This window comes from Pterocles gutturalis, unplaced genomic scaffold (genome assembly GCF_000699245.1).
Source record: "Pterocles gutturalis isolate BGI_N339 unplaced genomic scaffold, ASM69924v1 scaffold17212, whole genome shotgun sequence".
In the NCBI taxonomy this organism is placed as follows: domain Eukaryota; kingdom Metazoa; phylum Chordata; class Aves; order Pterocliformes; family Pteroclidae; genus Pterocles; species Pterocles gutturalis.
In genome coordinates, this window is record NW_010115749.1 from 2,808 (window position 1) to 59,914 (window position 57,107).

General features: G+C 40.1%; 1 protein-coding gene across 1 annotated transcript; it reads right to left on the minus strand.

The window, feature by feature from the left end:
* Positions 1-11,950: 11,950 nt before the first annotated feature.
* On the minus strand, positions 11,951-34,601 carry PDXK (pyridoxal (pyridoxine, vitamin B6) kinase; the record flags this gene model as incomplete). Its single annotated transcript, XM_010075298.1, has 10 exons — positions 11,951-12,079; positions 12,838-12,904; positions 13,476-13,612; positions 15,025-15,136; positions 17,761-17,806; positions 18,626-18,711; positions 20,946-20,992; positions 22,904-22,987; positions 25,956-26,060; positions 34,547-34,601. Coding segments are annotated over 10 exons (852 nt in total), but the record flags the coding sequence as incomplete, so codon positions are not given.
* Between the last annotated feature and the right edge of the window lie 22,506 nt (positions 34,602-57,107).

Genomic DNA, 57,107 nt, shown 5'->3' on the forward strand with positions numbered 1-57,107 from the left:
GAACCAGGTGCTTGTTCAGATGCTGCAAGAGCCTGAATTGTGCCAGTGGGGTTAAAATGCCAAAGTCTTGAGAATTATTTAACTCCAGGGAATAACATCAGTGACCTCTAAAAGTGGGCCTTGGATTATTTTGGCATGTTTGCTCTTACTGACAAGGGCACCTGTTCATTTGTAGTAGTAATTTAGCCAAATTTTAAATATTAAGCACAAAAACTGAACCTTTATTAGCATTAGTAATGCTTTTTTTGTACTCAGGCAGGCTCACTGGATCAACAGCACAGCTTAAAAACCCCTGCTGTAAGAGCCCAGGCTGAAGATACCCAAGTGAGTTTAGTCTTATATCATCACCCTCACACCTGAGACCCAGCTGTGAAATGCTGGACACTAGGTACCAGTGAAGGGGAGTTATTAAGTTCCTCCCCAGCTTCCCTGCAGTTAAGGTGCTGCTGAAAGCAGGAGATTTAATTGCCTTTGTCTTAGCAGGCACAGCTAATGAGCATTATGAATAATGCCATGGCTTTCCAGCCCTCCAGAAGCCATTCACCGGACCTGACTCATAATTCAGTTCAATTCGAAAGGCTGCCAGTGCTGCATGTTACTCTTCTGTTTTTACACCTTTGCTTATTATCCAGGCTAGTCTTTGTAATAAAAAGGGGGTGAGGAGGTGTGGAGGTGGTGGCAGCTTTTATTATTTCCTTATCATCTGAAATTCCTCTTCGTTATGTGGCCTGCAACACTCTTGTGTTCTGTTTGCAATAAATCTTACTTACCAGAGGAAAAAGAAAAAAAAAAAATCTACAGTGTTCCTGTGGCAGGGCTGACCAGCCTGTTCTGTGGAGAGGGCTCGGCTTTGGGCAGAGGCAGCCCACAAGTCCACAGCTGGGACAGGAATGTGGGGACTCCAACCCCTTTCATCTGCAGCAGCTGGGGCACAAATAGGACAAGCAGAGCTCAAAGGCAGAACGTGGCCCTTCTGCAGTAGTTAAACTCCTTCTTCAGAAGCTGTGTTACATCCAAAAAGGCTCCCGTGTCTCCTGCTGGAGTCACACCTACCTCCTATGGCTTTTCCTGCTGCCATTGTCATCCTCCTCTCTGCCTCGTCATGTCACAGCTCCCATGTCCTTCCAGCTTCTCTGCCTTCCCCCCCGACTCAAGACCACACAGGTGAGGAGCAATGGCCACAGCTCAGTCTCTACGCCAAGACGGCAGCATTCAAACCTGCAAAGGAGGCAGCAGGAACAGCATTTTTCACCTGACTCCCAGCTCTCCAGGCTGCCGGCTGGCTCAGGGACATACTTGACTGCCCTGGTGACCTCCTGGGTATGCATGAGGAGGAGATGCTCCTTTTTTTCAGAAGACATTTCTTTTTCCAGAAGACATTCCTTTTTCCAGGACGTGCGAGAGCCACATGTCTCGCATCAGCCACGCAGAACCCCTGGAGGCAAGCATGCCCCCACGGACCCCCCAGACCGTACTGTTGGCATGGGAGGGCAGGTGGGACTGAGCCATGGAGAAAGCACATGGCAGCCCCCACTGCTGTAAAGGGACCTGCTGGAGGCACATAATTTACAACCAATTTATTCCTCACAGTGAGGTTTCAAAATGTCCCAGTGCAACCAGGATTAAAACCTTTCCTTCTGGGTTATAGGCATTCTTCACAATAATTGTTTGTAATTACCCAGAGCCGCAGGCACTGGGGGGCAATGGGCAGTTAACAGCAAGGCACTGCACCAGGGAGAGAGATTTCCTCGTGCGGGATTCACAGAGGGAAAGGCCTGGCCAGCCGGCTGGAGAGGCCACCGCCCCATGCTGCAGCTGCTGGAGGAGGAAGGCAAGCAGTGAGAAGTGACACGCAGCAGGATGGGCACAAGGCTCAGCTCCGGGTAACTCAGGGGAGCCATTTGTAAGAGGGGGGGAAATGCCAGCATGTGAATCCCACAGTTACCATCTCCGGTAAAGCTGGGCAGTCCCAGTTAACTGGGGAAAGGGAAACACCACAGAAGACAAAAAAAAAAATTAGGAAAGGAAATCTATTTTATTGAAAAAAAAAATTACATTTCACTTATACACCATGAAAATACTGAATTGTGTATTATTTTCACAAGAAGAGGTTAAGACTTTCACAATAAAACCACATTCTTTATTACAGCGTTACTCCACGAGATGAGGCTCTGGTGGCATCTGCACTGGGCATTTTCACTAAACAGCAGAGCAGGACTAAATGTGCTTTGGGCAAAAACCCTAAATATTGGCCTCTTCCAGATGCTATTCCCCGCTGAAGACATGGCACTCATTTGATCAATACTGAATTATTTCTGAATTAGAGACAAATCTCATTTTTTTTCTCTGCTCACTTAGCAAATTTACAGCTATCCCTCCCTTCCATTTTTAACAATCTTGATTTGTATTTCCCGTTCAGCCAGCTCAAACCATATTCGAACAATATATAGGCTGTCACCCTCCCATCTTGCAGAAAGAAAACAATACTGAAAGGGATACATTGCACTAACAATCACTAACAGCAAATGACAAGACCACTGGATGGAGCTAAATTAATTACCCAGCGTTTCCTTCTGTCATCGCACCTCCAGCAACAAGCCCTACGGTTTTCTTCCCTAGCAAGGCACGTATTCACATATAGCACATATTAGGCACGTGAACACATGTGCTGCACTGAAGGCAGGCCATGGGACAGTAGCACCTGTCTGCAGGTGGTATCCCAACGCCCTTTGTCACAGGCATATGACACGCAGGATTCTGTGCTCCGAGCCAGCTGTGACAGGCTGTATCATGTCACTTGCCAAGGCATCTGCTGAAAATCCCTTATGAACTAGAGACCTTTGGTGTAGCGAGATTTAAAAATCTGTAGGCAAAAGTAAATACTAATGCCACTTAAATTCCCAGGTAACTTCCCTTACTTATTTACTTTCTTATTTATGTGGTTTCTTCCTTACTTAGAGGGGACAGGAAGGAAAAGAGCCAGACCTGGACACTTCTGACACCATGCGAGTACTGTGAAAGCAGACTTGAAACTTTTGTCAGTTTGCATCTTTGTACTATGTTCCCTAGTTAGATTACTGCTTTATTCCCTGCTATTTTCTACTCTGCCAGGCACAAGCATCAAATAGATAATAAAGAACAGTCACAGAAAATGTTTTAGTACTATAATGTTTTTTGCAGTACAGGGGACAGGATGGATTGAGAATACCGAATTTGGATTACTAAAGATTTGGATCTGCACCTCTTCTTTCAAGTACTTAGCTGACAAGGACTTATTTTCATTACCACTAGCTATGCAGCTTTGCAATTAGGCTCTGCTTAAGCAGCATCTCACCGCCAGGAAAAGCAGCAACGCCCTTCTCTCAGCTTTTGGCCAGCTGCATCTTCCCAGCACCTCCCCAGTAGCAGCACAAGTGCTTATCTGTTCCCAGGATGAGAATGTTAAAGGAACTAAAGAAGATGAAAACTTCAGTTTTTTTGGCTGGAGAAGTTCCCTGCTGGTTTTGCTCCTTAACTTCACTCTTTTGGTACAGCACTTCAAACTGAACAGCCCAAGAACTTCATCTCCCACTTGCTCAGAATAACTCCTCCACATTTCCTCCAAAGGAGGGCGCAGGCAAAACAGTCGCTCTGCCACCACCATGGGTATATTGCACCCATGGGCTCCCAAGGGAGGAAAAGCCAGGCACAGCACGGCATGCAAAACACAGCTGTTCCCTTCCGTTGCTTCTCTCCTTGACAATGATTTATTAATCTCAGTGATATTTTTCCTGCTAACTCAGCAAAGCAGAAGCAGTGCTCTCCCAACATATCCAGAACTCAAGAACTCTTGAGGGAAAAGCTTCTGATAAATTCTCCGATACTTTTTGCAGTAGTGGTTTATTCAGAAGTGTGGCGGGCATGCTGCCATGTTTCTTGAAAGAGACATAATGAATGATGCTCAGAGTTTTTCCAGAGCACCAAGTGTTGCGGCAGGTGCACAACATTCAGCAGAGGGCTATACTCCGCCAACTGATGCATGTTGCAGACCCTTGCACTTTCTAGAGCCCCAAAATGACCAACCAAAAAAATAAATACATGGATGGTTGTGCTTTAGTCCTGGTCTCCCAGCCATAACAAAGATTCCAAGAAGCATAGCAAGATGAAAAAATTATGCTCCAATATTCAAACATGCTAACAGTTTGTCTTTTGACTGAAGGGGATTTTGTTGGTAAGTCAACTCTTCTGAAAGTTAATATACTTACTGAATTTAAATTCAGATCACCCTACTTAAATTTTTCACACTATAACAACTCACAAACTGGAAGGAAAAAAAATCTTTATTTGATCCCATTTAGCCTACTCATCTGTCTGTTCCACACATTCAGCAGAAGCTTGAATGTTAGCTCGGCCAGGTTCATAAAACATGAACAAGCTCTTTTTGTTCCAGTCTCTTGGCTTGTCTGTTTACATTTTGCTATTAAGCACTTGCAAGATTCCTCTCACCTATGTAATCCCTCACCTATTTTTAATCTGTCCTAGAGGTATTTGATATGTTATTCCAATGCAAAATCTAAATTTCAGGCTTATGCCACAACTTACCTGATTTTATAATGGATAAGGTAGCAATATTTAGGGTTTTTTTTTTTAAACAATGGTATCTACCATCCTATTGCCTCTCTCTACAATCAAGCATACAAGCCTTACTGCAGAAAGAATACAACTCATAACTGCCAGCCAGAAAATACACAAACACTACAAAGCCTACAGTTTCATTAGAAATTAAATCAGTTGCTACTACACAGAACTTCATCATTTTTCTGACACAAAAGTCACTGAATTACTACATACGCCTGGAGGACAATCATTAAGATATGTAAACATATAACAGGTCCACCTAGTCAGTACAAAGCACCACACAAACTTTAAGTACATAGAAAGTTTGCTAATAAATATTTCTTTGTTTAAACAATTCAGCACTAAAAAAATATTACTTAAAAAGGCATCTTTTATTAAGTTATTTCATTTTGTCTGGGGCTGGTGGGGTTGTACTAGCCCTACTATCAGCCACCTGACTCACTTTCCATGCCATTTTACTTTTCTGGAAGAAAAGCCTATGTGTGGCTGGGACCCAAAGCTTCTGCACAATCTATAAAAATATAATTCTTTTAAGACCTTCTGCTCACATCCTGAAGGCCTACACAGCCAGCCCCCAAATTCTGTTTCCCACCCCCACCACACTGCAAATGAAGCTTCAACACACACGCACATACACACACAGAGTACGTACATTACACTCTTCTACACACAGAATTTTTTTCTACATAGCAATGCAACCACAAGGGCAATAGGTAGGGAGTACATGTGATTTCAGTGGTAACATATGGCACAGCCTTCTCATATTGCTGGTTTTCTCCATCTGAATAATGTGCTGCCTTATTCACTGCTCTGCAAATTGTGGATTTATTACTATTATTTGCCCTGCAGAGGCACTAAATCAGGAATGTGAACATACTTGGGAGCATCCCATTTGCCTCAAGGTCCATTGCTGCTGGAGCAGTAAAAGCACCAAACTGGTGGCACTGGGGCTGTCACCTGGCACTGGTTCCCCGGTGAAGCCAATGGGAGCTTTTCTAGGCTGCTGAAAGCCAAACCACATTCTTCCCTTTTGGAAAATGTGAAAACTAGCTTGGACTCTCCTGAAAAAAAAGTATGCTGACAATAGCACCTCCCTTGCATTCTGCAACCAATACCCTTCACCAAGCGCTTAGGTGACACGCTCCTTCAGTTTCTGATTGAACCGCGTGGATTTACCTTAAATCTGCTCCTGCACACGTGTATAAACTTGCTGCCTTACCCATCTATTTAAAAGAGAAGAGCTATTCTGGGGCTGTGATTGAACATCTCAAAGTTTAGTTTCCATGGTTGATATGTGTCTTTAATTGACATGTTCTACAAAGCTACAAAACTGTTCACCAGTAGGCTCTCACTTATCAGAAGCAAATGTCTTTCATGAACAAGAGCTCTCTGAATAATCTTATCCTGTAATTGTAATAGTTGAATGACTAGTCAATGAGCCAATAAGGCTGCAATGGGATATAAAAGAATGAGCTGTGTTTCCATTTATGAAGAAATATTTTGTTTTCAGAGTGACCAAAATCTGTATGTCTCAGCTTCTAAAGGCATTATTTAAATGGACAGAGACCTTTATTCAGGAGAGATGGCTTTCCTCAGTATAAATATAAGCCTAACTTCTCCAGTGGACATAAGCATGCTGACGTAGCACCTTCTCCAATAACCAGTGCTCTCATTAAACTGGATACCTTCTCTCTTCCTCTTGCAAAACACTGCCAAAGCAGAGACACTGTAGAGAGCTGACAGAAGCACTTGTTCTGACATGCAGGAACAATTGTTTCCCACTGTATAGTCTTGTATGCTCTAACCTACACAGTAAGATAAAAATTACTCTGTAAAGGGGAGTGCAGCTAAATGCTGCACAAGAAAGAGACCTCAAAAGAAGCTGTAGTTCTTATTCCAAGCCCCTCTTCTCGCCTTGTATGCAGGAATAAAGAGCACAACACAGAGAGGTGCTACCCATGCAAGCAAGAGGCGTACAAGGGCAGCGGTGCAGAATGCCAGCAGTTGCCTTCCCATGAAACTTGTTAAAAAAAAAAAAAAAAAAAGACAACGATGTTACTCACTTCTACATACCTACTACCTTATAACAAGATCACTACAGCACAAAAATATGCGTTCTTCCATTAACTACCTTTTCTCCATACTAGGATACAACTAAGGAAACCTTTAATTACATCCACTTTATTCAGCAAGACTATCAAACTGTTCTTGTTCTGTTTAATTCAGAAATGATTAACATATTCAAAAATAGGATCTAACAATTTGTGTGTGCACAGTATATTAGATGCAGATGCTTTTATTACAATCTTCCTTGCCACATATTTTAAAATAAAATAGATCAATACAATCACCATAACAGTCTCAGACAACAAATGAACACCATCCAATCAAGACACAGTTAAGATACTCAAAAAGGCAGTATGAGTAGCTGGAAAGCTTGGTCCTCTGATTCTGTTGCATAACACATTGATCATAGATTCTGCTTATGATAAAAATCAGCAAACAAACATTAACAATTCGTACTGCAGATTTCTTAAATATTTATATCAAGTGTGAACAGCATTGATATTAGCACAAAGTCTTTAAGCAAGTCTTCCAAAGAGGTACATGGGAATTTTAAGCTTGTAGAGACTAATCCAGGCCCAGAATAGAGTAGATTGTTTATAAACAACTTTTGGTCTCTCCTGCACTGTGGCTCTGCAAATGACCGCACTTGCAGTAATCAAAATGGCTGACCACATACACTGCAAAGTTCATGCCAGAAAAAAGGGATCCAACACAAATTACTTCCAGTAAGAAAAAGAAAGAATGGTGGGGAAGTTGATAGGACACAAACACAAAGCATTCACCGCTACCATGTGTACAGGTACTTCAGCATTAGAAGAATCCTCCACTGCTAAGTTCACATGTACACATAGGAGTACGCATGGCAGTGAAGTCAGCAGTCCCCACCTGGTGAATGCTGGACCGGTGGGCTACAGACACCTCTCATGCTATTAGGACGGTCATGGAAGATTATCCATTAGTTATTGACTCCACTCTCTGAGCTAAAGTGCTTGTTCTTCTCTAGTCAGTTGGGACCTAAACTGGTTTAAGACTAACCATTTTTCTTTACCTAAGGCTCTGCAAGTGGATAAGTGTCCTCCAAGCCTTTAAATAAATAGCAGGAAGCTGTGTGAGACACTTTCCAGCTGCGCCAGAAAAACAGTAGGAACTCAGAAACAGATACAGATATTATATGTAGGAGGAGAATAGGGAATAGAAGATTGGACAGGACTGTGCTGAGTCTTCAAACTGTGTTCTTCAAACATTACAAAAAAATGCTGTGTAACTCTGAACAAATAAAAATGCATCTAAGCATTGAGTATGTATACCTTGATATTTAAAAACACCTGTTAGCCTGTTGTGACTACAAAATGTTAGCTACAGAATATATTTACAGTCAGTTTCTGATGTTTGTTTCTGGCAAGAGATGTTAAGCCCAATTCTTCACTGAAGACATAAACCTGACCTAATTTAGATCAGGTCAGTGAGAGCTTAAAACAGATATTACATGAGCAACTCTCAGCTCTCAGGGACTTAAGCAAAAGAAGCTAGCAGCCCATTGCTACAGATCCATCTACTGCAAAATAGGAACTAGGAACTTTTGCAAATAGAGCACATTAGTACCATGATTTTTTTTTTTTTTTTTTTTTTAGCATGGATATGTCACAGATTCTAAGGAAGGTGTGAATTACTAGACTGATTCTTTCTTTGAAGCTGTGGGAAAAGATCACTCCTGATAGTATAAACTGCTCCAGTAAACATCTCACTTTCTCTTTCATGGCAAGATCAAGGTTCCTTACGGTTTACGGATGAAACCTTGTTTGTAAGGTAGCTTTATGTTTCCTAGATTCCAAGCTTCTTCAGTTCAGAGAAAATCAGCCCTTTCTCTCAATTCCCTTGTGAAAGTCTACTTTTTTAGTGCCAAGTGTCTCACACTTGCTAAAAAGGCTTTTCCCATGCATACACGGTTACAACAGGTAGAGTTTCTCTGACAGCAAATTTTGACAGTGCATACTTGATGCTGCCTTTTTTTTTTTTTTTTTTAAAAAAGGCCGATTTAGAGCTTCTCTCTCCTGTCTATCCTCTGATGTGAAGAACTGAAGAACCTCAATTTTGCACTGCACTAGCGCAGGGATGGCCACCATATGGTTCTCAATTTGTCCCCATGCCGCTTTCAAGCCAGACCATTTTATGTGACTGGCAATGAAGCTGATGCTGGTGCAGGGTTTGCTGGCCAATCCACAGCCCTGGCCATAGGAGACGGTGCACCAGGAGCCACTTCCAGACCCTGCAAAGCTCTGAGCTGGAGCCATGGGATCCTAGAAAGCAAGTGCCATTTACTGCATGTGAATTGCTCCTGGGATTCATCTAATCTGAGGGACACAGCAGAGGTCTCAAAGCTTGGCTATCTGAAGATTTTTTATATGTGACCCATAGGAGCTGTAAAACTGGATACAGCTGGGCAAGGGTGTCAAGCATAATGCCACGGAGTCGACCAGGATATGTACAGGCACGGGAATCCACTATGTTGATCCCTTACACTTCCATGTAAAATAGTCTAATTTTAAAAGAAAAATAAACTTACAGTTATGTTTGGAATGTGGCATGCAACACTTCCTTAATCAATGCTAGAAACAACTTAAATCCTTTTGTGTTCAACTGTTGAAATGCATTGCCAGCTACAGTATCTAAATATCTTTGCTGAAAGCAACTACCTCACAAAAGGCAAATGTATTTCTGGCACAACTGCCCAAGAAGCAAAAATCAGCTCATCTAAAAAGGGTGCAAATTATTAATACCGAGCTATTTCCTAGCCTATCTGGAAGTTTGTGTCTCAGGAAGAAAAAAAAAAAATTGGATCAATTTAAAAATACAGCGCTGCAAAGAAAGGCAATTCATTGTACGTCACAGAATCACAGAATGCTTGAGATTGGAAGGGATCTCTGGAGATCGTCTAGTCCAGCCCCACTTCACAAGCAGTGTCAAGTACAGCAGGTTGCTCAGGGCTACGTTCAATCAGGTTTTGAGTATCTCCAAGGATGGAGACTCCACAACCTCTCTGGGCAACCTGTGCCAGTGTTTGATCACGCTCACAGTGGATTATTTTTTTTTAATGTTCAAATGGAATTGCCTGCATTTCAGTTTCTGCCCATTGCTTCTTGTACTTTTGTTGGGCACTACTGAGAAGAGTCTGGGTCCTTCTTCTTCACTGCTTCCCGTCAGATATTTATACACAGTGAAGATAGTTCATGTCTTTTTACATGCGGGATATCAGCCATGAGCTCATGTCTGTTACTGACCGCTACTTTTAGCAACTGTTCACATCACCAAAATTATTATTGCTAGAAAGTTATTTCACGGCAGTGGTTACTAAAAACTGCGGCAGTAGAGTCACAGTTTGTAGTTAATTTCTGGGGTTTTTTTTCTCTTAAAGTTCTCAGTCATAAGAATTTTTTTTATTTATAATGCCAAATGCATGAGGAATTAAAACTATTAGTTGTTGAGAGTTGAAAGCCTGAAGTTTGCCTTTTACATTTCCTGCAAAACGTGTTCCTCTCTTAAACTTCATTTGCTTCAGAGATACTGAAAATGAGGGATTTCAGAAATGTATTAATTATGAAATCTTAATCTATGAAAAAATCTATTTAGCTAAAAATTCACTATAAGGATAAGTTACTCTTCAGCTAGCTGAAACCAATTAATTTTTACAATGGCAGAAAATTGACAAAAAATGGTGAGATAAGTAAAGATTTCAGTGGGCAAAGCAATCTCCAAACCAGCTCTTCTGGGGACTCCCAAGCTATGCAAGTCACACTATAACTTCAGTTAGGCAGGTGTGATGAGGAAGGTGCAGAAAAGGTTATCTGGGAGACACCCAGGAGTGAGTTTCCTGAGCATACTCAGGTAATCAAGAAAAACAGCCCTTTTCTCTAATGCATATTTGCTTCATGTCACTGCAAGTAGAAATACAATTTTAATCTCCCTATGCCATCTGAGACAAATAAAGCTCATCAACTGAATTTGGATTTAACAATGCACTACACCTTGTCTTGCGAGAAGCAAGAAGCTCAGTCCCATACAGAAATCACACAGAAGTACAAGTGGTCAGTACCTGCCAGTGTATCTGCTCCACTGGTATAATATGTGGCTGCGATGTACAGGACACTGAAATTACTAAGAATCCCATTTGAAGCCTTAGGAAGCAGAATTTTGAAATAAAGATGCATTAATAGTAATGCATTTCTATTATCTCTAATCAGCATAGGCTGCAGAGACATACATTCTGAACAAATTAATTTTGTATGTTTCACTGCATTTGGTAAACATGTATCACTTACTAAACCTTACTAAACTAAAAGTATTACTTTTACCATATTGCTTCATTGATAAGCCTGCCAATAGTGCTCACTATTGTTAAGTAGAAGTGCCCTACATAGTTTGTAAATACATCCACCACGAAAAAAAAACTAGGGTAGCCATCTTTCAGGGTAAGAGCTGCTTTCTCTTTTGTCCTCATAGAATGTTTGTCCTTAGTTAAAAACTAAACAAAGAATCAAACCTGGCCTTGGAGGTAGAACTACAAACTTCTAACTGGTGCTACTGAATAAAGACATCTTACTAATGAAGAAGTTTCTGGAGCAGCTTTTGAAAAAAAATCATGTGGCTACCTACAGACATTAGAAATAAGCAGCCAGTACCTGCAAAAACTGAAACTGTGCAGCAGTTCATAGACAAGAAACAGGAGCAGTTGTCAGTAACATGAATGACACCTCAAGGTCACTTCAGAGTACTTAAATGCCAAACATCTTCAAAATACTCCTACACACAACCAGAACTTTGTGTGTAGTTTTAACCCTGCTTAGTTTCACAGCAGCTGAGATACTTGAATACCAGAGTAGGTAACCAGATATCTCCAGGAAAAGGGAGCATGGAGCCAGCTCCATTGGCACTAGATGCCATCTTGAAACACATTTTCCAGTCAGTCAAGCATTCCATTAACAAATTCACACCTAAAGTCTTTGGCAAGGCAGGAACACTATACTCTCTTGCCCTGGGTAATTACACAGACTGGAGTGAATTTGACAGCCATTTTGATACCTGGTAGTATGCTTCAATGCACACTAACTGTTTTGTTTTTAAAACTGAGCAAGGCCAGCACATATGTTTGAGAGTGGACATCTGCCTATGCTGGGCACTATTTCATGAAAATCAGGTTTCTGTCACAGATCTAAGGCAAATATTACAATTTACAGGAAAGAAATGAGGACATCAATACATTGTGCGTTACTGGAGACGTACAGCCTTTATAACACGGTGGCTTTCACTATGATCTCTGGGTTTTCTATGTCCTTTTTGCTTTGGACCATTCTCAGTTCCAGCTGGGCTGAGTTTGGTTTGTTTCCTTCTCCAGCTTGTGCTAAAAAGATTATATCAGAATATCATTAAAAACAGCAGTATAAAAAGCAACAAGTTACACTGTTCTGTTACCCCACAATTATTTTTACCCTCCTCCCCTCCCCAATCTCCCTACTAAAGGCTTCCAAGGTGGAAGATCCAGGTCAGCACTGTGATTTCTTATCACCCCTGCTCTGCACCTCTCTCCAGGAAAGAAACACAAGTCTGCTGTTACTAGAAAGTGACACAGACATGCTCTGAGAACCCACAGATCCCATCCATCTGGATCTCCTTAGGAACTGAAAGACATGGGAACTTCAAGGGGAGAGAAGATGAAAAAAAAAAAATCACTCTTCACATGGCCAACAGAGCAAACAGACAGTTTATTATTAGTTGATAAACCCCTCTCAATACTAAACACATGCACTCATAAGGGAAGGTGACCAAGCTACACTTAAAACAGAAACTCTTCTCCATGTCAAACTCAGCATTTTCTCAAGTTCTTCCAGCACTGTTTTGCAAAGCAGTCAAGCCGTCAGCATGACTGTAGTCCCACTACAAGCTGAACAGTGACATCTTCAGTCGGGTGTTGTCAAAAATAGGTTTGGAGGACACAGTAAGGAACATGCGCTGAGAAGACTACCAAGCCCTCATTCTGTAATTTCTCTGGCTGCTTCTGCACTGAGAGCTGTCTTTAGTCAGGAAACCCAGAAAGCTCACTGAATGTTTCTTCTGATGCAAATCCAGACAGAACAAGGGAACAAGGTTTGAATTAATTACCTTTTGCACTCTTAATGGTCCTCTGCAGAACATGTTGCATAGCTGACACAGTCTTTTCACATGCCACCTGCATTAACATAATATATTCAGGTTTTAGTAAAATTTCAGCTGCCTAGTTTAATGTTATTACTTCAAAAACATTGCTATTTGGAGGCAAACATGACCAACAAGATGCAAACAGGATGATAGCTATGTAATGCAGAGTTTGGGAAAAAAAATTTTACTCTTAATTCTCCTGAAACATGTATTAGAAACTACACAACCATATTGAGGACTCTATGTGCTTAAGGGAAAGAAACATGAAAATAGATCTGATAAATGATTTTCAGTGCTTCTTAGAAAGTGAAGGTAAAAAATATAATTACAAACATGCATGCAGTCCCTCTCTCTAGAGAGAAGAACATCTTATTTGACAAGATTACAAAATCCATGTAACTGAAATACAACTGTCCAAGGGTGTACAAGCTAAAATGTTTTGTCAAAAGGGAAATTATGCATTTTTTTCCTCTGAGGTGAGGGGAAAAAAAAAAAGCCAAAACATAAGAGAGTCTTTAAATAATGTCATAGATTAAAAGTAATTTAAAAAAACAACCCAAAACAGTCTAAACTTGCAGAAAGTCGAGTAACTTCTCCCACACCTTCAAATTGTTTGGATGCTTATGTGTCCATGCCAAAAGCATAGCGGCGAACAAGTCTCCTGTTCCAACAAAGACAGCATCCACTTTAGGAGACTCCACTCGAATTCTTTGTGTCATCTTGGAACCATCTGCTTTAGCTACAACATAGATAGACAGTTAGGTAACAGACCCAGCAATTAATACAATAGTATTTACTGTAATTTAGAAGCGATCACCAGATTTGAATTCCTTTGTTGTTTGGAACACAAAGATGCTAAGGAGTATTGTAAACTTTGTACCAGTTCTTCTAAAAGGTGCAACTTTTCAAAACTTTGCCAAGCTGGGATAGCATTTACAACCTATATGCCATACATACTTCACTTAAGAGGAAACAGGTACCTAGCACCTTCACCTTCATGGAGGACTCTGAGCCACCTGTCTTCATTTAGAAGCAGTAGCAGCTTGCTCAGGAAACCACATAAATTCAGAGACTGCTAAATCCTAGATAGGGCATCCCAAACCATAATCTAGAGTATCTCTGGGTTGTATGCAGGCACAAGAGCAGCTGTAGACATCAGCAGAGAATATCTGATCCATGTGCTGTATTGTAATCACCACTACAATGACTAGACTTACCAGACTTATTCCAGACCTGGCATGTACTGAATGCTAAGAGACACCGATTGATTCTTAGTGGAGTTTGTCTTAAATATCAAGACTTCTTTGGTCTCTCAGCAGTCCAGAATGTGATGCCCACAATTAGATCACTTAGATGAACAAGAAAATGAGATCATATACCATCCTGCATAACCATGCCCTTCGTATGTAAAAACATCCCACAACAAACCAAACACACAGTGAATCTTGATGATGGTATAGAAGGGGATACAAAGAAGAAGCAGAAGGACATTTTACAACCTATCAGAGGAGGAATAAACTGCTAAAAGGATAGTGCAACTTTGCACAAAAGCATTCAGAACAGTCAAAGTTCCTCTTTTAACCACTACTTGTCAGGGCCACTACTGGGGGCTTTAACAGCCCTCATCAACCTCATCTAGGACATCCTCCACCCACGCACCCTCTGCCCACTTGCCCAGGAGCTGCACGGAAGATCAGGCCTGGGTGCAAGCGTCATTGCCTGAGCTATGTTGTAGGTGTACCTGCGTACAGCTCTGCTGTCCTGACATACTGACTGGATTTTCCAGATTAATCTTGGACCTGGCATGTCTCACCTTTCTCTGATGATCACTAGACTGTCAGTGGGACCTGTCTGCCATCACCACCTCTGTTCTGCTCACCTTAATCAGATACTGTCAGCCTGTGCCCTGTTGGTGAGGGCAGTGCTCTGCTTGTGCTATGATCATGCGCAGCTCCCAGCTTGTCTTGCCTCACGGAGCAGCCCCATTCTTACTGCTCTCTGATATTACTGTAGGAGAAGAAGTTCACTTAGGGATCTAAGCTCCTTTCATGCACTACAGATGGACTGATGGAACTGCTTCTTCATAAAGTGACTGAAAGCACAGAACAGGTTAAAAGAAATAACAGTTTAATGGAGGAGTTCATGACTTACTTCTTCTGTGGCTTCCCAGAGCAATTAGGTGGTCATTTCCTAGAGCGCCCTGTAGATCTGAGCTTGTGATCACCACAGTCTCTGGTCCCATGGCATGGAGCATATCCATAACCTTTTCATGCGCAAAAAGGCGGGAATCAGTGACTGCAATGTGTGTTGATTAAACCTTGCACCATTCATAGTATTGAGGATTTTTGACAAGCACCCTATTTTGAGAAAAAAGAGTTTCTACTCAAAGAATTCAGTTAGGGGAATTAATTTGAAATAGGGGAATCAAAACATCCATATTTAAATGTACACACTTGTTACAAGCATCTCAGTTTGTATTATCTTTGGACGCTCCTCTGAAAAGAATACCCTGTTTCACCTGTGATCAGAATTTTTGTCTCCATCGTGTTTTCAGAACATATTATCAGAAGAATAAGAGAACAAAAATACAGACACATGCGCCTGAGCTGGCATCTTGAAACACTTGCTAAAAAGCCAGTAACTCCAGGTCATGAAGTCTTATTTAGCTACTACTTTAAGAGTTAGCAAAACCGAAGAGTTAAAGCGCTACATCAGAGACAGAAGTGTGTCTGCCTCAGTCTTCTTTTCTCATTCTGTTTCCAACCCCAAATTACACCTGTAAATTATGTACCTTTGGAGGTGTATTTCCACTCTGTGTGTTCCTCACTTAAACTCGTTAATACTCTACTTCTGACATCACAGTTGGTTGCTACAGAAGTGATTTTGATTTCACAGAAGAATGAATGACTTCAATCATGAGTTTAGCATAAAACAGAGATAAAATATTAAATCCCCCAGAAGAGTTTGACTAAAAATCCTCTCAGGCTAGCTATGACTCATGAGCAGCTGAATTATAAGGATTTATTTCTGCTATTTTTTAATTCTCTGTTGCTTTTCTTACTCGACTAAGCCTCCAGGTTTTTCAGCCATCAGACCTCTTTGCATAGACATTGGTTGGGTTTTAAAGCAGCAGTAAATCCACCAGCATATGCTGACATAATCAACCTGTGAAGTAACGTTAAACTCCATTTCATTTCTCAGTCTCAATCCACCAAGAACCTAATCATGAGTATTTATGGTTGTAGGACTTAGCCTCTTCTACATTAATATTACATCATAGTTAATTTTATGTTAGAAGACTATACTGTCATCACTAGTCCTGCTAAAGAAATTAATGAAAGCATGTCACCATGGAAATCAATGCGAGAATTCCTACCACCTCGAAAGGTGACAAATTCCAGCATGGATTATTACTCAGAAGGATAGACCTATGTAAGAGATGCAGCTGGGGAGACAGATAGATTATAATATAAAATCCTGCAAGCAACTATTTCAGAAATGTTTCCATTCCTAAGTATAATTCCATCTCTTTAGAAGAGATTTTTTAAAAACCCACCACAAATAAGAGCTAGCACATGAACCAGACAGACTGTCAGAAAATGAACATGGAAAATTGTTTAACACATGCAACTCCTGTTTGCAGCTGACATATGCAAACATAAAAATAATGGCTACTCAGCTAACAGTGTTGTTCTTAAGACTGTGGTTCCACTGCTGAGGATGAGAAGAGAAGAACTGAGTTGTAGTTAGTAGCTAGTGACATGAAGCACAGCTCATCAGCCTTGCCTAGCACAGTGGAGTAATGTAAAACTAGGGGCTTGGTGTGGGAATTAAAAGAGCTGAGGTCTTTGGAGCTACTTCCCACCAGGAAGAGATGGCAATCAACCCATGTTGCATCATGTTGCTGGAGGAAAAAAAACAACAAACATTTGGGCTGACAGACCCCAGCTACTCTCCAGGGTGCCACTGCAGCTCCTGTTTGTTTTAAGGTTTTGTATTCCTTTGAAGTTCAAAACCAAACTGGAAGAAATAACATCAGTCCATTATGAAAGCACTTGACTAGTCAACAAAACAAAGCGCTCAGCTCTTTTCAAGACACCAAAAAAAAATTCCTATTTTGTCCTTCATCACCAACCTCTGCAGCTTTTTATTTTCTTCAGTTTGTGTAAAAGGGTACATCCTTACACCTCAGTGCAGTATATTTGCAGACCACCTACCATCAGCTGTCAACACTGTGGATTTGTCTGTTTTTCACCAGGAAGTACCCAAAGGCCTTCACTCCCAGTATGGTTTCTCATCTATGTAATCTATCCTTTTGCAACCCAGGTCTCATCCCCTTTGAGTCAATTCAAGGAAAAGAAACAGAACACCAGCAAACATTGTCAGGACAGTATTTAATCAATCCTCATAAGAGTCTGCTAGTAAGCTCTCTTCCTTGCAGTCTATATGGGAGAAAGAGAAAGGGCTGTCCTAACACCCATCATTGCTGCTGCACGGCTCACACATGAACAGTAGAGGGAGCAACTCATGCAGGTTGCTAATGCCCAGGGTCACCCAGGATTTTCACCCCAACCAGTGCATTTCCACACTGCTGACAGTGTGTGATTAGTTGCCATGTGTGCTGCTGCTACCTTTCTTACGCTGCAGGAAAACACGCTCACAGAGATCTACTCATTACCACTGTAATGCCTTTACCTGTAGTTATTTCAAGAAGTTTCTTCAAACTCAAGAACAGAAAGTGTTTTGCACCTGGAGTGCACAAGCTTTACTGATAAAAGGAGAGGAAGGACAAAGTGACTTCAAGGTTAAAGACAAACGGCAAACTGCAGCAGTGGAGGCAGGAATGCAGAAAAAAATCTTAACACATCCTATCCCTTGTCTACTTACTTCTAAAGCTTCTTTTTCTGTGTGAATCTTCCTGCCCGTGAGTAACCTGAGAATGAAACAGAAATCTTTAAAGAGCTCAAGTTCTCCAGGCAATGACTACTTTTGTTTACTGTTTGAAAGGAGGAAAGCTAGGACTGCACCATACAGGCCTAAACGGTTTGTACCTACGTAGTCTGCTGTACCAGACCGCTGTCTTAAGTTACATGCACAGATACACAGTGCGTCTGAAGCAGACTCCCACCAGTCCTAACCTGCTTCCTGTAGAGATCCCTGTATCATAAAATTCCCTCAGAAGTGTTTTCTCGCCATCTCCCACGTAGCTGCTCCCTCCCCTTAGGGGGACAGCCTGTGATGTATCACAACAGTTAATCTCCTCACTAGAGAGTACATAGCTATGTAGACAGGACAGGCAGGAAGCATTTACATTAACTCCTATGAGATTTTGCCATGGTAGTATTTCTGAATCAAATCTGGGGGATTTGAGTCAAACTATTTCAGTTTTGATATTCTGACACATAATAAAAAAAATTCCTAGGAGTGGGGAAGGAAAGGGAAGAGAGGTGCTTTTTTCAACCTGCCCTAGATACAGACCTCTGGAGATAACACGAAGTAATCATAAAAATGAGAGACCAGAGAAAACAAGATAATTCTGTTCCTCAAATAACTCCCAGATTTTTTTTATTGGTTTAATTATTAAACAGTTGGAGGTTTGCTGAAAAGCACCACTTTATAGTAACAGCTAAAAAACAAAACCCAACACAAACATACGTATGGCACTGTATTGAGACAAATAAAAGAATTGATACCAGTCTCCCCTGCTTTTATCCCCAAGTTTATTTGGCTATCAAAGGAAGTAAGTACTTACTCAGCTTCAAACTGGTTAGGAGTAATTATATCAGCAACAGGTACAACTTTGTCCCGGTAGACTGGGAGGAGATCCTTGGGCACATACTACGGGGGAAGAAACAGCATCACATGTTGTCAGCAGCATCTGAGATGTGGGACTGGAACTCTCCTTCCCTCAACTACCATTCATGCTGTCACTGAGGAACCTGACAGCTCCCATTGTACTGTTACGCAGCATTAACTAATGCAGCAGTGCATCCTCCAGCTGGTGACAGTACAGCCAAAAGCCCTTCCTTCACTGGAGGCGATGAGAAGAACTGCTAAGCAGACAGGCCTAAACTGGCAGCATTAAAAGGAAGTGGTGCCTGGATGAAGAACTTTTGGGTTCCCTCTCATCAAGGTGACACAGCAGCATGAGGAAATACAGTGTCCCAACATAGGGAACCCTTTCTCACGTCCCTACCTTCAAAAGAAACGACTTTGTTGGTGCACCAACAGTACAGAGGTCCTTTGCTGCAGTAGCGTGTGCCCACATTGATTGTTATATGTTGTGGGGCTTACGAACAAGTAACGTCCGTGATATGTGTTACTTTGTCTCCTTCTTTCAGCATAGTATTTCTAGGGTGTGCTGTACATTAATATGCATGAACAGGAATCAGATTTGTAATTTGTTCAGTACAACTTAATCTAGAAACCAGTTCTGATCAGGACAATAAAAATATTTTGCTTGTGTTGCACCCAAGTCTAACAAATCTCTAGCATGCTTCGCTGCCTGCAGAATCAGCTCTTCAAGGAATGAGGGCCAGTGCTCCCCTTTGTGCCCGCCTGTTCCCATCTCTATCCCATCTTCATTAGCTAAACACAGCCCACCAGCAAAGGGAGACTGTTTAAGCAGGTGACATATCCTACGATGTAGCAGGAGCCAACCAGCCTGTATGCTTTTCAGACTCAAAGCTTAAAAGCATCAGCTGTTTTGGCACAAACTGGAGCTCTGCTAGGAGTTTGGGTTAGAAGGGATCACCTCCCATTCCCAAATCCTGCTGTAACTCAGTTTAACAAAATGTTTCATAATAAAGTTCATTGTTTACTAGTAGCTGATATTCTCTGGCAGAACCCCATTTGCTAAATCAGGATTAATATCCCCTTTTGTCCATGATTTATTTCTCTGTTAGGCTCATAAGCTATGCAGGGCAGGGTGCATGTATACATATGTCCATGTATTACTGTCTCCCATTCCAACTGTATCAGCAACAGACAACCCTACCACAGTGCTGACCACTTAAGTGCTACCAGAACACCCATCATACTGATACCGAGCTCACTCATAGCCATGGTGAAGCGATGATGTCACAGGGACTCCGCCTTTAGACAGAAATGCAAGACTAGGTCCTGTCTAAACCAGTGTGTTTTAATTAATGATTTTATTAGTTTTTATGGCAGGAATGAGTTGGTGGGTTGTGTGTTGTATTTTCTCCTCTTCTTCCATCTACCCTGTCTGCCACCCAAAAGATATAGGTAGGTAGGCCCACGGTTATGATCTCTTGCAAGAGCTAAGGCTTTGCAAGGTGACTCTACAGCTGCCTTGTTAGAAAAAGCCAAGGACAATAAATATTGCAATAGACATAAAATGAAAGAACAGAATACAAAAGCAATGGCAAATTTATTACTAAGTGCTATTTCATGTGATGTTTTATGAGCAGGTAAACTGTAAAAAGGTACAAGGACAAAGAGGAATTCATAGTGCATGACTAACTAAGGCAGAAGAAAACATAAAATATCATTATTGCTGTTGTCTTCCCACGTTGCATTTCTACTGAAACTATTTGCTAGCTTTGACCAAAAAGGTATGTCTCTTTGTCAGTATGCAGTCTGGTATTGGCACACAGAACCTTTCTGTCACTGATCACAGCCCAGTGCCTAGCAGCTGTTGGATCTCATATGAAATAAGTCATCTTCATTTAGGTTCAAGTGGTATGTCAGTTCACATGATCACCAACAATGCCAGCCAAGCTACCAGCCAAAACAGAGCTCTTGACAGAAGATGAGGGAACTCCAGTGAGATAAGGAGGAGGAGCAGGGGGATATTTTCCTGCATACACGGCCTGTATTCCACCTGTTTTCTCAGCAGAGAGTTAGAAGTAATCCCAGGGCTATGCAGCCATCATTCTTCCCAGATACAAAACTCATCCAATTACAGGAAATTAAAGTACAAACTTACTTGATGCTGGGATCCAAAGCCACACTTAGGCAAAGTAGCTTAGAACTGGTGTTTAAAAATCAATAAATCTTTATATAGCAAATATTAACTATACAGAGAATTCAAACAGGTAAGTACTAACCATAGAGCCTTCTCCATTCCATTTGTCACCCATCACTGGATCGCATACTGTAACAGAATAAATCTAGCTTTAGAAATGGGGGACACTCATAGAGACCCTGGCGGGAAGGAAAAATTTTAGGTAACAGTAGTGGCTATGTAACATCACTGAGCATCTGATAGCTCATATACTCAGCTCTTGCAGCACACTCAACCAGAGATTCATCACCGGTGGCTGCCAATTCTGAAAGAGTAGGCCATGTGTCTTAAAAAAGCGTCAGTGGGTTGTAGTCACCCTCTCCTAACTGCTTCCATGTTGTTATGTCTGAAGGTGATGAGGAGGTCTGACTTTTGCTACGGAAAATGCAGAGAGCCCTCCCCTTGACTTCCCAAACCAAAACTCTGGAAAAATAGTATGGTGGGGAAAAAACGTGGGAGAAGCTCATAGCTGCCAAGAGAGTCCTATTTTTACTTTAGTGTAAAAAGATACATGCCAAACGTACACAACAAAATACTGTGTGTACACATAAAAAACAATTATGTGTACTATAATGAAACAAGAAGAAAATCCATGCCAAAGCACATAAACTCATACTTGGTGTAATAATATTAACACACATTTGGCACAGGTTCTGAGTCGTCATCAGTATTAACAAAATATTCCAAGTGCCTTCAGTTTCAAAGTTAAGATGGAATCAGCCTAGCCTTGTGCTTTAAAAAGGAACATTGTTCATTGTATTAAAAGAGCTTTTTGGAAGATAAAAAAGAAATACAAATCCAAAGGTATCAAATCAATGTCCAATCAGTATTTAAGGATGTTTCTATGAGTAAAAAGAGCAATTTGGTTTCCATTTTAAAAGTATTTTCCTTACATTATAATCTATTTATTAAATATAAAGGATCTTAGAAGCCTAGCTGTGTTCCTGACATCTGACCACTTCCTTCCTCTTCTATACAGTTACGGTATTTCTTTCTGCTAATAAGCCAAAAGTGTTTTTTTGCTTTCACTTACTAGTACAAGGCTCTGTAGAACGTGACAATGCAACAGCGTTAATAAAGTCTAAAAAGTAACAAAACCCAAATTCATGAAGACACCTCTGCTACATTTTTTATAATGAGAACTGTGCTTTGTTAATTTTAAGTCAGGTATCACACTTGTCAGTATTACACCTTGCAAATCCTGGAAACTATTCTAGATGTTTCCTACCATACAGTTTACTGAACCTGAGGACAACAGACTCAAACCATCATTCACAGCTTTGTATCCCACTAAAACCCCACTGACTTTGTCCTGTCACTCTAAGTATTTTGCTCAATTCAAGCCTACACTGGTTATCTTCAGAAATCTTAAAAGACTCAAGAAAGGCAGGAAGGAAAGAGGAGAATCTTTTCTCACAGGTGTAAGCCTCACAAGACACATTAATGATGGCAGTTGCTAGAGTCTGCTGCTCTTTCAATGTGCCTACATAACCTTAGCAGAGGACACCAGAGTTGAAAAAGCCTTGGAGTTCAAGCTAAATTATGAAGCTTATAAGGCACAGTAAGACACTTCTTCTGGGATGTAACATGAAACCATGGCAGGGGAACACAGGAGAGTCTATCCTGCTTTTGACTGACTCGGAAATCAAGGAGAGGCTTTCAGCTATCAGCACTTAACAGCCTACACCTCTGAACTATGAACAGCAGCAGCCAGCTGGGATTTTACAAGCCTTTCTTGGATACAGACAATCAGTCTTCAAGGCACATTCTCCCTTGGATGCCAAGATGCAAGAAACATACTGAAAGGCATAAAATCAGATGAAAAAACAACTCCCTCAACACTTAAGCAACGCTGAAACAAAACTTCACTGGAGCCTCAGCTGTCCCAAGCCAGATCAGGGTAATGCTGGGTAACCTCAGAACAGCGTTTTCATCCTAAAATGTGAAAATGATCAGCATATACAATGATGATGCAGAAAGGATCATAATACACACTCTTACCATATACAAGGTTAGAATTCTGTTGCTTCAATTCCTGGACAATGTCCACCACCATTGCAAGAAACGATGTGTCTCTTGTATACCCTTTGGGGAAAAAAAGACACTTTTGAAGCCTATTTTCATGAATGCCCCCCTTTTTTTTTTTTTTTTTTTATAAGAATGTTGCATACTACTCATTCTTTGGAACAATGCATTTTTAGAACAAAGGCATTTTAGTATTTCATTTGGGAATGCCAGGTGGAAGACAACTTCAGACAATGCGTGCACAACTACAAATATAACCTTAAAACTCCATGTTATATGGATGTTATATATGAAGGCCTCATATAACTTCAAAGTGCTTGAACATACATATAGAAAGGTCAGGCTGAAGAGAAAAAAACCACTCCTTTTCTTCAAAACAGCAGTCCAAATCAATACTGTTTATCATGTAAGTAAATAAGAAATATTTTAGATTCCATATACTTTTCTCATACTCTGGTTTGAAGCAGGTTTTTTATTATTATTAATATTGGTGCTGATACAGTCCAACACATTAATGCAATGGAGAATTAGTCTTGAATATTTTAGAGCAATGGCCAATACACCTATAAGATCCCTATTTTTAGGCTTAGCAGTGAAATAAGCTCGAGATAAGTTTTATTATATCTCAAGGCCCTAATCAGCATGCTAGACCACCATATTCTTATTTAATCATTAATTTTTTTATTTTATAGATGTTTCTTTATTTATATATTTTATGTATTAACTTTATTTGCAAATTTATTAATTAATAATTTCATTTTCAGTTATTTTAGTTCACTTAATAGCGTTATTTTTATCAAGGTAGCTTCTTCAAACGTTCAGCTTGGAAATGTTGACTCTACTAAAAGATTTAAAATACATTTTAGAGATTTTTTTTTAACTTGCAAAATTGATTAATTCTTAGGTGTTGCAGAGAAATGGAAAAAGCTTCCAAGATTTTTGGCCAAAATACTTTGTCTTATGTCTGTGAAATGCTGATGATCAGTCTAAAAAGCAAAGCAAAGATTTTTGTTTAAAATGACCTTTAATGGTAGACTGGCTGTCAAAAAAAATAGAGAGTACGATTAACATTATTGACAGAGATATTTCAAGAAATTTATACTGAATTGGAGTTCATCTCTTACCTTGATTGCTTCACTGTAAATAAATATATGAAAATCTACAAGTAACTAACAGTTACAAAAGTTAACAAAGTGTTATTTTGTATCATCAGCCTAAAGATAATAATTTCCATCTCAGCCAAGATATCTACAGTCACCAGACATACAATTACAGTCAAATCCCATCTGCTGACAAATTAATTTCTTTTCAGTGTTTGAATAATCATATCCAGGTTGTTGGGGGTACAAAGCACAGTTGTGCACTATAGTGAATGGCTGCTCCTGTTTGAAGAGAAAAATCAGTCTTTTGGCCCTGAATGAAAAAACCTGAATTTTAAGTTCAGCCACAGCACAACTGAACTGAACACTGAGAGTGTTCTTAGATGTTAAGAAATTAGTGCCATTTCTATCCATGCCTTCTTTCTGTCTGTACTGAAAATGGCTACACCGAACGAGATTTTTTAAAAACGAACACACTGATCCATCTACTCATAAATCCTATTTTAAAAGGCATATTAATAAATATTCCTTTTTTCCTCCAAAATGTCTTCTTTGATGAAGATTTCTGCTTTTCCTTCTACCATTTTTAATCTCTTACATCCATTTTGCCAGGGCAAGACCATGATAGGAAAGGAGTTGGGGTCTCTTCCAAGAGATGAAAGTAAAATAAAAAAAGGAACATTTCAGCTAAAAGAATACTCAAACATTATTTACAAATTTTGCATCTAACATCACCTGAAAACACCTACAATACATTGTGTTTTTCCTGAAAATATTCTCTGTGAGAGTTCTTTAAAGGAAAGAAAGGGTGTTTTTCTGTTTCTCAGTGACATAGAATCCATTTATGCTGAAACTAATTTCTTAACCTTAGTTTAGTCTATTTTCTGTTTAGTCTCCTTTACTTTGGAGATATTCCCTGTAAAAGAACTGACAATAACTCTTCGAACATGCCACACCCTTCAAGCCAGAATGACTGCTTTGGGGTTATCATGCATACACTTAAAGTCTTCAGTTTTCCCTGTGTTTAAAGCACTTTCCTGCATGTGGAAGCCATTAAATCAAGTCAAATCTGGCAATATATTTCTTTTTACCTTTAAAAAGTGACTGTTCACTGCTATAAAAAATTGACACTGTAATCTAAATCAGATGCATAGCTCTTACTGTGGTGAAACCTGATCAGTAATATACATTTGAGAAGCAGGAATTGGATGAGAAGCAGTTTTTAATAAACACTGCACACAGAATCTCTCCTTTCTATAAAGCATTCTACAAGAAGTTGTCTTTGCCTATACTTCTAAACACTTTGCACCTAGTGCCAAGCAAAGGAAAACACTGCACAGTTATTATGTCCTACAGAACTGCCACTCAGAGGACCTACATAGTAACAAGAGGAAAAAAATCAAGAGATACGACAGAGTCAAAACCAAAATGCAACCCTGCTTATACTTTGCTCTGTATCCAAAGCACTACCCCTTGAAGATCAAGTAGAAAAAACAGTCAGACAACTGTGTATAAAATCATGTTATAGTACTGCAGAGTGCCAGTACTGCAAGTTTAGGAGAAAGGGTTAAACTCATGTCTTCGTAATAAATTATAAAAATAATACTCTGACATTCCTCATCTTTTTTTCAGTAGAGGCACTCCCAAAACATTAATTAAGTCTGTACGTGACTGGCCTGTACAAATCTGTAAACTATACAAGGGGATCGATCTACCCACCCAATTACAACCTTCAGGCTGGGGAACACTGGCTCTTTCAAACGAAACAGCATGAGCGGTTGAGATAATAATAAACAGATGAACTTGCAGGAGGGATCAAAGGAGGGACCAAATCTAATTGCTCAGTTTGTAATAAGGAGAGATATGGCTTATATATCTCTACTTTTGTTTACATCTCATGGGAACACCAAGGAACAAGCTCTTCTTACCTGTGAGTACATAATCGTACTGGTTGACCTTGTTCAGCTTAAGTCCTTCGTACAGTTCATGAAGTTCATCTGAATTTAACACCTGACCCTTCCAGTGGGCATAACCTGCAAAATAAAAGCCAGATACAGCTAGATTTTCCATTTAGGATGACCTAGATTATACACTTGGACAGACTGTATCGGCTATCAGCACCAGAAAGCATTTCCACCTCCCCCTCTGTAAAACACCATTGCCAAATGAAAGCTGCTGTCAGCAGAACAGTTATGTGCTCTACTTCCTAGCACCTGTGTTTCCCAAAGGAACTAGAGTGACTACACTGGTGTTTGAGCCTGTTCCTTTATCAGCAAATTGAGCAGACTACACACAGGCTCTTGCAAGTTTTCCCATGGAGCCTATACAACTATCCCTTTCCTGTGTGGAGGGAGACAAAGGTATGTTTTAGACTTCATCAGAGGAGGGTGTTAGTATAATCCATTTTTGTAATTTTATACTATAAAAAAAAGAAAAAGGTTGACAGGTAGATGACAAGCTTAAACAGGCTTTTAGATCTGTCTGGACCCAGGCATGCAGCACTGCTGCATCCATCAGATACGGCGTTCACTGGGACCTGCATGTAACAAATAGAGTGATCACAGCAGAACACTGTCATGGATGCTGTAAATTTACAATATCATCTGACAGATTTTCTTCACAAAAATAGCACAATTTTAATGCTGAGGTTCCTGGAGAAGGCAAATGAGTATCGGAAAGACAATATAAACAGACAAATAATATCCACACACTCTTATACCTGAATGATCTCTAACAATCACAAGCCAATATTCTCAGTTGAGAAGCAGAGCGAAAGTGAAGTTACTTGGGAGAAGCTCAATTGATTTCAGCAAACAATGGGCCAAGCTCCATAGCAGCCAACTTAAGAGGAGGGGGTGAAGTAAAAAAGTCTTCCTTGACAGACTCTAAACATTGGTTGAAAAATGTAAATTCATCTTGCACCTTTTCATCAAAGTGCCCATATAGATGGCAGCCATCACTCCCTTGTATATAAGAATGGGGCTTCCTCCAAGTTATTAGATGAAGCACCCACAATTTAACCCTCCACCTCCACAAATTCAGATTTTGTTAAAAAACTTATCTTTTTATTAACTGGAATTGGGAAAAGTGAAATGTTAAATGAGGTATCTTCTTCCACACCACCCCTGGGTGAAGACAATGGTATTTTCGTTTTTTGTTTTAATTTCTGCTCTTGGAGTTAGAAAATTCTGTGATAAAAACTGTTGGCTTTGATTATCACTCTAAACTGTGTTATTAGAGTAACTGCCAAAAGGTGCCTAGAGCCTAGGATAAGCACATTTTTCAGTTTTCCTTCTTATGAATGCAAATACACCCACAACAGGGTGAGCAGATGGATCATTTTGTTCTCCTCAGCTCAAGAAGGCCCAGCCTCTAAAACACGACTCGCTGCCAGCTGGCTGGGAGACTGACTCACATCAGCCACTACAATTCCCTCCCTAGCAAATGCCTTTTAAAAAGTCCTTGTGAAGAAGCCGACAAAGTGAGGGATTCCCGTATGTTAGGGCTGCAGTTCCACTCCAGAATATAGTGATATTCAGAACGGCAACACCTAACACTCAGGCATGAGTCTAGCCCCAAGTATATGAGGAACCCTTGGCTACAACTGATTCAAATATTGGGCTTATTTAACACATATGCAGCTGTTTCTGTCACATCTGCAGCTTCAGAGAAAAATATCTGCCCTCTCTCCTCTTCCACAAATCTCTGCTTCTACTAGCACTGCAAAGCCAGTCTGTTCAGGGACACACCACAGTCCTTTTTATTTCATTGTGCCTGTCAATGAAATCAAGTACAGTTTTCACCCAGAATCAAGATCAGACCGCAAAAGAGCATTCATCTTACACATGGTCATAAAAATAACTACAACAGATTGTCCAGACTATCTAGATACTCTTGGGAGCCGTTCCTACAGAGGGACCCTGCACAGTCACTATTTAACTGAAAGTTTATCTTCCCATGCCAAGCTGTCTTTAGCAGTCAGTGCAGAGGGTCCGTGTGCCACGGCTCCTCCACCAAGGGAGGGAAACAAACACAGAAACAAAATGTTAGGTAGCAGCCCAGCTACAATCTGCTACAATCTCCGGAATTGTTACATTACCCACACAGGGCAGGGACATTGTCCGAACTCTATAGCAATGACTTCCAAGGGTATTTAGAGGATCCTTCTTACCACCTGGTAACACGTGTAATACAACCCAAAGTCTAATCACATGATAACTGGAGGGGAAAAAAAGAGACCTAGGGAAGCCCCAGCTACTCAGACAGCAGAAAAAGGGCAATGCCTTAATTGGACCTGCAGAGAACTGTAATTTCACTAGGAGTTTAATATTAGAGTAAGAAAAAAACAAATAAAATCAAAACCGGCAACAAGATGGAAAACACCCTAAGCCCTTTCCCCAAGGTAACTTCATGTAACGTGATGAACAAGGGGCAAATCCCATGACCCTGCATTTATCCTGCTCTCCTGGTGGAATATACAACCAAAAAGCAGCTTCTGCAGAGGAACAGAAGAAAAAGCCTCATGTTCAGAAAGGGTTTCACTAACTGAAGGATGGATACCCTGTGGTCCCTCTCCTGAGCTAGAGGGACCATCTTGAAAGGGGAAAGGCATGGGGGGTGAGGTCCAGCAAAAATCCAGATAGATACTGTGTGGTCAAAAAAACACTGCATAGCCCTGAACCCAAAGCTAGTTAGCAGGGAATGCCAACAGCAAGATTAAACATGTGAGGTCCAGTTGGCTTTAGGGAAAAGCATGAGAGCAATTAGAGTTAAGGATGATAACGAGAAATTGCCATCTTCCTCGGCTAGACGTGAGAAGTCAGTTGGCAACAAGCACATTTGAAGGCCCAGAGTTGCCTTGCAAGACCCAAAAGAAAGTCAGCTTCCTAGAAATGTTATTCCTATGCCTATACCACTAAATATGAATAGCTGAAAATCAGCAAGAGAAAACTTAAAATCTTCCATTTAACTGGCCGCTTACTGTAACTCCTACTCTGCCATAATATTTTCACTGTGGCAGTCAACAATATAGAAGTTCAAAGTCTCACAGTACCTAGCTATTGGCACACATTATACAAGAACCACAGCCAAGAAAACTAAAGAATGAGTTTCAAGTTCATATTTGGCAAAAGAACTGCATCCCATTTGGAGACTACTGAGCTGGCTAGGCATAGCAGCTGGATCAAATTATTACTCTTTTATCTTGGATATCAAGGTGAGATCTTGGCTTGTATCTTCCATAGAGGAAGAAAGCTGAGTCTTCCTTGTTTTGGTTACAAAACCGCCAATGCTGGACTGAGAGAGCAGAGAGAACACTGCAAATCATGATACAGCTCTCCAAAACCACACTTGGCTCAGACTGACAGCATTAGTCTCCCAGATTAGTAGTAATTTTAAACACATACTTGAACATTAACATTTAAACATCTTTATACCCCTTCTGCATATCTGTGCTATGGCCTTTTATTGCAATTAAATTTTATATATTTGCTTTAAAGAATATAAAGGAATGAAAAACAGGTAAGGTATGATGCCTCTTGTCACTTATCCCTCTAAAGTGATAAACGTATTCATTAGTCTCCAAGGAAATGTCTTGGTTCATCTGTATGAAAAAAGAAAAAAAACCAAAACCATAAGCAAGAGAGGCAGCTAATACTGCACACAAGATGAATTTACATACTTTTCTTTCCTGCCTTCCTCCACTTGTACATTTTTTTCTCCTTTGGAATGTATTTATAAGCCTCTTAATTACTTCAAAAAACAAGGAAAAAAGAAAAGATAGAAAATCCCAGGCACACCAGAAGAAAAAACACACACAGACACAAAAACTCACTACAAACCCAAAAACCAAACATTTAAGTACAGCAAGGCACGTAGGATTTCTTTGTTTTCCAAGCCAGAACATTCTGTTCTGAGGTTTGAGTTTCTCCTGTGGTGTTTCCTGCAGAACTATTTAAAGTTGCTTCAGTAACTAAGTATTTTACATGGGAAAAAGGAAGAAAGATCTAGTGATGAAGGCACATGATGAGCAGGTAATCTGGTCCGAGCTGTGTCACAAAATTCACATGCAAACTCATTGTGGTTTAGGCTCAGCCGACAACTAAGCACCATGCGGCTGCTTGCTTACTCCTCCCCACTGTGGTGGGATGGGGAGGTTAATAGGAAGAAAAAAAAGGGTAAAACCCCAGTGGCTGAGACAAGGACAGGGAGAGATTACTCACCAGTTATGGTCACGGGCAAAACAGACTCGACTTGGGGAAAATATCAGTTCAATTTATTACCAGTCAAATCAGAGTAGGATAATGAGAAATAAAAACTAAAACTTAAAAACACACCTCCCCCCCACCCCTCCCTTCTTCCCCAGCTCAATTTCACTTCCAATTTGTTCTACCTCCTCCCCACCAGCAGTGCAGGGGGCAAGGAATGGGGGTCGCAGTCAGTCCATCACACGTTGTCTCTGCTGCTCCTTCCTCCTCAGGGGAGGACTCCTCACACTCTTCCCCTCTCCAGCATGGGGTCCCTCCCACAGGAGACAGTGCTCCACAAATTTCTCCAGCGTGAGTCCTTCCCATGGGCTGCAGTTCTTCACAGGCTGCTCCAGCGTGGGTCCCCCAGGGAATCACAAGTGCTGAACCCTGCCCCAGCCTGGGCTCCTCTCTCCATTGGTCACTGGTCCTGCCAGGAGTCTGCTCCAGCACGGGCTTCCCATGGGGTCACAGCCTCCTTTGGGCACCACCTGCTCTGGTGTATCTCTGCTCCCCCGTTACCCTCCACGGCTGCAGGGGCACAGCTGCCTCACCATGGGCTGCACCACGGGCTGCAGGGGAACCTCTGCTCCGGCACCTGGAGCACCTCCTGCCCTCCTTCTGCACTGGCCTGGGCGTTGGCAGAGTTGTTTCTCTCACGTCACACTCCTCTCTCTCCACTTCAGCTTTTCAGCACGTTTTTTTCTGCCTCCTTAAATATGTTATCACAGAGGCGCTACCACCATTGCCTGGGCCAGAGGCAGGTCCAACTTGGAGCCAGGGAAGCTTCTAGGGGCTTCTCACAGGAGCCATCCCTGGAGCCCCCTCTCCCCGCTACACAAAACCCCACCACACAAACCTGTTACAAAACCTGGTCTAAACATGACCCAATCTTCAGCTACCAGGAGGCCTTCAGCAAAACCAGAAATGCAGTACCAAACTCTCCACTGGATTTTTCACAGCTTGTCAGTGTGGGAGTAAAACACTACCAGTGTTAGGCACAAGTGGAGATCTTTTCCTTTTGTCCCGCACTGCCCAGGTGTGAATGACTGCGTATTGGTGGCAGACTGTGAAGAATCACATCAACGAGACATAATTTCTCATGTATTAGACCTACCAGCCAACCCAACCCACCCACTAAGTGGAAGTCAAAAGTGCTTTGCTTAAAAATAAAAAGAGAAAAAAAGAAAAGGAAAGGAACAAAAAAGAAACAGGCTATTTATTCTGGAGCAGTTTCAAAGGCAGGATTTGGATTTCAAAGTAAGCACATTACAAGCTTACCATCAACCTAACAATTAAAAACAAAGATGAAAATAACTGAAGAATTAAAAATGCACCCAAAAAAATCACCAATACAATAATAATAAAAAAAAATCATTTCATTTTTGCACATCAGACAATGAGATGCCTTCTCAAACAACACAATAAAGTAGAATAAAAAGCACAGAATCTTTGTAGGTTGCATGACAGCTTCTTTTATTCGCATATGAAGCATGATGCCATTCAAGGGTGAGTCACTCTATTCATAAAAGTTTCTCACCAAGCAACACGACAAACTGTTCTCCCAGGGGAACTGATTTAAAGCACACTTTCTGAATTTTGGGTTTATCAGAGACTAAGAAAGCTGAATTTTCTGAGCAGGGGTCACCAGAAATAGGCCTGTGGTATCTTACTAATTTAAAAACAGGGCAAAAAAAGCACAATAATGATTCACCAAAGAAAGCCTGTTAGTCATAAATTCTCTCTGCATTTTATATTTTGCTGACAAGACCAGGTTTAGAGACAGGGATGGAGAAAGAAAGAACGCCATGTCTGAAACTTCACACACTTTGCTACCTGTGCCCCCTCTGGTATATCACATTCTTTTAGAAACTGGAGTTCACAGATTTTGAAGCAAAAATTTGCCCTTCAGCTTTAATGATGACGACAGAAAGTGTTTTAATAAGATCTTCTTCTCGTAGGAAAATCAAGTTATCTTTGCTGGTTCATACAACACATGATTCCTGTGTATTGTGGCACTGCTCCAGACACAAGCCACAGCCCAGCACGGCAGTTTCTGTTCATTAATCCCTGCAGTGGCACAGACCACAAATACATTGATTTGCAGGTACTAGCACGAGTTTACGTGCAGCCATGTGTAAATGTTCAAGATTGGAAAAGTCTTCATATGAGGACACCACATGTTCCTACATGCCTCTCTCAAAGAGGAGGTGCAAAGCCACTGGACTTAGAATCTACCTTCAAATTAAGAAAGGGTAAAAAAGGATTTCATGGAAAAACCGCAGTGTTAGAAAAATAGACTTGCCATAAAAGGGAATATGTACCCTTCCTTTCTCTTCCATTCCTTCCTCTTTCAGCCAAATTACCAATACTGCTAAATACAATCTCCTCTTACTCACGCTTGGCAAGTGCCAAACACCATACTGTGATTTTTTTCTGAAGCTCTGCTTCTCAAAGTTATGAGGTTGTGCAGCAATCTTTGAGATTTTTTAAACACATTTACTAAGACAATCAAGATGACAGGAAAAAAAAGTAACAATGTAACTCCTAAACACCAGGAGACAAAACAAAAATTCCAAATATTTTAAAGACTTGTCATCTTTGAGACATTTTTGGTTTTGGGATGTTCAGTTAGGCTTTCTTGAGGGGGTGGGGAATCACTAATTTATTTTTCCTTCTACCATCTTCATTGTCTGACAAAACTTGAATGAAGCATTGGTAACCTTTCTCCAGCTGTGATGCTATTAAAAAAAAAAATAAAAATCTTCCTTGTCTTCCATTTTAAGAACCTGATCATCCTATTGGTAATGTAATTTTCCTACCTTCCGACACGTTCGGTTTATGGTCCAATAAAACCTCTATTAAGCTCTTCTAACACCCTATAAAGCTGATTTAATCTTGAAACCGAAAAGTAACAAATGACAGGTGCTCAACCATTTTGAGCGCTGAGTTATTTCACATGAAAAAAATGGCTTCATTTCTGGAAGATTACAACAGTTTTACCCAGCTATCAAAAACTAAACAACAAAAAATCCCAAACTCCTAAACTAAATACATTAAAGAAACGTAAGTCACATCTAAATATCTCTTAAAAACATGAGAGAACCTTTGTACTGTGCCAAAGGGTACAAGCAAAATAATCAGCTTTTCGCCTGAGCCAGGAAAGACACCCACCCCTTGTTTAATTATTACCTCTTTCATGCCTTTCTGCTGGCTTTCTAGCTACCTTTGAAACATTCATTTCTTCTTCTCAGGGTGACACTAAATTCCTTTCATGATAGGAACACGTTGTAACCTTTTGAAAGCTGCATGGAGCTCAACATAGTAAGAGAGGAGAGACGCTTCCTGGTCTGCTCTCTGTTCCAAACATTTAGTAGTTTATTAATAGAGCTATACCTGAGAGATACTAGCAAAGTGTCTCAACTTTTGTCTTTTTCTTTTCTTTGTCAGAAACAATTTTTGCTCTTTTCCAAGATGTTTAAGTTGTAATTTGTTCCTGGATAATTTTTAAGACACCCTATGAATTTCTTTATCTAGAGTAGATCTCCCTTCAAACAACCTGCCACTACCATGATAGTAGATATGTCTCTATTGGTCCAAAAATAGCAAGCCACTTGGAGCTGCTTGATGGGTGAAAGGTATTCCTAGAATAAACAAATTTCACCTTTCTTTTGAAAAATAAAGTCTTCTAGCACTGTGAGTGTTAGGAAGTCTGAAAGTACTATGTGAGTGCACCATTTTCAGGCTTAGAATCCAAGTAAAAATATACCCAAATGTATTAACACCCCATCCCTTCCTCCCTCCAGAATGTAATTTTAGGATACTTGCTAGCCATCTGAGTGGGCACATAAAGAGAGGAAACATTGCATCTAGCTCAGTATTCTTTTGATGTTTGGGTTGGTAATACGAATATGAGTGTCATAGGGTCATAATGCACAGAAAACAGTACTGACAATTCCCCTGTTCACAGGCCTGCCTGCATAATGGCCCTATTTGTGTTATTTCACTGTCTGAGTTAACTACATTACTGCCTAACAAAAGAAACTCACACTCTGAAGTAGCAGAACAGAACATTACCACATCATATCATGCCCTAATCCCAAATCCAGACATCTGTAAAACTTGAATCAAAACACGAAAACTACATTTCTGTCCTATATGCTGAAAATGTGAGTAGAAACATAAGACCAATCTCCTTTCCACTATCATGTGATGAAGTGAGCCACAAGTTCAGTAGAGCTGAGTGACTGTGGAGTGGTATCTGAAAATTTTACCTGTGTGGTTTGAAAACTGGACAGAGTTCACCGTGTCAACTTCAAATCCCAGAACCTGTAACAGAACACAGGAATATTTTTTACTAACACAGCTTTGTTAATATGTTACCAGTATCACAAAACACAAGACAGGATTCTTGTTTCCCAGTGCATATTCTAAAAAGTTGAGCGCTTGTTTGAAGTGAAAGCTGAGTCAACATACATGCAACATAAACAAACAACACGGTACTTTACTACAGCAGCGGACGTGGAACAAAAGTGACACTGGCAAGAGCACCAGAAAAACAGAGCTCTGGATCCCCAGGCTAGAGTTCATCTGGGGATAAGGATGGAGCGGCTCATCCAGCAGCAATCACTGAAGCTCTGAAGAAAGCCTTGGCTAGTCTTTCTTGGCAAGAAAAGCAGTCTGAATTTCAAGGTACTAAATGAATGCAAAATATGGAGGGAGGATGCTGCTAGTACTCCAGAAAGCCAATCTTTCTAAGAGGAGGACAGAAGAACTTTAAAAGCGATCAACATTATGAGCCGTATTTGGATGTCACAAGCAGTTTCTTTACAACTAAAAGAGAACAGAGAACTAATTTGGGGCATGATCAGGCAATCAAAGGCAGAGGGCTCTTAAAAACACAAATTAAAAAAAAAGCCTAAAAGCATGCTCAAAAAGACACCTGCTACCTTGCATTACCAGCAATCCAAATACTGAAATACCCCAGAATTTGCTAGTGCAATCAACAAACACATTCTTGTTGCCCAAAAAGAGATAAATATTATGAAAATAAGAGCATCAAATCAGGAGAAAACTAATGAGGATTTTTAACCTGACAATACCTGCTTAAAATGGCTTGAACACCAAGGCCTGTCTTATTTAGCCATTTTTATCTGCCATGAAAGAAATTCTAATGCAACAGTGACATAACAGTCTGACATTTAATATTTGTTTCCACATTCTACTTGCTCTGAGCAAGAATTCTCCTCAAAAGATGAGCTGCTATATACAGCTCAGTGAGTCATACCGGGAGATAATAGTAATGATGCATCCCCGTTTATGATCTACTTTCAGACAACTTGCTGGGGAGGTAGGAGTGAACAAAAGATGTTTTTGCCAGTCATGTTTTTCACTGAGATGCATGCCTCCCCCTTTTTATCACAAAGGCAACTCCTTCACATACATTAAAAATCTCTGGGTATATGGGGCCAGACATTAGGTTTTCCCTGTGTATGTGCGTTCTGTCGCACATGAAAGCTGTTAAGTGATAAGCCCCTTATTTCAAACCCTGGGCCACTACAAGATGGAGGTATGTGCTGAAACGGGTAGTTCCTTCTGCTTGCAGGTGCTGCATTTCTGTCATTTCACAGGTCAGAGTTCACAGAGGTCTTCACAGAACAAGTCTCTTCTTTCAATGTACAATAGGTTTCTGTTCATTCCGAACCAACAAGTAAAGTAATCTTATGTTAATGATTGCAGAGAGGCTGGTGGGTTGTCTCAGCATGATCAAGTTAAAATTAACCTCAGCTTCTACTCTCACCCAGTTTCTTTCTTCTTGGTGGACTTTATTTTAAAGACCCAGGGGTGAAAGGGGTGAGAACATGGCAATACTGTTATGACCTCAACCTTGATGTCTGCACACGCTCTTCAAAGAAATAAATGAGCATACTGCTTCTAATGAGACTGTAATCCTATATTAAATTCCCCTTCTTGCAATGAGTAGACCTACGAAGTTCTAATTTCCTTCAAACATCTTGGCCACAATGTGAATTAATCAATTTCTGTGCAATATTTAGATCACATCTCTCCAACTATTAAAGATGTGACACTACAGAACACACTTCCTATGATTTACTAGCTAATCAGGTTTTTATACCTAGTGCTTTAGGGAAGAAGAGCATCCACAACTGCTTGCAGGGGGGACTGTTTTATAATAAACACTGTTTCAGCTAACAGGTCACCAGAAAGAGTAGTCCCTCTTTATTGTCTCCACCAGCATTAGCTACCATTTGATTTCCCAATAAACTTTTCTGTAAGGTTAGGGATTTTTGGTTTGTTTTGGCCAGTTCATCGGCTCCAGTCAGCAGAGGGGAAAATACAAGGGAGGCCACCACTAACCTGACACCTAGCTGCCTCCAAGAGGAGGCAAAGCAAAGGAGCTTTCTCATCAGTGCAAAACAGGCTAAAAAGCCTGTAAAGGTCTCCCTAACAATTACTTAAGGGTGATAGTCTACTCTGTCACAGTTTCTAATTTGCTGTAAAATCGTGTTTTGAATAAACGTACATGACTGTAATCTAACACACCTAATTATGCAATTCTCTAGTTCTTATTCAACCCTCAAAATAAGCCACAGTTACTCTACTTCAAGGAATTTCCTTTTACGAAGATTCTTATCAAAAGAGAGACCAATTAAAAGACATAAAATGTCACTTAAAAATCAAAACACAAACCCCCTAATTAATACTACCTTTGAAATGACAGCAACAGATGTTGAGGTCCAGGCTTAGTATAAAGTATTAAAATAATGAAGTGGAATGTTGGAGTCATGTTAAAGCAGTAAATGTTTGCTACCAAGGCAAACTGAATTGAAAAGTCTCATGGAATTTAGTCATCAGAAGACCTGAACATAGGGTATGTTGATGCGCTCAAACCAGCTTTTGACAGCAATCATCTCTTCTATGGCTACAGAGAAAGCTGTTTTGGTTCGTGTAGTTCATTTTAACAAGCTGATCATTTAAAGTGGGCAAGGAAATGTTATCTTCCTCCTTCAACCAACAATTAAAAAGCAGCACTAGTAACTATCATCCCTACATATCTAAAGGATCACACATATCAGAAACAGTTTCTGATCTACTCAATGACTAATAGTTTCCCTGCTTACAAAGGGAGCTGTATTCAAAAGATGTCTGTTAAATCTCCTTAATATATACTCGCACTTTTTAATTTCTTGGACAGAGCTAACTAAAAGCACTGATTCTGAGGTTTTTTAATTTAATTAAAAATTTCTACCCAAAACAGAGCTTAAATAAATCTTAAGTGAAAGTTAACTACCTAATTAGAAATACATGATTTTCATATGTACAGACCTAGAAAACTGAGATTCGAGCAAAAGTATTGAATCAGATAAATCAAAGAAAAAAAAATATATCTCTCGTATTTGCACACAAAAGTACCAAATACCACCTGAAATTACACATTTAGTTGGATATCAACAATTTTTCCAATGTCATAAACTAGTAAGAACCAACCTTTCCTTCAGAAAATTACTAGAAAGTACAAGGTCAAAAGAGGACGAAAATTGTTTATATGAAAGTTTCTTGCTTGTTGATATGAAACATTAAGTTAGTTATTTTAATTCATGGGTTTAAAATCAGTCCACTTTAGTGACTGACTTTTTTTCTACATACAGAAACAAGCCTCTCCATGTTTCTAAAGTAAGTACACATATACTATACATATGCCAGTTAAATTGTCCCCTCAACACCTTTCCTTATTTTGTGATCAGTCAAAATGCTGCAACTCAGCAAAGACCGCAAATGAAACAGTAAATAAATATAATGTTATAGTAGGTTTGCAGCATTCAGTCAACAGAGAGTGAATTCAAGCTGGTAATGGTTTATCATGGTCCACTGAAATCCACAGCTGTCTCTACACTTTGCTTAAAAAATACAGCAGAAGCCACAAGTAGCACTTTGCCAGGTCCAGCGGTGTGACAAATGCCTTTATTGAGACACTGACAGTTTCATCTTATAGTCCCTGAGGCACCACTTTCCCTTTGCTTCCTGAATTTTTTTGTATATCTGTCTGCTATATTTGCAAAATGACCCAGCTTTGGGTGTTGAAACGATAATTTTCTGTGTGCATACACACATTATGTTTTCCTTGCAGCTCTGTGTAAATAAACTAACTGAAAGAACTCTCTCCACTTGGATTTTGCCTATGTCAGAACTAACGCCTTCATATAATATTTTGTTAGTGTGAGGACTGAGCTTACTAAAAAATGCACAATAATGCTTAATTCATTGCATCTGTATACCAGCTTATAAACAGTCTATACCTGTGTTGTTTCCTTTGCTCCCTATAGAAATGGTCCTGTGGTGACACTCCTGCCTCTGGTTTTGGAAACACAGGTTCCAGCAGATAATCTGCAACTGTCCAGGGCTCTAGCTGCCAGGGACACCCATCATCACCTCTTCTGGATGATCTGTTCTCTTACAGGCCCTCCAGTAGAAAACAGTTCCTGGTTTCCACTCTCTCCCTTTGCTGTCATTCTGTAGAAGTATCATTTGCCCACAGAACTGCAAATCCTGGGCAAATTTAAACCCATAACCAGGTTGGGTAAGGATGACAAGCACTATTTGAAAGATAACTGAGTTCACCCTAAATCTCTCAGCTTCCAGTCTAAGCACATGTCCAACAATGTCCTTCTTAAGACCCAAACTAAGGCTGCCTGTATCACATCATATAGGGGCATTTACTGCAACTGAAATCTCAGAGAAAAAAGGGTGATTCCAACATTCTTAAAGTATCTTCAAGCAAAGGAGGCAGAACTGTCACATGTCTAAAAATAGATTAAAAAACATGAAAACAGGAGGAGTTTTGTATTTGAAAGGCATGGCTGGCAGGTCTGAATGACACATTTCAGAAAAATATTTGGAAGATTAAATCAAAATACATACACTGGAGCAGTATGTATTTGAAGAAACAGCCAGCACAAAACACATACTCCAACATTATGCATGAGATCAAATTTGGCTTAGTTCTTCCTCACAAATATCCGAAGGAAAGGGACAAACATCATCCAGTTCTTCCCACGGTGCAGAAAGCACTATCCCAGCCTTGCAAAGAGAAGGTGCATCACCCATGCAGGCACCTAGTCTACAGAACTATCAGCATGCACATCTTCAAACTGGTAAGTGCTCAAGGGAAAAATCAACACACAAGAAAGGAAGAGACTTCAAAATAAATGGACAGCCTCTGAAGGGGTTGGCTCTTTTACAGGATTCAAATTTTACAAATTATACCAATTGTTTTACTAGTAGAACAACATAAAGACCCAGACAGACTGAACATGTCCTGAGCTATATAAGTTATATATATAGCTAGATCTAGGTTCTAGTTCAGCTCTAAAAATGCAACTTTTGAACTTTGGACACTGTGATAATGCATTAAGTAGAGCTTTGTTTAAAATTTACAGTCTCTCTTCCTCTCCTTCCCAGAAAACATTTCAACCATACATACACTGAAACCTGCTGCTTCTTCACCGCAAAGAACCAGTACTTAAGATTGTTAGAAATTAAAGATTATAAACACACATTTCCTTCAAGAGGACAACCTAAACTGTGCCTGTTATGTAAAGGGGAAGGGGAGATTGTAAAACAACAAGAGAAAGCAAACTATTCCACATTATGAAAAATTTTGAGTGTAGCAACAGAAAAATTAACAGGAAGATTTTGAAGCAAACACAACATTTCCAATTCAGTTTAATGATTTCTAAGCTTTATATTTATATTTGTGTAATCTACATTACATACCAATGGTCTGGAGACAAATAAAAATCCTCATTTTTACCGCCTAATCCTATTTGGTATTTGATTGCTAACACCATCTGAGATGGAAAACTGTTAACTTCAAAGATTATCTCTGCCTCAGAGTAAATATTAATATAAATTCTCATTTAATAATTTTATTTATTCTGAGAAATGCTTAGAGAAATGTGAAAAGCTGTTACTGAACTGCTTCTTTTTAAAATGTGTATTGCAGCTTTACCATGCTTCTGCAGGGAAAAAAAATAAATTTTCAAAACTATCACACACTTTATAGCACCAAGAAGTTATCTTTTTTCCTTGCTTGTTTTCAGTTTGAGGGAAAAAAATATTGGGTTGTTTTTGTTTTTTTTTTTTTTTTTTTTTTTTAAAAAAGATAAATATATTAAATCTCCTAAACATACAAGAAAAACTGTCACTTGAATTACATGACCTTCTGAACTGAACTACATTTTAATGCCTTCCTGGGTGCTAAACATTAGAAACAAACAAACCAACCAACCAACCAATTTCCAATGCATTATATGTACATATTTAGAGAAAGAGGGGTCTAGAGGGGGCTGAGAGAGATGCTGTGGAATTGCTGTCCTTGGAGGTTTTCAAGACCCAAGAGGACAAAGCTCTGAGCAATCTGGTCTGAACTTAGTGCTGACCCGGCTTTGAGCAGGAGGCTGGACTGGGGACCTCCCGAGGCCCCTTCCAGCCTGGGTCACTCCATCATTCGATGACAGTGCTGCATATGAAAAGCTCCGCTTTACCCGTCATAGAACTCCATGTGTAAAATCAACACAAAATACAATCACCTGCTACTCATCCTAAAGTTCTGGTTATAAGGATAAAAACCAGTGATATAGTCTGTTTATACTATTAACTATGCCAGCTTTGTCAGTAATGATAATATGTCCTTTGCTGCTAAACGATCAGTGGACCAATTTAACTAGAATGTTTAGTTTGTACTTAATTTAGACAACCTTAGAGAACAATGACCTAGTTCTGCAAGAATGAAATTCAATTAAAAATACCTCTCTATTCTGTACATATTTCCCTCTTCAGGCACTGGCTTTATGACTCTGGTGGCATTGCATTTTAAGGTTTGAAACTAAAACCACAAAGCAGCACTGCAGCTCGAGCTAGAGGAAAAATCTGGAACAATGAGTGAAAGTCAGGAAAAATAAAGAGCAGTGGGTAAGAGAAGATAAAAAAAGATTGTATAAAACCAGACTTTGTAAACTGCATACATGTTTCTTCCACTGTATGTCCCCTGACATATGTTCACAGATTGCTGTCTACATTTCATGCAACAAAGCCAAGAACCTCATCCAAACTCTCCAGTTCCTTCAAAGTCCTTAATTTTGGAAAACATTAGCATTACCAGAAAAACAATTTTCCCAAGTGAGCCCACAAACCAAATACTTTGTAAACCACAAATGCAGGGAAAATATCAGAGGCTGAAGTTGCAAACCAAGCTCAGCCAATCATTCATAAAAACTCTTTTACTATGAACACAAGGTACTTCATTTCTTGCATGCATAATTAGACCTTCACATCCAGATCTCAGCTACAAATGTGCCACAGGTGAAAATCTCACTATATAATTTGTTTGTTCACCTCTGTAAAAGGTGAGGTGATCTCCAAAGGAAATGCAGTTCGACAAGAAAAGGGCACTGACAAGGAAGAAAGAAGGAACATGATTCTGCTAACCAGGAGAAGAGAACCTGTGAGACTCCACTTTAGAAAGGAGGATTTAACTTTCAAGCATCTAGCTCTCCCCAAAATAAATGCAGCATTGTATTACAACACTTAACTTCTTTGCACTTCAATTCCTCTGCTTTGTAGAAAGATACTCGCTTTGTAAGTAAAGTTTATGGGAAAAGGATGACTGTCTCAACCAATATTCAAACGATGAACCATCCAAGCCAGGTTATGCCCTGTCCTTTGTGCCAATGGATGATAATAGACTGGTAAGTTAGTTAGAGCAAAGTAGCAGTGAGAAGAAGGTTAACACACGCTAGACAAGTGAATCAAAACCACCCAGACAGAGCCTAAAAAGGCAGCACAGTGAATTATGCACAGAATTCCAAATCAAGGATTTGTAAACTCAAGGCACGTCAACTCAACCGTGGTACTGATTCATTTTACTTTACTGGGAAAAATCAACATGCATGTATATTTTCAGAAACAACCACTAATTTCAGCTGTTTTCCTACTCAATGACTAAATTGTGATACCTAGGAATGATTCACAAGGTCATGAAACCAAGGCAGACCTCACCGCTTTCACTCATAAGTGACAGTCAGGCTTGACTTCATTGCAAGCTGGCTCAGACTCTGACCTATGCTCCACCAAAGTCTCTTGCCTGAGTTTAGAACAACTGTTTCTGCTGTTTTAACATGTCCTTGCAAAGAGCCTAAGAAGCAAGGAACTGTGACAGATAGTAGGATGCTGTTCTAAACCAGTTCTAAAGAGTATATTACCCTCAAACCTTTCGGTGTATACACTCATCCTCCTGGCAAAAAAAAAAGCAGTTAGTGCTATTGAAGGATTTCTCAAGACAGCTGCACTCTTGATTAAGATATGGAAGTTCTACACCACAAGATCATCACAGTATGACCTTGAGATCATTTTGTTTTTCCAAACCCTTTCTAACTATTGTGCTGTCATTTAAAGTAGAAGGAAGGCATCTAGAGAACATGTTCTATCATCCTGCTATCTTAAACATAGCACTACAACAGATTTCAGTGACAGAAGTTGTAAAAAATAAATGCTGTTTCAAATACTACATAGTCACATCCTTACAGCATTAAAAACATAAGCCTTCGTAGAGCTCTGTGAACTGGACAAGTGTTATGCTCATGTGGAATCCTATTATCGGTAAACAGTGACAAAGAAAGGAGACCACCAATCTGCAAAGCATTGTGCTTAAACTAGGATCACTTGAACTCAGATGTAAAAAGCCAATGTCCTGTTCCTCATACACATAGAAAGAATACAGCTGGAACAAGATGCAGGTCCCTTCCTGCCACCAAAGAAGAGCTTGGGGAATTTATGCTGCACAGAATCATTTATACTGCATTATATAGACACTATGTGCTGCCATGATCTCTACAGTACTGTATAATACGTGTGGTCTTGTACTTCATTCTTCAGAACACAGACCATGCCACCTGCTGCTCCAACAACTGCAACAGACGCAAAACCCCTCTATTTTTCTCCACAAAGTAATGGATTTTTATGGAAGCCCTCCAATATACTCAAAACAAAACAGAGTGTTTAATTTTCAAAAGTTCATGGAAGCACATGACAAGCCTAGGGGCTCTACAGAAAGGAAAAAAAGTCCTCAGTTTCATGTGTCAGTCAAGCTTTCCAAGTAATGGGGCAGTGCTTTGATTTATATAATTTAAAGCAAACAGTAGCATTTTAAAAACCAAATGAATATTTAAGAGCAAATCCTACAACTCAAATATATACACACAAAATACAAATATACACAATTTTTTTATTAAGCTTAAGAATATGCAAAGTTTATCCCAACAAACATCTTGACTACTAATTTAAATTAACAAATACTTAATAACTGCCTAATTACAGTCTTACTCCTCTGCCTCCACAGATACAATTAACAGGAGGAAATTCAACAACAAGGTGAGTTGGCATAAGGCACAGGAATAAATGGATCTGTTCCAAAAAAAGAGAAGGTAACAGTAGACAGGTATACTAACAGAGTGTGTCCAGTGCCCCGTGGAAGGGGAAAGCACCTCAAAAATATCAACCAGTAGCCCACCAGAACCAAGATGTATGTACTGAAAGCAAAACAATTGGCCTGCTCAGACTGCACAAGGCACATCTGCTTAGCTTCAGAAGGCCTTTATCTGAGAGTACGTGACAGCAAGACAAAGCCAACCACATTTTATTCTAGAGGACCTTCCTCCTCATCCATGTTTAGATCACAGCTGGTTTTATTGCTATTAACGGGACACACATATGGTAGGTCATACATCAACAGGAAAATTACTCTTGTAGCCATGTACCGCTGACAGATGCATCAGTCAAAGGACAAAGCTCTATAGCATAAAGACATACACAAACAAAAGGGATTACAGCAACTTAGACACAATTTATGAGGAATTTTCAAATCTTGTGACAAGTCACCTAACTGCTGACTTTTAGAAGTGCATGTGTATAATCCACAAACTAAATTAGCCAGTAATACCTGTATTTTTCTACAAAGTCACCATATCACATAAACCAAAACCATTCCATCCCTTCCAATTTTTTTATCTATATTAAAAAACGAGCTTAATTGAAAGTCACTAACAGAATTAACTTTAATGCCACAGTCAAAATTACCCTGTCAAACAAGGTAATTGAGGTTTTGGGGCTTTTTTTTGCTACAGTAATGGCAGCAATATTTTCCAATAAGAAAGTCTCTGTATCAGGCCATGAAACACTCTATGCAGCCATTGTACTCCAAGTTGTTTGCATGTATGTGCTGATGGTTATGTACTACAGTTTGGAACTTTATCCTACACAGTCATCACTGCAGTTTCAGTGAACATCATTGCTCCTCTGTACTCCTCTGGACATGGAACGCAAACATATTTAATAAGGCTGAATTTCTGTAATCAAATTAACCTGGAGGGCAAGAAAGAGAAAGGATTTCCCAGTTGCAGCTTGCACCTCTCACTGTGTGCCAGCTCTTTCACTTAATTGCAACTCCTTCCATCTGCTACTGAATCAAAAAAACATACATTGTACTGGGTGCAGAAAATGAGAACACAAATTCAGTTTGAGAAAAGGAACTTGGGAAAAAGGCATGTTCTGGCAATTAGTGAAGCAAGCATAATTGCTGGCGTGGGTTGATATATCGAACTGAAACTGCTATTGACTAACCCAATCTCTTTTTTCTCCAAGCTTTTAATAAACCATACCAAGCAGATAATGAGAACTCTGTATGTATAATATAGCTGTATTTGAGTGCAGCATTTGACAAGGCACTGCAAAGAAGAATCATTAAGATAATGGAGATATTGTGCCAGGATAAAAATACAAGAGTAAATAAACTAGCTAAGGAACAGGGATACTGGAGATGTTGCTGGTGATTCATTAATCTGGAGTCAGGTACCAAATAAGCCACTTCAAATTCTGAGATTAGAAATAGACAATTACAAAACAGACAATAAAAAAGTACTGCAGATTACCTTGAGGAAAAAAACTTATTTCACCAGTGGCAAAGACAGACACAGGAAACACAGGAAAGCCTATAACAGAAAAAACTACAACAGATGTAAAAGAATCATATTTGGGTAGTATCTGATACTCGTTAAAAATGAGAGAACCTATACTCTTTCAAAAAGATTACAAAATACACTATAGGAAGACTACACAAACAATATGCACACACACATCAAAAAAAAGTAATCAAGAATATACAAACAAACTACCTGGTTAGAACTGGTTATTCTCACACACCAAAAACAAACAAACAAACAAACAAACAACCAAAATAAATGCCACCAAACAAACCACAAACCCTGAAAAACCACAAACCATCATGCCTTTGCCTACCTGAAGCTACCTTTCACCTCAACTCCTTGTATAAATCAAACTCCATGCATCTCTTAAACTGCTTTCTTTCCTTCCCAGCTTAGCTTTCCAGTTACAAAAGAACATATGTGAGAAGAAACTAGGTGTGGAGAAGTCTGGGATATTTGATATATGCTGCAGACACATTTATCTGTTGCTTCATTGTTGCCCTATGGCCGCAAGTTCTCAGGCCATCAGCAAAAACAAGGCAAGATGATCACCTCAGGTAGCCTAATGCCTGTTTCTTGAGTGACGCTCCCTTTTCACCTCTGATCAACTGCATACAGATTTACAGGATTTACAAGCTGACTTCATCACTGGACACCACAGAGAACACACTAAAGACGGGAGTAAAAAAAAAAAATTGCCTCTATTCTGACAGAGCAGGCTGCAATTTTTGTCAAAGTGTTCTGGCAAAACTGGCATTTACCAAGAATTTGCAGATGAGCTGTTCTAGCTCATAACATTGTGACCATCTGAACAGAAAAGACCAGAACAGCCTGAGACTGCAGTGACTTTGTTCTCAAATAGTTTATTTCTTGATTTTTCTAAAAAGGCTCACAATATAAGTACCTATCTGAAACATAATCCGGCCAAATTCAAGAGAAGGATAACAGTGCTTTAAAGATGCTCCTCCAAATAAGCCTTGGAGACACAAGAATGCTGCAGAGCAAATACCACCAGGTCACTCAGTATTACTCTCCACCCTGACAGAGTGATTGGTATGCCCTGGTAACTATTGCAATGCAAGATACTAAGATGACATAAAATACATGCCTTCGCTAAAAATTCCCTCTAAGCCGTTTTGTTCAGCACCAAGAAACTCCTTGTTCTATATCATCAGCATTTTTCATAGGCTACTCAAACAGTCTCTTGTGCCTGCAGGACACACATGCTCATCACCATTACTCCATGCATTACACCAGCTCAGTTCAGGATCAACCCAACTGCACAGTCAAAAGATTTGTGGTACGGCTGCTCTATTAACCATCCTATGGGCAGGAGGTCATTCCTGCCATCGGAGGTGGGATCAAGTGATGGATCTGTAAGACACTGTGAGGGCTACGATAAATGAAAGGCAATAACAGCTTCTGTATCCCCCTTCATTCTCCCCACTAAAGCGGAAACATAAAGAAAGGAGAATGAGGTGGTGTTGTGGGTGTCTGAATGCCTTCCACCCAAGAAATAAATTTTCTCCCCCATCCTGAGATTCTGTTTACTGTTAGGTAACAGTAACTTTAGATACTGGTTTCAGATGGAGAAGTTGCAGTTCACATATTCTTTTGAAGAGTTATAAAATCTGCAGGTTCACTGCAGATTTCAGATTCATCATCTTCATTCTGCTTCCTTCTACACTTCGATGTAATTTGACAAAAACACCATACTTGTCACCATGAACTCCTGCCAGCTGGAATCATGCAGTGCTACAGAAGAAAGTTTACAGACACTGATTAGGAGAGGCAGACATACACGGCAGCAATAGGTCCAATAGGCACGGACTTAATCTCTTGCGTACTCTAGTGAATGAAATGGAGGGGAGGGGGGCGGGGGGGGGGTGGAGAATCCCACACCGCATTCCTTTCCCCTGATTTTATTTTATTTTCAGTCCTGCTGTTCATATTTTGGATAGCTGGTTCTCTAACTGCCAGTCCATTAGCAACACATGACAAGCACATTATGTATATCTAAGGTGGAGTTATCCTACAAGAAAGAGATTTGTTTTATCCAGCACAGATGTTTTATTTGGCCTTCTTAGGCAGACTATGAATGGATGTCACCCTCCTACCAAAGCTTGAGATGTTAAACTGCAAGATAACAGATGCTTGTAAAAATGGAACAGGAAACAACTCCTTGAAAGAGGTGCCACGTTACTAAAGATCATACCAAGGCCACTGCAGGGAAAGAATGAAGCTTCTAGAGAACAGTCAAATGTCTCACCAATACCTTCAGAGCAAGCAGATGTCTTAGAAAAGAGCATACTTTGAGGAATGTTTCCTTCAGTAGCTGCCAGGTGCAGGAGCCTGGGGCTTGCTCCTGCTCTGGCACCTCAGTCATGCCAGAAGAGCAGTCTGTGGGTTTGTGCAGGGAACTGGATCAGGAAATTGATTCAGAGGATAAACAAACATTTTCTTCTTTTCCCACTTTGTCAAGTTATTTATAACCTGAATGGCTTCTCAGAGCAGTTTACCACATGGCCTCACAAACTGACTTTCCTCAAAGAGTTGAAACAGACAGCAAAATAGTGCACGTGGAAGAACCAGCTGGTGTTGGGAAGCAAAGAGCAAGAGTTTCTCAAGCTGGCTTTGCTACTGAAGCCAGCAGATCATGAAACTATACCCCAGAGGATAGGTGACAATATAAAACCTCTCAAATTTAAACACTAAGTTGCGATACATTTTTTTGGTTGTTGCATGAATGACTAGAAGCACAATGTTACTTCCACTAACCATGGTGAGAACAACCATCCCCAATATAAAGCTACCGGCAATACTTGACTACAAAAGGAATGAGCCGTGACACAGGTTGCCAGTCCACAAACAGCAACAAGTAATTAATGTGTTGCAGGAACTACTATAATTGCTGGCCTCAGTTCTGACCATTTTTAAAATTTTTTTTTTCCATTTCTGTTAGCTGCTCAGAGTCTGATGGTTTCCAAGGGTAATGTGGTGCTCACCCCTTTGAGACAGGGGCTGTATTCTGCTAGAACAATGACAATAACCACAGTGAAGGGCTGGATGGATAGAAGAAGAGTTTTCCTTCAGCCTGAACTTGTTCAGTAGTACTCATTACCCAAAACAAATGCTGTAAAATATATGAAGATACACAGATTTAGAATATATTTTAACTGATTACATTTAGGCCAAACTATGCTAAATACACCATCATAAACTCTGGAATAGAATTCTGCAAAAACTGTATAAAATTTTGAGAATTTAGCCAACATTTGTTTCTGTTATAACTTATTTTCTTTTTCTTTCCTCTTTCTAGAAGATGGGAACAGACTAACTATGCACAGTAAGATTCAGGAATAAAACAAATTATTGAATGTTAACAATAGAGTACTTTTAAGGGGAGTATCGAAGCAAAGATACTTGGCTTCACTGGCTAACAATCTGCCAAGGTAAGCAAAATAAAAAATGTTGCCTTATTCTGACATTGTGGGATTGACCAGCACTTCACTTCTTTGGCAGTTTGAAGTATGATGATGTATGAACTGCAGAATGTCATTACTGAAGTTTTCAATGGATTCCTGCCTTCAACTTATTAAAGTCATTGACAGATGTGTCATCCTTGCTTGAGATTTCCACACAGATCTTGTCATGAGAGGTCAAACATTACTGGACCCCACAGTGGGGAGAAGGGAAACAGTTGTGATCAGAGTGGAAACATTCTGCTGGTCAGGAAAACCATTTACTTCTGCTTTCAGAAACCACTGCATCTACAGATCAGAAAGTGTCTCTCCAGCTTCTGCTTTGCCACTGGGGAGACTCATCATCTTCCAGTACGTGCTCTAGCATCTCCTCAATGCCACACATCCCTTTGTCAAGAGGTGCTTTGCATTCCCAGGAGACCGAAGTTAAATCACCATGGAAGGACTTCTGCTCACCCTGAATGAGTCTATATACTTGCAATTTACATAGGATGACAGAAGGTGAAGTGAGGTTTGGGTTTTGGTTTTTTGGGTGGTTTTTGTTCTGTTTTTGTTTGTTTGTTTTGTTTTAATGAACCATGTATGGTTTAATGATACCAAGTTTCGGTATCACAGTTCTGTCTCCTACTTTATAGATAATTGCCCCAGATGTTAAGGGAACTGGAGCTCAGAGGTGTCACAGTTGAATTAGTATCAACAAATACGAGTCCTGAACAAACTCTTGAAAAAATTTGGGTAGCTCAGTATAGCTGAACTTCAGTTCAGTAATACTTTTTTGCTATGGCAAGCTAGCCCACTGCTGCCAAACCACAAGATTATGAACTAGTCTGGCTTCTGTTGGGGCTCATATTATCTATCAACATGGATTTGCTTGGCATATTTCACATTTTATCCTCAACATTTTTTTTCTTGCCCTCTCTGTAGATTACTACACAGCTGCACACTCTATCACACATAGTAATTTCAGAAGAATGGACATTTTATGTACCGGGACTAATGTCCGACTCCTCACGTTAACCTTGCTTCACCAACTCCAGCCTGTTTTCCACACAACACAAGTAACTGAAGTGGAACTTCCACTTGCATCTTTTCAGCCAGAAGAGGCTAAAAATAACTAACTGGCATGTGTTCAGTCAGCCATGGAAAATGCTGCACCCCTTATCTAGAATGACTAAATTTGCTCTTCAAGGAAAGGTGATCATAATTTTGAATATAAATAGTAAAAATTAAAAGAGACAACACTATTAAAAGGGAGATTTTAGAGAAGCAGCAGCAGCTTCGTACGTCACCTATTTTTCTCAGGTGTATCTTTGTACCATCCTCATACGTACAACTAAAGATTAATGTCATTACTTCAAAATATACTTTTTAACAAAATTTATTTCAGTACATTTTAATATATAAATTAACTTTAACCTGAAGCTCACTTTTTTCAGAAATGTGATTGACTCTGTTGTCTGTCCTTGTTTGTTTATACAGGAAAAAAAATTGTCTCAGCTGTTTCATTTGGGGCAGAAATAAGACATAACTGCAAGAATCCAAACAATAAAAAAAATCTATGGCTTACAGATAGAACATAAGGCCACTTCCTAATTTTAAAAATGCCTTCAGCAAGTAAACACTTGCTACTGAGTCTCTGAGTACACATTCTCCATACAAACAGTGCAAATCCACCTTTAGGCAAGGTTTTCCAGTCCTTTAATAAGATTTGCAGTCTCTTGATGACTCAAATTTTTTTTCCAAAGAAAGTGAGTGAATCAGGGTAAGGCAGTTTTGCGTGCTCTGAAGTCAAATATTTGCATGTACTTGTAGATACCAAATAGGATCTTCCCTAACCTTTTTACTTTGCTGCCTTGTGTTAGATCAAAAGACTACTTTTATGTCCAAAAAAATGGTACTATGTCTTCACTACAGCACACACTCCAGGGTAAATATTATGTCAAATATCAGCCTACGCATCTGCATTGTTCCAGTTTTCACATATACCATTAAAAAGTTAGCAAATTATAATCAATCACTGTAAATATTTATCATCTCCTTTTAAAAAAAAGTTTTCAATGGCAACTGGTCAGTGGCCCCATACACACACTGCAAAAATAAATTTTAATGCATCTTAAAATGTTTTTTTCACCTATTCAACTGCAATATACAATCAAGCTGTGGGAACATCCCTCAGTATTTCTGTATTTTCATAACAAAATCTTACTTATACTTAACAAGGTGCCACAATTAAGTAAGAAACAGTTATGGATACTACTATCACACACTTAGACTCGACCTCAGCTGATAACCATTCAGTCAGCCTCACTCCCTGTTTATTAGATACTCTGCTCAGTACTGTCACATTTACAGTCCATAGCACATTAGCAGTCCCAGCTGCACTTCTTTTGGGCAGGCTGAAATTACTCTGATTTTTCAAATTTATTTTGCATCAGGAGTTGAAAAAGATTTCAGTAAGAAGCCTGTAAAGAAATTTGGGATCTCTTGGTTAACACTGCTACACAAACTACTCCTGTTAAGTAAGATCCCAATATTTTTCCCAGTTCTTTGCCTCAGTCTAATCTGTCTTCAAGCAACGTTAAGAGCTGAAAGAGTGACAACCATCCCATCCCCTCTCGTCATTTTTTTTTTTTTTTAGTTTCAAGGAGTTTTCCACTTTCTTGTCCTCTTTCAGACCCGTCCTATTCCCCTTCCAGTTTACCGTACAAGTCAAAAGTCCATTTCCTACAGCCTTCTCAGAAGTTCAAAGTTCTCACAGTACATCAGAGCTCCTAGAGGGTCAGAGCCATCCTTTCTTTATAGGTGGGTTAATCTGCACAAGCACTTCTAGAAAGTTCTGGTAAAGCCTTTTCCTAGAAATCCAGACTGTTAAAACATTTTGGATTACAAGTCATCTTCAGGGCCTCATCTTGCACACGGTCTTCACCCAACTTCTGCAACCATATACTGACATCCACATAACAAGAAAATGCTATTTACATAGCTATGAATAAGCCTTCCCAGAAGGGCTGCAGGTTTGTTTTGTTGTTTGTTTTGGTTTTTTTTAACTGATCCATCCCTTCTTTATCTTACTTAAAAGAAGAAAAACAGAGGCAAAGAAGAAAACCATGCTTCCACAAATTTCATTTGAAGTATGAATCTAGAGCCACAATTCTTGCTTCAGATATGTAATTTAGGACAATCTTTGGATATTACAAAGAGAAAATGTATTATTTTATCTTTGTATTTATTTTCTGTTTAAGGCTTAGGCTTTTTTTAGTCTTTGATCTGTAACAAAAATAAGGGCTAGCCAGTAGCAACATCTCTTACTGTTATTCTGTAAAGACTTGACTCACCCTTCTTCTGACTCATATAACTAACAATACAGAAGCAGTTTTTGGAAAACAGAACAAGCAGTCGCCTTTAAATAAGAGATGCCCTTTATGTATCTCTCCACACAATACTTGAGCCATTTGACTACACTGTTCAACAAAAGAAGGAAATTTTTAAAAAAATTCTTAATTTTTTTTTGCTAGGGCAGCAGATAATCATTGAAGATAGGTTAATAATGGTTTTGGTCTCAGCGTATGAAAGCAAACTATACCCTTGGCCAAACAATGGAGTTCAAGACTATTCTTAAATATCACAGAAATTAGTGTCCGTGCTGGCCAAAGGTGTTCTGTCAGCTTTTTTACAATTAAGAAGTAGTTAAAAATGCAGGCTTACTCTTTGCAGAAGACAATCACTGAGGACTAGTCTGAGAATCATCTGCCCTTATTAATACCTGAATAGACAAGTATTTCCATTCAGCAAGGGGAAGGAAAGGGGGGGGGGGGGGGGGAGGGAAGAAAATCACTGAACAGATTTCAAAATGCTATCTTAGCCCAGTATTGTAGAAGCTGTTATGGTGGTGTCCTACAACACAGAGCAGAGAATTTAATTCTCCAGACCCAAATAATTAATGGTATTTGTCCATGCTTTTAGATCCATCTTCAAGGTAAGCAGATATAAAAGGAAATCAAGAATTAAATACCCAAAACAGGTACAAGATTTTCTCAAATTCTTTGAGTGTCAGGGCAGACAAAAAAAAAAAACAATAAACATGTTTCATTAGCATTATCAAACACAAGGTAAGAACAGAAAATACAAAACTCTCTGGATCTCATTCTTACCTATAAATAAGCAAAGACCAACAGTCTCTGGCTTACTGACAGGAGTATAACCTTGTCCAATGACAACCAAACGCCAATGTCCAATACCCAGGTGAAATTGGCTGGGGCCTTCTCCTGCCCCTTCCTTGTACATTCAAACCTCTTTCTTGGAAATTCAGAGAGGCCCAATGCACTGAACATACAGACCGAAATAGTCATTCACAAGAGCTGGTACTACAATGAGTGCAGTATATGAATCTTAAATTCATCTGCCTACCAAAATTTTCCTGATGATCAGAATTAAGTACCTCTACACAACAGAAATCAGCTTGCCCTTGTGTATGCACTCTGTGGTTTGAGGAGGACTGTAACTCTCTGCTTGAGAAGTACTGTGCCCTTCACTTATTGCCACATTCTACCCACATTCCTGACCCGCAGAAGGTCAGGTAGGAAAGGTAAGTTAAAATTATATTTAAAATTAACAGAGACCTCTCTAGGGAAGAAAACATGTATGATAAAAGTAATGTTGAATGGCATGGTGAAAACATACATTTTATTTTATATCATAAAAACTGTGACAACTACTAGGTGAGTAGGAGAAACTTCTTTGGTGTTGTTTTAAAACAACTTATCTGATTGACAGTGGCAACTCCCTAGGTTAATGTACACACTATCGCTCTTCCTCTCTTAAATGCTGAACAATCCTAAACCATTTCCTGACACCAAAAGCTGCTCAGGTTGCACGACTGTGAAATAACTTATTTTAAAAATAATTCAGAACCACCTTTAGAACTTCTAAAGAGGTAGTAAAACCATGCAAGCAAAAATTATTTAAACTCTTGACAAGACAGTATTCAAAGAACCACAGAGGACAGTTCATCTCCTGGCATTTTACTACCTGGAAAACCCATGTGCATGTTTCCTCTAAGACCTATTAGTTAATCTAGAATCTCAAACTACTTAAACAAATATATTTGCAACTCAAAGAGTAGTGGTCAATGGCTTGGTGTCCAAGAGGATGGATACCATGGATTTGACAGCTGGATGACTCAGTGGGTAAGGAACTGTCTGGATGGTCATACTCATGTGGTCAACAGCTTGGTGTCCAAGTGGAAACTGGTGATGAGTGGTGTTCCACAGGGGTCAGTGTTGGGACCAGTGTTGTTTAATGCCTTTGTGGGAGACACAGACAGTGCAACTGAGTGCACCCTCTGCAAGTCTGCCAACGACACCAAGCTGTGGGGACTGGTCGACACGCTGGAGGGAAGGGATGCCATCCAGAGGGACCTGGACAGGCTTCAGAGGTGGCCCCATGCAAACCTCACAAAGTTCCACAAGGCCAAGTGCAAGATCCTGCATGTGGGTCAGGGCAAACACAAGCACAAATACAGGCTGGGTGGAGAATGGATTGAGAGCAGCCCTGAAGAGAACGACTTGGGGGTGCTGGTAGATGAGAAGCTCAACGTAACCCAACAATGTGCACTTGCAGCCCAGAAAGCAAACTGTATCCTGGGCTGCATCAAAAGAAGCATTAGCAGCAGGTCGAAGGAGGTGATTGTCCCCCTCTACCCGGCTCTCGTGAGAGCCCACCTGGAGTACTGCGTCCAGATCTGGAGCCCTCAGCACAGGAAAAACATGGATCTGTTCAAGAGAGTTCAGAGGATGGTCACGAAGATGATCAGAGGGCTGGAGCACCTCCCCTATGAGGACAGGCTGAGAGAGGTGGGGTTGTTCAGCCTGGAGAAGAGAAGGCTCCAAGGGGACTTAATAGCAGCCTTCCAGTACCTAAAGGGGGCCTACAGGAGAGATGGGGAGGCACTCTTTATCAGGGAGTGTAGCGAGAGGACAAGGGGTAATGGGTATAAGCTGAAAGAGGGCAGATTTAGATTAGATATTAGGAATAATTTTTTCACTGTGAGGGTGGTGAGACACTGGAACAGGTTGCCCAGAGAAGCTGTGGATGCCCCATCCCTGGAGGTGTTCAAGGCCAGGCTGGATGAGGCTTTGAGCAACCTGGTCTAGTGGAGGGTGTCCCTGCCCATGGCAGGGGGGTTGGAACTAGATGATCTTTAAGGTCCTTTCCAACCCAAAACATTCTGTGATTCTGTGATTTTAACCTGAACTGGTGTAAAGGGTTCTAACATTTCTCACTCAGCTATAGTAATTATATTATTATAACTGCTCTAATATATGGTCTAACTCTTCTTTTGCTGTATTTGCTATATAGAATGCATTTACCACATACTACACAGAGAAAGTCTTTCCACACACTTGCTTTTTAAACACTTTAGCTTTTAGTGTAATGGAAGACTAGTAAAACAAAATCAACTAGTTAAAAAAAGAGATTAAAGAGTTATTTGCTATGCACACTGGCACACTGTTTCTAATAAATAATTATGTCATAGACTTCTACCAAAGATCAAGTCACTCAAACATGACTGATATTTTTGCAGGAGTCTGCAAACAGCAGGTAAAACCATGTCTGGTTTTCTATTTGGATGCTGCTGTCCAAATGCAGATTCCTGAACTGTTCTGTCAGGATGTCAGCCCCTCAGACCTCACATGCACACTCATACACATATCTACATATATCTTGCCTTGCAAACTTGATACTGATGAGCTCAGAAGGAAGCCTCATTTAACCCTTATTGATTCAGAAGACCAAAATAAAAAAAGAGAACATGAAATAACATAAGCATGCTAGATTTGCACCCATCCTCAAGACTAGCATAAGGTTTCATTTGTACATATATTAAAAAAATATAGAGACTGAGGTTTGTAATTCCTTTCCTTAGAAATAAAACATAAAAAAAGAAAGCTTCACTTGGTGGCAACTTGCTATATCTGATGTTCTAGCAAAACCAGGGTTTCAATAACTTTCTAGCAAGCACAACTTCATTAAGGGCTGCCTACATGAGATTTTCAAGTGCAGCATGTAGTGATAGGAGTTCAGTTGCTCCCCAACTAACTTTTCTCCCCCCCACCCCAGCAACTTCTTATTATGCTATACATTGAGGAACATTGCACAGTGTGAGTGTGACAGCTCCTAAACAGACACTTTACAGCAACTGATTTGCCAAGTCATACGAGACACCCACAGAGAGGCTCATATGCCACAGAAAGTTTGAGTTACAGAATAGTAAAGAGAACCTTTGACACAAATCTAAAATGAAGACAACAGTTTAAGAGACTGGAGATTTCTGGAATAAGTACTACTGTGTGCCCTTCTGCTACCACAAAAATAGCTGGAGGAGGTGAGGGGAAGGAGCACAATTTGGAGATCATTCTGTTAGGAAAAGAGGGACAGCTGGCCTGCAGATCATGACAGCCTTTAAGGCATCAGTCTCTGCATACACAGATTTTTCTACAATATATGGTTTTCATATGTACATCACCATACTAATTTTCAAGAGACTGGGTTACATTATAATTGGATGGTAATGAGGGGATGTGATATTAGTTTGTTGCAGGCCTGGTCTCAAGCGCATCATTTATCAGAACATATAATCTCTCGTGTCTAGTCAAGTGAGACTACGCCATTGTTTCTTAAGCGTGTACCAAGATAACCAATGTCACAATACACTGTGTCCTGGCAATGAGATTCTTAGACAGCAAGCTTCGTACAGCCGCACGTGCCAAGGAACAAAGACATATTGATGGTAAAGGCCCAAGTTAGCCCTTTACAATACAGACACTTCACAAGGGAGAACAGTGAGACGTACAACGGCTTGCCCCAAAGCACACCCATGTTTTCCCACTGTCAGCTAGACCCTAGCAAGAAACTCTGAAGTCAGCACATGACAGCCATAAAGGCCAAGATCCAATTATAGCCTCAAGCCCTGGGCCATGCAAACTAGTTTCCCTGGCCCAGCCTTGTGCGGTGATTAAGTGGTCCTTATACTCTACCACAGCTTCCCTACATCCTCAGAAACCAACGTGGGTGGGCTTACCCAGCTCCACCGCTCACGGAGACTAGAGGGGCTTTTGCTTCTTATCAGTACAGGGCCACTGGTCCACCAAGCCCAGCTCCCGGTCTCCAGCGCGGGACACCCAAACCCAACCTGCCCTCTCCTGCCAACACCAGCGCCGACACCCCGAAGCAGGATCCCCGTCTCGGCGACAGGCACAGGCGCCCGCCGAGCACCGCAGCACGAACCCCAGCAA